This window comes from Miscanthus floridulus, chromosome 5 (genome assembly GCF_019320115.1).
Source record: "Miscanthus floridulus cultivar M001 chromosome 5, ASM1932011v1, whole genome shotgun sequence".
Taxonomy (NCBI): Eukaryota; Viridiplantae; Streptophyta; class Magnoliopsida; order Poales; family Poaceae; genus Miscanthus; species Miscanthus floridulus.
In genome coordinates, this window is record NC_089584.1 from 66,059,198 (window position 1) to 66,131,286 (window position 72,089).

The following is a 72,089-nucleotide window of genomic DNA, read 5'->3' on the forward strand; positions in this document are numbered from 1 at the left end:
AATTAATAACAGGACCATGCAATTTTTCACTAAAGTAAGCAATGGGTTTACCATCTTGCATCAAAACACCCCCAATGCAACTCCACTAGCATCACATTCTAGCTCAAAAGTCTTACCAAAATTTGGAAGTTGTAGCAATGGTGCGTGTGTGAGCTTGTCCTTCAAAGTGTCAAATGACTCCTCATGTGCCTTTCCCCAATAAAACACCACCCCTTTCTTTGTCAACTCATGCAACGGGGCAGCAATGGTGCTGAAATCTTTGATGAACCGGCGGTAGAATCCTGCAAGACCAAGAAAACTCCTCACCTATGTGACGGTTTGGGGAACCGGCTAGCTCTTTATGGCTTCAATTTTCATCTCATCCACCTCAATTCCCTGTGGAGTTACAACATAGCCAAGAAAAGAAACTCGATCCGTGCAAATGATGCACTTCTCAAGGTTACCAAATAAACATGCATCACGTAAAGCATTAAAAACAACATGTAAGTGATCCATATGTTCATCAAAAGACTTGCTGTAAATCAATATATCATCAAAGTAAACTACCACAAAATGACCAACAGAAGCTCTTAAAACCTCATTCATTAAGCGCATGTGCATGTGTCAAACCAAAAGGCATTACTAACCACTCATACAACCCGAATTTGGTTTTAAACGTAGTTTTCCATTCATCTCCAAGTTTCATTCTAATTTGATGGTAACCACTTCGCAAGTCAATCTTGGTGAAAATTATAGAACCACACAACTCATCAAGCATGTCGTCTAGCCTAGGAATAGGATGACGATACCGAATAGTAATATTATTGATGGCTCTACAATTAACACACATACGCCAAGTTCCATCATTCTTAGGAACCAAAAGTACAGGAACAGCACAAGGACTAAGGCTTTCACGTACATACTCATGGTCCAAAAGGTCTTGGACTTGCCATTGAATTTCTTTAGTCTCCTCGGGATTGGTTCGATAGGCAGCATGGTTGGGCAAGGTTGCTCCTGGAATCAAATCGATTTGATGATCTATCCCTCTCATAGGTGGCAGCCCCGAGGGTATATTAGCTGGAAAAATGTCCTCATACTCCTACAAAAGGTTAGTGACAGCAGGAGGCACCGAGCTAACAATATCATCAAGCGAAAACATAGCTCGTTTGCATACCAAAGCATAGCAAATATCATCATCAGAAATTTCAGCAAAGTCACATTTTGTTGCAAGCATAACACCACCCTTCAATTTAATCCCCTCAGCCTTAGAAATAGATGTAGACTTATCCTTTTTAGGTGTGAGAATAGAATTAGTAACTTGCTGATTTTCAGATTGAACATCATTCAAACTAGCAGCGCGTTCTCTATCAGCTTGTACAATTTGAGCAGGGGGTCAAAGGTACCAAAGTAATTTTCTTTCCTTTATGCTCAAAGGTGTATTTATTACTTCTACCATGGTGTGTAACATCATTATCATGTTCCCAAGGATGACCCAATAAGAGTGAACAGACTTGCATAGGTACCACATCATAATCAACATAATCAGCATAACCAATGGAAAATGAAACTCTGCAAGTTTATGTTACCTTTGCTTCTCCAAAATCATTTAGCCACTGAATATGGTATGGCTGTGGGTGTAGGCGTGTGGTCAAGCCAAGCTTCTTGACCAAATCAGAACTCACCAAATTATTGTAGCTACCTCCATCAATAATGACACGTGCTCTATGGTTGCTGATGATGAAGAAAATCTAGAACAAGTTATGGTGTTGTAGCTTCTCAGGTTGCTGCACTTGTGAGCTGAGCACCCGCTGTACAATGATGCTCCTATAGGCCACCGTGGCCTCGTCACCAAGGACTTCGCCATCCTCCTCATCTGCATCTTGGTCTTCTTCATCCTCAATGTTAGAGGTGCTGATGTATCCATCTTCTATAGCAATATATGCCCGCTGACTTGGGTAGCCCTTCTACACATGGCCAATGCCATGGCAGCGGCGGCACTGAATGCCTAAAGTGCGTCCCATCGATGCAATGAATGAGGCACTCTTGGTAGGCACCTACAAAGAATTTTTACCTGAATCTGAAGGTCGTGCGGGAGGTGCCTTAGGTGTAGCGGTAACTCCAGAGGCTGTTGGTCGCTTGCTCGCTGGTGGAGGCACCCAAAAAGTGGTTGGCTTGGTCAGCCCTGAAGATGGTGCCGAGCGTGGCGTGTATGTGGTGCTGACCTTGCTCTTGCTCTGCTGTTCACGCCCCTGTAATTCCTTTTCTGCAAGCATAGCAAACTAAAACAACTAGTTGACAGTGTTAAATTCTTTATAATCAATAATGACCTGAATCTCACGCCTAAAACCCAAATAAAAACAACAAATGGAATCTTCATTCCCCTCGACAACACTACAATGCATCAATCCCTTTTGGAGCTCACCATAGGAATCCTATATAGATTTATCTCCTTGTTCTAAACGCATCAATTTCTTACGCAAGTCTCTATGAGAAGAAGGAGGTACAAAACGATCACGCATAGCTACCTTAAGTCCTTCCCACGAACCAGGTAAAGCATCCTGTGCAGCTAGCCCATTCCACCAAATAATGGCAAAATCCTTAAACTCACTAGTAGCTTGTCGAACTCTATGATGCTCAGGCACAAGATGGGCGCTAAACTTTTGTTCTACTGTCATCTCCCAATCAAGATATCCCTCAGCATCATAATGACCCAAAAAAGAAGGTATTGTGAACTTAATCTTAGCATAAGGATCATCAGGCACACGGTGATTATTACCTTGATGGTGGTGGACACCACCAATTCCTGTCATGTTGCGGCGAAGATGTCGTCATAATCTTGCTTGTCGGAAGGCTGATCGATCTATGTTCCCACTAGCATCATGCACCGTGTCTTCTGGCAAGAGACCATCGGTGTTGCTACCGGAGACGTCGTTATTGCCCGCCACAAAGGTTTCCAACTCAGGAACCTTGTCAGTTAGCGTGGAAATTCGTTTGTCCAATCTCTCCATGCTGTTGCCAATGTTGAGTTCAATAAGTGTGTCAGTGACGGCCTTCCTGACGGCCCCATTCATCCTTTTTTGGGCATCCTCTAAAACAGATTGCAGTTGCTCTTGGCTGACACACTTGTTGAAACCCTTAGGATTGTTATCTCTAGTCTGATCACCTCCTGCCATTGTAAACACAAAAACAGGAACAAACGGTGAAAGTTATCCCTAACAAATGACTACGTGGTTGCAGTTGCAGTGGTGTCACTTTTCACAGCAAGTGGAAGCATCTTACCAAGCTCTTACAAAGTTCTTACCAACACATGTAGTGGGCGGTACAACCGACGGCTGGTTTGTGATACCTATAAGGTAGTGGTACCAAGATTGCAAGGCCCTTTTTCTGTACTGATCTGAAGAGTTTGTGGAGCTTGGAAGGCACACAAAGAATAATATGTATATCTGGCATACAAGCCAGTAACAGAAAGTAATGCTGAATTATAGTCCAAAGTACTTGTTCTCGTTGCTGGTCTAAAATGTGCAAGTACCAGGTGTGTAATAAACAAGTATGGTGGATAGCAAGGTGATAGGGGTGTGAAAAACAAATATGGTGGATGGCAACAGCAACACAAACAAGAAAACAGACAGTACACGCTAACACAACTCACTTTGGCCTTCTCTATGTGCTCCTCTAGATATTGTTCCTCTTTTGCCCCTCACTTTTTTCTATTTTTTTGTGCTGTCGTTGTTTTTTTGGGAAATTTTGACTTTTTCTTTCTATTTTTTTGATATTTTTCCTTCACTTAGGAGCACAAAATAAGTAACCACAGAAAATATGAGCTTAAACAAGTGAAAGGCGTGGCATGTAGAAATTTTAGAAGACGTGCTCAAAATCGACAAAAAGCTTGACCACGAAAAGAGGATCTTGTGACCAGTTTTTGACAAAAATAAAAATCTCCGATCCTAAAAAAGTGAGAGATGGATGGTTCCAAAAAATTTTTTGATCGATTTTGATATATGGAACGTCGAAATCCGAGTTCATATGCGAAAACTAGACCAGTTTTAAGAATTGGCTCTGAATTAGAGGACAAAACGGGAACAATGCGCGCAAAATTGGTCACGGAAGCAAAGATTTGATGGAAACGATGGGGGAAAACATACGAACTAGACTCTAACATGACCTAACCAGCAACAAGACCTCGACCAGAACACAAACTCAACACGACGGACTCTGAAACTGAAATATGCAAAGGCTATGGCGCGGAAGGTTCTAGGACAGGAAAAAAAGTATGGCACTGGACTATGGGACGAATGCAAAACACTCCAAACTAGGGAATAAATATGAACCTAATGGTATACCTTAGCTCTGATTACCACTTAATGGAAACAAGGATCCCGATCTTCCGTCAGGTAGTGATAACTATCATTGTGGCGGAGAATGACACACCGATCCGGCTTCAGATCGAAAGATCGAACCCTGCAATCTTAGCACCACAACTCCTTTGGTTATCAACTGAGACACGGATCCGGTTGACCTCATCAAGAAGGCTAATCCCTACCTGCGCAACAAAGAACAGAAGCAAGAACAAGAAAGAAAGCAACCAAATTGCAGATGATTGATTAATCTCGCGAAGTTGGGGTCTCATAAACCGATGAACGACAAAACTATTCTTGATAGATTAATCTAAGCAAAACCCAAAACCTAAAGATGGTGGCAGCATATGATTATAAAGGTCTTAGGGTTGTCTCCTACCCTAGACGCACCCCCTAATGGGCTCAAACACGATACACGGTCCAACGGACCAAAAGATGGTGTCGCAGCACCCTGGCAGATTCTAGACACTGACTTGTTTTGACAATTCCTGTTGATTCTAAAGGCCTTTTTCTGTGAGACTACTTGGATTAGCTTGCTTATCAAATTAGGTTTCCAACCATATGTGGATCATCGAAAACGGAGTCCGGATGCATCCTCGGTGACCAGTGTAACACAGACTGGTCCTGGAGGCTGAGGCAGACTCAAAATCATGTTGGACCGGGCCTCCGGTTTCTGTTGAACGTCCTTGCTGGTTATCAGCGCCTCCACCTCTTTCTCTAAGTCCCTCATGACCCTCTCCAATGTTCCTAATCAAGATAACATCATTAGGTAGTAGTCTATTCTCAAAAGTATGAAAATGATCACTTAAGAACGAGCTCACCTCTAAATTGAGTTGACACATTCGAGCTCAGGTCATTGGACCTTGCATGATGGTTGGAGGATCAGCGGGTATATACGAAGGAGTGATGTCCTCATCACAAGCTCTCAGCACCCTTTCACTCCTTTCACTAGAGACTTGGGACCTGTCCCTCTCTCGCCTGTTTGTAACCCCTACTACAAACTTTTAGTGCTAGTAACATGAGTAGCAACGATGAACTAGACGTAGGGACTTTCTGTCCGAACTAGTATAAACCTCATGTCCTCTAAGCACACCATCCGAGCCAAACGCGCAATACTAGAAATTTACTTGTTGGTGGTAACTCAAAACACCGACAGTTGGTGCGCCAGGTAGGGGCCTTTTGCGCGTCTCGACATCCACTTCAGATCTTGGATGGCCAGTCACGGCGTCAGCTGGGTCCTGGGTACACACGTGCGCTTCGGGGACCTAGACTTCATTGTCACAATGGAGGGAGAGTTGGCGTAGGCTCCCACTGTCGTCCAACCTCTCCACTTCGCTAGCCTCGATGCGATCGCCGAGGCGCTTGGGGAGCTATAGCTGTATGCACTAGAGGCTCGTGGCCCTAGGAGTGACCAGCTCCTCGGCTTCGACTACAGGAGGTTAGAGCGCCTGCTCAATGCATTCCTGGGACCCTGACCATCCCAGGAGGACCTGTGCCACCTCACCTTCTTATTTGCCAATGTCATGGCGCAGCTTGCCAGAGGAGAGCCGCTCTCTCTAGAATACCTCATTTAGAGCGCCCCAACAGCGCTCCCATCTAGTCTCCACAACGCCGCAAAGATTGTTGGCCACCTTGTGGTGCAACGCACTCCTCCATCCCCCATGAACGATGAGTTCGTGGGGATGACCGAATATGTCATGGAATCTTTCCATGACCTCCTCGTAGGAGAATCGGAGTCACCCTCCAGCTCTGACTCCAGCAGGGGGAGCCATCATCCCTCTCATGAATGTTTCATGGCAGGTACTCCCGAGGGACACGTCGAAAGCATCCACGAGGGAGAGGCTACCCGAACGAACAACTTCGACAACGAGGTCACGAGGGATGCAGGGGCCCCACCTTGCCTACAAGTAGAGTAGTTGAAGGCTCGGCACCAAGAGCTCAAGGAAGCACGATTCTAGCTTGAGCAGGAATGCGTGGAGCTTGAGCGAGAGATCAAGCACCAAGGAGATGGTGGGCGTGCGTGCGCCATGGCCTACGACATGAGCCAGAGGATCATCGAGGATGATGAAGCCCTCCCACACTTCACCCTAGGTGAGCCAGAACAACGCTGCTACGACGGCCTTGCTCTGGGGCTTCTGGGGCCCATGATGCTCTAGGATCGTTGGGCCCATCATGAGATTCACATGCTACTTGATCGTGCGGTGGTGTAGTAGGCTGAGAGCTCGCTGTCCTGACGATGCAAGCTCAATGCCAGCCAACACACGCCCTCAGAACGACCCAACAAGGACACGCCAGTCCACTAGGTGCCTCAAGGCAGTAGGCCACGCACCGCGGTCCCAGTGCATGAGCGTCTTGGCCGCCACTGTGATGCGCATGACACCCTTAATGCTCGCAAGCGTGCCCATGGCGATGCGAGGGAGGGGGCTAGCCACGGCTACCACCCTCATCGTGGCGGATGCTATGATAGCGGTGAGGACCAAAGCTGAAGCCCCGACTTGCCGGGACCTCAGGCCTTCGGCCAACACATCCTCAACACCGTCTTCCCACCACAGTATCGACCACTAACCAACATCCCAAAATACTCTGGGAAAACGAACCCCAGACTATGGCTCTAGGATTATCGGCTTGCTTGACAAGCCGGTGGAGTGTACAATGACGATTTCATTATCCGCAACCTTCCATTGTTCCTGGCTGATTCGGCACGAACGTGGTTGGAACACCTTTCACCTAATAGAATCCAAAGTTGGGTCGACTTAAAAGAGATCTTCGTGGGAAACTTCTAGGGCACATACGCGCATCCTAGGAACCCATGGGATCTCAAAAACTGCCGATAGAAGACCAGAGAAACCCTTCATAGGTACATCCGATGCTTATCCTGGCAGTGCAATGAGCTGCCCAACATCACTGACACCGACGTCATAGGAGCTTTCCTATCTAGGACCACCTGCGAGTCCCTGGTCCATAAGCTAGGATGTAAGGGCCCACGAACCACCAAGGAGCTCCTCGATATCACAACTAGCCACGCCTCGAGCGAGGAGGTGGTCGGAGCGATCTTTGACCACCTCAAGGGCAAGGCAAAGTAGGATGAGGATGCCGGCTAAGGCACCTCCAACCATCCCAACAAGAAGAAGAATAAGCAGTGGCGCGAGGGCTCACTCATGGCCATCACCGATCGCAAGGGGTTTGGGAAGCCCGCTAAGGCTACCCAAACCACTTCGAGAAGCTTCTCAAAGGGCTATGCTCAAACCATGCCTTCATCGTCAAGCATCTATACAAGGATTGTGGCCTCATGAAGCGGTCCTTGTTCAGAGGCTCCAACAAGGGGGAGTGTAGGGGGGACCCCAAGCCAGCCACATACGACGCTGAGGGGAAGGATGGCGGCTTTCCAACACTAGATGGATATCTCATGATCTTCAGAGGGTCAGGGGCCTATGACTCCAAGCACCGCCAGATGCTTGCACACCATGAGGTCTATACAGCCGAGCTAGTCACGCCTTCCTTCCTCCGATGGTCGGAGTCCACCATAACCTTTGATCGGACCGACCACCCAAAAAGTGTCCCATAGCTGGGACGATATCCGCTCATGGTCGACCTGATCATCAGCACATAGCAACTCCCCAAGGTACTAATGGATAGAGGCAGCAACTTCAACATCATGTATGCTGAAACGCTCAACGTCATGGGCATCGATCGAGCGCACGTTCGGCCGATCGGGGCACCTTTTCATAACATCGTGCCTGGAAAGAAGGACGTGCCACTTAGGAAGATCGATCTGCCTATCACCTTTAGGGATCCATCCAATTACAGGATAGAGACCCTTACCTTCGAGGTGGTCGGGTTCCATGGAACCTACCACGCCATCCTAGGCGTCCATGCTACATGAAGTTCATGGCTGTCCCCAACTACACCTATCTAAAGCTAAAGATGCTGGGTCCATGCGGTGTCATCACCATCGGCACCTCCTTCTAGCATGCCTATGAGAGTGAGGTCGAGTGCTACGAGCATGCCGCGGTAATTGTCACCTCCAAAGAGCTCGCGACCATCAGGAAGGAGGTCACCGAAGAAGCACCTGACCCTAAGCGGTCGGTTGGGTCTTTTGAACCAGTAGAGGGCGCCAAGGAGGTCCTCTTAGACCCCAGCAGCTCCAAGGGCAAAGTGGTGTGCATTGGCACCACACTTCCCTCCAAATAGGAAAGCGCACACGTCGACTTCCTCCATGCCAACAGAGACATCTTTACATGGAAACCCTCAGACATGCCAGGCATTCTGAGAGAAGTCACCAAGCATGCCTTGAAGATCAAGCCAAGCTCCAAGCCGGTGAAGCAGCGCCTACGCCGCTTTGATGAGGAGAAATGTAGGTTGATCGGTGATGAGATTGCGAAGCTTTTGGTGGCCGGGTTCATCAAGGAAGTATGCCACCTGAGTGGTTAGCCAATCCTGTTCTTGTACAAAAAAGTGGGAAATGGAGAATGTGTGTTGACTACATGGGTCTCAACAAAGCGTGTCCAAAGGATCCGCTTGCTTTGCCATGCATAGACCAAGTAGTCAACTCAACCTCACGGTGCGAAACCCTTTGCTTCCTTGATGCATACTCTGGGTACCATCAAATCGTGATGAAAGAGTCCGACCAGCTCACAACATTTTTCATCACCCCATTCAGATTGTTCTGCAACATCACAATGCCGTTTTGTCTAAAAACATGGGGACTACGTACCAGCATTGCATGCTCAAGTGTTTTAGGGACCTCATCAGGTGAACTATTGAGGCCTACGTAGATGACATCGTGGTCAAATCCAAATGGGCTGACCAGGTCATAGCCGACCTAGAATAGACCTTTGCTAAACTCTGAGCAAACAACATCAAGCTCAACCCCGAGAAGTGTGTTTTCGAGGTCCCAAGGGGTGTGCTTCTAGGTTTTATCATTTCCAAGCATGGCATCAAAGCCAACACAGAGAAGATCTTGGCCATCACGAGGATGGGCCCGATTTAGAACATTAAGGGGGTACAATGAGTTACAGGGTGCCTCGCCATGCTCAATCGCTTTATCTCATGCCTCGGTGAACGAGGTCTCCCCCTCTATCGGCTTCTAAAGAAGGCCGACCATTTTGAATGGACGCTCAAGGCCTAGAAGGCACTTGACATGATCAAACAGCTTCTGACAAAGGCCCCGATCCTAGTCCCCCTGACCAATGGGGAACTGCTTCTGCTCTACATCATGGCCACCACGCAAGTGGTCAATGCCGCCCTAGTGGTAGAGCAAGAAGAAGAGGGATGCACCCTCAAAGTGCAGTGTCCTATATACTACATTAGTGAGGTCTTGTCCGATTCCAAGACCAGCTACCCCCAAATCCAGAAGCTCCTGTACACCATCCTCATCGCTAAAAGGAAGTTACGTCACTACTTCGAGTCGCATCTAGTGATGGTTGTGATGTCCTTCCCTCTTAGTGAGGTCATCCAAAATAGGGATGCCACAGGAAGAATCACCAAGTGGGCACTCGAGCTGATGGGTCAAGGCATTTCATATGCCCCTCAAACGACCATCAAGTCCCAAGTGCTGGCTAATTTCATTGCAGAGTGGATCGAGGTCCAAATGCCACCAACAGTCATCGACTAGGAGTAGTGGATGATGTACTTTGATGGATCACTGATGAAGAAAGGCACCAATGTGGGGCTGGTCTTCATTTTGCCCCTTGAGGTACGCATGAGGTACATGGTTTGCATCCATTTCCCCTCCTCTAACAATGTGGCTGAATATGAGGCACTCGTCAATGGCCTGTGCATCACCATCGAGTTGGGTATCCGACGGCTTGACGTCCAGGGCAACTCCTAGCTAGTCATCGACCAAGTCATGAAGGAATCAAGCTACCACAATGCCAAGATGGCTACGTATTGCCAAGAAGTCCGCCAGTTGGAGGCCAAGTTCGATGGTCTCCAGTTCAATCACATCCCAAGGCGTCTCAACTAGGCGGCCGACACACTGGTGAAAGCGGCGTCTGGTCGAGAGCCGGTGCCGACAAGTATCTTCGCCAACGATCAGTACAAACCCTCGATCTGCTATGAGGAGCCAGAACAAGCTGGTGATGGGCCACCTACCCTAGGCTCGGGGGCTAACCAGTTGTCAGCTCCATCTGACCCTAAAGTCATGGAGCTTGAGGAGGATCCAGTGATAGAACCTGACCCTCTAGCCAACTAGAGGGTGCCTTACCTTGACTACCTCCTCCACGAGGCACTGTCGATAAACAAAATGGAGGCTCAGCTGCTTGCACGTCATGCCAAGTACTTTGTCATTATTGATGGCGAGCTCTATAGGCGAAGCCACACTAGGGTCCTATAGTGCTGCATCCCCATCGAACAAGGGAAGCAGTTGCTGAGTGATATCCACAGGGAGGTCTGCGATCACCATGCCACACCTAGAACCCTAGTCAAAAATGTGTTCTAACAAGGCTTCTACTAGTCAACCATGATAGCCAATGCTGAACATATTATGTGCACCTACAAAGGGTGTTAATACTATGCTCGATAGACCTACCTACCAGCCCAAGCACTCTAGACGATCTCCATCACATGGCCATTCGTGGTCTAGGGGCTCGATCTAGTCAGACCTCTCAAAAGGGCGCCTAGGGGCTATACACACTTGCTTGTCACCATAGACAAGTTTACAAAGTGGGTAGAGGCTCGACCGATCTCCGTGATCAAGTCTAAGCAAGCCGTGCTATTCTTCCTTGACATCGTCCATCACTTTGGAGTCCCAAACTCCATTATCACGGACAATGGTATGCAGTTCACCAGAAAGAAGTTCCTTTGATTTTGCGGTGAATACCACATCCACGTCGATTGGACCGCCATGGCACAACCCCACATGAATGGGCAGGTCGAGCGCACGAATGGCATGGTCCTACAAGGCCTCAAGCCTAGGATCTTCAACTGGTTGAACAAGTTTGGTAGATGATGGGTCATAGAACTTCCCGCGGTGCTCTAGAGCTTGAGGATGACCCTAGCCAGGCCACTAGCTACACGCCATTCTTCATGGTCTATGGTTTCGAGGCTGTCCACCCAACCGACCTCGACTATGGAGCGCCAAGGGTTAGGGCGTATGATAAATAGGGAGCCAAGGCATCCCTCAAGGATGCCATGGACCAGCTAGATGAAGCGTGTGATGTTGTCCTCCTCTGCTCAGCCAGGTACCAGCAAGCGTTACACCGGTACCATAGTCATCGAGTGTGGGGTCGGGCATTCAACGTTAGGGACCTGGTGCTTTGTCTCGTCCAGAGCAACAAGAACCGCCATAAGCTCTCTTCACCATGGGAGGGACCATACATCATCGCAAAGGTGCTCTGACCAGGCACCTACAAGCTCAAGATCATCGATGGTGAAGTCTTCATCAATGCCTAGAACATCGAGCATCTACGTCGCTTTTACCCATAATATATGCACACTTTCTCTTATCAGTTTTGCTATTGACTCCCCGATCTTTAGTGACACCTGACCCCAGCAACAGCAAGGGATCGGGCCTCACTCGGGGGCTAATAAGAGCATATCTATCTGATAGACATTCTCTATGCCCGACCCTTTCTCACGTTGAGACCTAGAAACAAGGGTTGTTGAAATGAACACTGAGTAAAACTGGTCGGACTGCAAGAAACCTATGCCCCAACGGCTATGATGTTTTTGCTCACCAGCATGATCAGAGTTTTTTCTACACCCTGAGCTTTTTAGCCTTAACTACGGAAAGAGTTGATATGCGTCTAAGAGTATATCCACCTGATAAACATTCTCTATGCCCGACCCTCTCTCACATTGAGACCTAGAAGCTAGGGTTGCGAAAACGAACACTGAGTAAAACTAGTCGGACTGCAAGAAACCTATGCCCCAATGGCTATGGCATTTTTGCTCACCAGCGTGATCAGAGTTTGTTCACCCACACCCTGAGCTTTATGGCATCAACGACGAAAAGGGTCGTAATGCACTAACCTTTTTATACAAAAAGGGGAGAAGGGCTAAAAAGTTGTTTGACCATAATGAAATTTAAGAGCTTGTCCATTTATTACAAGTACGCCACATGGCTTATTTGTCTAACTCATTTCTTGGGCGAGATGATCTCATCTTCTATCTTAGTAGGTAAGTCCTGTGCCAGCAGGTCACACAAGTTGATCAGATGGCTTGGCCACTGCCGAGAGATGGGTAAGGAGTAGTAGCATGCCCCATGTGGGTTATGCTGACTCCATCATGAACGACGGACCCAGATTCCACTCAGACATATCCAGTAAGAGCTCTTCGAACCCATCACTCGAGCGATCAAGGTAAATCCGGTGCCAACAAGTCATCCAAGTCGATCGGATGGCTCGGGCCACTACCGAGAGATGGGTCATCTCTAAGTGACACCCGACCCTAGCAACGACAAGGGGTCAGGCCTCACTCGGGGGCTGACAAGAGTGTCTATTCAGTAGACATTCTCTATGCCCAACCCCTTTCTCACGCTAAAACCTAAAGGCAAGGTGTGCGGAAACAAACACTGAGTAAAACTGGTCAGACCGTAAAAAACCTATGCTTCAGAGGCTACGACATTTTTGCTCACCAGCGTGATCATAGTTTTTGTCCCCACACCCTGAGCTTTAATCTTCACCTTCCTAGGAAGGATTTAGAGGGGCCCACCAGTGGAATCTCCATTGAGGAGAGACCAGCAGGTCACCTAAGTCGATCGGACGGCTTGGGCCACTACCAAGAGACGGGTCATCTCTAAGTGACACCCGACCCTAGCAACGGCAAGAGGTTGGGTCTCACTCAGGGGCTGGCAAGAGCGTCTATTCGGTATACATTCTTTATGACCGACCCCTTTCTCATGCTAAAACCCAAAGGCAAGGTGTGTGGAAACAAACACTGAGTAAAACTGATCGGATTGCAAGAAACCTATGCCCCAGCGGCTATGATGTTTTTGCTCACCTGCGTGATTAGAGTTTTGTCCCCGCACCCTGAGCTTTAGCCTCTGCCTTTCTAGGAAGGATTTGAGGGGTCCACCTATGGAATCTCCATTGAGGAGAGGCCAGCAGGTCACCCAAGTTGATCGGATGGCTTAGGCCACTGTCGAGAGATGGCTAGGTAGTAGCAGGATGCCCCATGCGGGTTATGCCAACTCCTTCATGAACGATGGACCCGGATGTCACATGAACATATCTCGTAAGAGCTCCCCAAACCCATCACTCGAGCCATCGAGATAACTTTACCAACCCCCACTTTACTTCTCTAGTGCATGAGCATTCATTTTCATGCATGCATTCATACATTCAAGCATCGCATATGCAATTATTGCATCACAATGCTTTGCGTCGTGTCACGAAGCAGTAGTCGTCTCATTCGATATGAGCGGTGACCGACCGAGGTTTGAAGTCTAGCCCACGAAGGGCTCGAGGCTGCCTTGCATTAAACAGAGCCAGGGGAGAAAATGAATACGAGCCCCAACAGCCTTTGCCCGACCCGCTCAAAAGCGGATAGGGTCATGTTGACCTTCTCATTCAATCTTAACCTCGAGCCAAGCCCACATAATCTCCATCGAGGGAAGGCCAATGAGCCACCTAAGTCGGTCTCCAAAATGACTTGGGCCTCTGCTAGGAGGAGGGTTAAGGAGCAGTGGAATGCCACATGAGGGCTATGCCAATCCCATCACAAACGATGGACCCAGATTCCACTCAAACATACCTGTTAGCGAGCTCGCCGAGCGCGACACTCGAGCCATAGACGCAAGTGTCATTAACTCAACCCCTCTAGTTGTGGAAACCATAGATGGGGCGATGCATAAAACTTGGCCGACCCCTACTGAGCCCAATGGGGCTCGGGGGCTCGAGCTGCCCAACTCCAACTCGGGAATCTGATTGACCGAGGTTCGAAGGCCAGCCCATGAAGGGCTCAAGGCCACCTCGTATCACACAGAACCAAGGGAGAAAATGTAGATAAGCCCCAACAGCCTTTGCCTGACCCATGTAGAAGTGGATAGGGTCATCTAGACCTTCTTGTTTGATCCTAACCTCGAGCCATGCCCACAGAATCTCCATCGAGGAGAGGCCAATGGGCCGCCTGAGTCGGTCTCCAGAACGACTTGGGCATCTGATGGGAGGAAGGTTAAGGAGCTGTGGAATGCCACATGAGGGCTATGCCAACCCCATCATGAATGACAGACATGAATTCCACTTGGACATGCCCGTTAGCGAGCTCACCGAGCGCATCACTCGAGCCATTGAGGCAATTGATGTTAGCTCAACCCCTCCAGTTGTGAAAACCACGGATGGGGTGACGATCACAATGACGAGCCGACCCTCGACCGGATCCCTGCTATGCGTGGGGGCTCAAGGAAAGTTGGACTTGTAAGGGGACCGAATGCACAGTCGTAGAACGATGGATTAGATGCTAGGGAGAGGGTACATGCAAAAACAAAGAATAACATTTCTAAAATAAGAGACGCTCTCTCCTACTAGTTTCGCTATCCTCTCCCCGATCTTTAGTGACACTCGACCCTAGCAATGGCAAGGGGTCAGGTGTTTGTGGAAACTAACAACTGAGTAAAGCTAGTCGGACTGCAAGAAACCCACACCCTAGCGGCTACGACACTCTTGCTTACCAGCATGATCAAAGTTTCCCACCTACACCTCGAACTCTATGGTCTTAACAAACAGAAGGGTCAGAACGCATTAACCCCTTTTCACATATAAGAAAAGAGAAAGAACAAATTTGTTCAACTGAAATAAAAGAACAGACTTATTTGAACAAAACACAAGGGTCAGAACTTGTCCGATTATTACAAAAATGATAGTTTGACCTATTTAACTGACTAGCCCCTCTGAGGGAGAACTATGCCTTCTACCCTATCCACCAGGTCCTGCGAAAGGGGAGCCACCACCATTTCCATCTCCTCCAGCTCATGGACTTCATAACCGGGCACGTAGCCATGGCTCATCGCCTCCAGATTGATGCAGTTCCCATAATGAGAACATGAAGTTGTGAAGCACTGATTGACCCTGGCGTGGAGGGCATTCTTCTTGAGCTGGCGCACCCGAGCCATGATCTCAACGGCATGAGCCACGAGCAAGCTAGTCCCCTCCGACCGCACCACCTCAAGGTTGTCATAGACCAATCCGAGGGTGGCACTCAGGATACTGAGCTTGTCACTCTCGGCCTGAAGATTTCTCCTCACCTCGACGAGATCCACGGCCATACTGGCAGAAACGCTCTTGGCCTCCAGCTTCTAGGTCGTTGCGCTTTTGAGATCGGCCTAGAGGGAGGTGACCTTCTGCTGCGCATCATCGTGCTCTTGGCAGACCTAGTCACATTCTCGAAAAGCCTGGTCGCGCTCCTCGTGAGCCACACCGCATTCTGAGCAGAGCCTCTCCATGGTTTGGATCAGTTCATCCTGCTCCTTGCGTAGCCAAGCGACCATCGTGGCATCCAGGCTCATCCTCTTCTCTAGGTCCATGAGCTTCTCCTCACCCCCCAGCTTCAGATCCCTCTCCTTCTCAACTTTGCCTAGAAGGTCAAGGATTCACTGGCAGTTCTCGGCGTCCTTCTAGAGCAACTCATCCTGCTCCTTCCTAACCCTAGCGGCTTCTTTGTCATCCTTCCATGACCTCACCGATAGGGCCTCGAATGCCTTCTTGGCCTCGTCAGCATCCCGATGGGCATCGGCCACCTGCGACTGAAGATTGGCCACCTCCTCAGCGAAGGGAGTCAGCTCAGCCACCCTCTACTAGGTGGCAACAAGCTAAGCTATCACCTCCCTGTGTAGCCATGCCTCCTCGATGAGGCAGTCCTAGGTTTTCTTCTATTGATGAAGGAATCGAGATTTCCCCTGGCTACAAGCTATAAGGCACTACAGAAAGACAATGGTCAGGATATAAAAAGTATACAAAGGAAGATAAGTGCAAGAAGCAGGACCAAACAGTACCCGGCCAGAGGGAACAACAACGTCGCACAATGCGCCAGTAGAATGGTTCAGGGCTTCGAGCACCGACGCGATCCCTACATCAAGGCTCTCCCACTCCATGCTCTCTATGGCGTTGTCGAGGGTGAAAAGCATTGACGCCTGATCCTATAGATCTGCCCACTAAAGCAGGGGCTCGCCCCACATAGGTGAGCCACTACCCACCAATGTTAGGGCCAGGGATGATTCCTTGCTGGCTCCAAGCTCCGCCGACCCCTCTCGCCGTGATGTCCCCACCGGGATGCCCCCTCAGGCGATGGAAGGGGTTAGCGGTGCGGACGCCAAAGTCTCTTTCAGCACCATGACTCTCGGGGACCCCTCGACCATGTCCCCCTCCATCCGGCCCATGCCAAGCACCGTCGCTTGAGCCGCCGATGGCACAGGCTGCGTTGGTGCCTCAGGCACCACTATGGTCGCGCCTGGCTATGACCCATCTATCATGGCCGCTACCACCTCCACCTGCATAGGTGGGGTCTTGACCGGTTGTGTCGCGCCCTCCACGGTTGGTGCCACGAGCGCGGTTGGTAGCCCTGTCCGCCCCACCGTCAGCAGCGATATCATAGCCATCACAAAACCGATTAGTGAAAACAACCTAGCTTTCAAATGGTTACAATAATATGAGTTCCCAATACATTGCTAGCATACGTGACATCCTCTGACAAAAGCATATAGATAGGAACACTATATGGAGTCACCGAGCCCACTGGCGGTTAGCCACCATCTTCAGCAGGCCGAGACTTCACCTGCAACATGGTGAGATAAACCCTGAGTACTCGAATGTACTTAGCTAGACTGACCCATCATAAACCAAAAATAAAGTGACACCAAGGATCACGCAAGGCTTTATAAGTGGAGCTGGCTTGACAACATTTAGCATAAAAGCCACTAGTTGAGCTATACATTTTATAATTCGATCCCATGTTAATTGTAGTTATTCATCTCTAGGTTAGCATCTATACTGTGCCAAACATGTGATATATAATTATGTAGCATAATAATAATAACCATAGCCAGTGTAACATTTTCTTGTTCATCATAACCATCAAATTCCATAGTCCAGTTACTACGATGTTGGGACTAGTCGAGTTTCTCACTATCTAGGAGAGACAGCAATTCGAATTGGTTGCAACCAGCTGGGCAGTTATTCCTAATACAAACCCACACTTCCCCATTGAGGTCATGTCGGGTCACCTTTGGTACAACTCAGGTGCGCATTTTGTGGGTTCGATCAGTGCCACACCCACAGAGACACTACCGGATGCTAGGTCGATCATGACTCTAACCTGCCCTTGGCCTCACACCGGCTCCCCACACATCCTTACTACCTCTAGTGTGCACACTCTAATAGAATGAGGCCTGGCCTGAGTTGAGCTACTTGGCTTCATGGTAGGAACGAGTTATCCAGCCAGCTAAGTGAGAGGCATGCGTTCAATCTCGATAGAAGCTTCAACAATGGCACGGTCCTTAATCAACACAGATGGAATCACATGAGTCAACCTACACATAGACTATGCCCGACCTCCAGTTACATTATCCCATGGTTCTTTTCCACAATAGCAAATATAGCCAACCGTGCTCTGATATTCACCTATATCTCGTAGGAGACAGAAAATCACCCGACTTCTACCGGTCTAAGTATTTCTAAGAACATGTTGGATCTTGGACCTACATAAGGTTCAAAGTATATTTCTAGACAAGGTAGTTCTATGCATCAAGTGGTTCCAATCAATCCTTATAACCTAGTGCATCAAACATAAAGGACTCCAGTGATATTTGTAAAAATATAGGAGGCTTAGAATGCTCTGGGGCTTGCCTAGGATCCAACACAAAGTCAGTTCAGTTAGCTTGCACTGTCTTGGGGACATCTCCACTCTAGGCAAGCACTCCAGGGGTCCATCCATCTTTGGGATAGGTCCACCAAACACCATCTTCGGGTTCGGCTCCAACATCACGTCCTTCACGTGGTGCATCTAGCGTACCTAGATGAGATGCAAAATGCAAGTACATGAATGCAAAGAATGATCATACAAATGCATCATATAAAAGTGTTCAAGGCAAGCACAAGATTATGCACGACCTAGGCACCTAGAGTTATTTAACTAAACACTATTCAAGCACAACAAGTGGATATGGCAAGCATATCAAGAATGACATACCCATTAACTTAAGTTCAGCAATTGCAAGCATTTATCAGTCAAGAGCTAACTAAATATGTTTAGTCAAACAAGAGTAGGCTAAAGCAATTGACTTAGCACATGCCCAGAATTCTGGACAGTAGCACAGAAGCCACTTGTTTCAACCATAACTGGAGTTATAAGCATCCAACAAGGGTGATCCTAGACTTTGTGGAAAGCTAATAAAATTATCTAAAACTTTGTTATTAACACCAAAAGCTGATTCAATAACTAACAAGGTTAAAATACATCATGAGCAGAGCTTATACAAATAAGGATAGAAAACTGACGTGAACTTCAAAAATGCATAACTGGAGTTTTAATCATTCAGCAAACATGTTTCTTAACTTTCTGGAAATATTATTAAGTTATCTATAATTTTCTTATTACCATCTTAAGATGGTTCTACAGCTATCAAGGTCAAACAACACCATGAAAGCATCTCTAAGACCGATTGAGGCATTTTATTGGCATTTGCTCAACATGAATCCTTCATGACTTTTGTTGTAGAATTTAATAAGAGTCATTTGGGCAAGGTAGCAAGGTTTGGTTGACATCCCATGTTCTCATTCACTTAATAGAGCAATTCAAGAAAGGTTATAACTTATCATTTCATATGACTTTATGGCTCCAAACTTCATGAAACTTTTCCAACGTTTACTATGGATGCATGTCGATGTAATGTATATGAAATAAGCATGTGTAACATTACTCATACATAATCTTAACAAGGGTCCACATGTAAGCAAAGGTGCGTTGCCCTAGTTAAGTTGGGACTCAATTTCATAGATTTGACCTCAACACCTTCATCACCACTTCTAAGATAAGAAACTAAAGCTCCTAGTTACCACTTAACATGTCATGTTTGATCTCAAACCCACTGCTTACCAAGTGGCTAACACCTAAGGTGTTACAATTCTAACCTTGGTTGGAGGCCATCTTCTCTACGAGAGCTATTGCACCTGGGATTGTAAGTGATAAGAAAGCACTTCCAGCAGCAGCATCCATGTTCTCACGGGTGCGGTTGGTCAAGTCATCATAGAAAGTCTGCATGAGTAGTCAATTCTCCATCCCACGATGAGGATATTTTGATATGTAGTGTTGAAGGCGTTCCCATGCCTCAGGGTTAGATTCATCATGTTGCTGCTGAAAACTTGAAATTCTCCCACACAGAGCATTGGTCTTGCCTATGGGAAAGAATTTTGCTAGGAAGGCAGTGGAATAGTTATCTCGTGTAGTGTTTCTATCCTTGCTAGCATAGAACCATTGCTTTGCCTTCCCCAAAAGTGAAAATGGGAAGAGGCAAAGTAATATAGCATCTCTGGTTACTCCCTTGATGGTGAAAGTGCTACAGATCTCCAGGAAGTGTTGGAGATGGGCACTCGCATCTTCATGTATCTTTCCACAAAATTGGCTGGCTTGCACCATGTTAATGAGAGCTGGCTTGAGCTCAAATCCATTGTCTCCGACATTGATTGCCGGTCTAGTACGAATGTTGGCCGTAGTTAGAGCAGAGAACTCACGGAGAGTTTTGTCAGCCGTTGCTTCAAAATCTGGTGTTAAGCTTCGTCTTATTTGGTTGTCTTCCAAATCTAAAGCTGGGACTTTCTTGAGTTTAGCTCTAGTCCTCCTAATTAATGCTTCTAGATCTTCAACGTAGTTTGTCAGAAGGTCAAAACTGGTCATACATTACCCTGCATAAGATATAAAAGTAGACAGAACAAGGGTAACTCTGCTTGAGCAGAGGTAAGTGGTTTTCTCGATCACATCAATGGGTAAAAGTTATCAATATTTTGCTCTTTCCTAACTACCTTCCCCGACAACGGCGACAAAAATGCTTGTTGGTATTTATTAACTTGTCACTTGTTTAAGTAGCCACCAAATGTTGTTGACATTTCTTAACATCACTTTTGCTAAGTTATCATCCCCAGCTATGATGCCAGAAATGTTTGTTGGTACCACCTAGTGCCACTTCAAGAATGACACTACGAAGTACTTTAGTATTTCATGTGACTAGAAATAATATAAATATATATATGAAAAGGAATCTACAAGAGCACAGATAATTATACCATTGTAGCACTTCACCTAGGAGTGTTCCAGGTATCGTTATTTATATTTTTACCACAGGGAAGGACGAATAGTTGAAATATATTGATAACTTATACTCATGATGGAGAAATAAACCATAACCCAACTTCTATTCACAATAGGGGTAAGTCAAGAGATAAATATGATAAGTAATGATAAATAATAAATGGTCACTCAAAGTACTCCTTTCTATGACATTAGCATTGCTAAGTAGAATATTAGAGGAATAATTCCTATGTCATTCTTAATTACAAGTCAAAGCATATGTTGATTATTGCAATTACACTTAGTAGTCATGGCTAAGATCAACTTCATATCTAAGGAAGATTAAGAACAGAGCTTGTCTTCCTTCGTAACTAGATCCTACTTGTCATATATTCGGGAGTAGAGACTACAAAGGATTCAATGGGAGTCACATCCACAATCTACCACATGGCCCAGAATATAGCGTGCATCCATAGGTAAACAACGTATATGCACCACGCTTACACAATGTCGACCACTCACCCCTAGTACCTTAGAGCGAGCGCTATACGAACTTATGCTTGAACATGATGATAATCTAACTATACTAAACATATAATCAAAGTAGACAATGAACATGATAACTAGGAATATGAATAATATTTAGAACAATGTCGAATCAATTGTAGCAAATATATGAATAATGAAAGATACAAAAGAGGATACAAGGGGCTATACCAAGCCACGCTCTTGACAAGATCTGGAATCCAAGCGAAGCTTGCCTTCCTCTAGACCTAGCCTAGCTAGTTAAGCCCTATGATGGAGCTCTGAGGATGATTAGGATTTCTGTCTTCTTGACTGAATGCAATTCTGCCTGAGGGAGAGGGTAGGGGCTGGTATATATTGGCTGTAGCATCCATTCTGAGCCCTCGGATCAAACCAACCTAAAGGAAAGACATAGATGCAAATCCTAAAGCGGTGGAGAATCGACATTCGAAGGAGGAGGCTGATAGTGGGCCCCACAGGTCGGCCGGCCTGTAGGTGGGTCCGTCTCGCGATCTTCTTTCGGTGGTTTGGCTTCTGGTGTCCTCTGGAACCTTCTAGAGTTGTTTTCACCACAGATAAGCATGATTAATTCTGACATCTAGGTCCACCTTGATGATTTTTTAGATAAACCCTGCTAAAAACACAGATTTATCAAAACTTGTGGAATTTGCTAGTTTAAATCCCTAAGTCTATGTTGGTGATTACATCCATGCCCTTATTCATGTTATATTGATGGTTTATAATGTTTGTTAACTACCATCAACATCGAGACAACCAAAACTTCTGAAAACTTAAACTTTACCTATAAATTTGTCTCATAATGTTACGGCTCTCTTAGATATGTGCCTTGTTTTCTGTAATAAATTGTTAAATAGACAATGATGTAATCTTTTAGAATCTCTCACATGACTCATGATTCTTGATATTTTGCATGAAGTTTTGAAGGACCCTATGGAAAAGAATTTGATGAATAGGTCTATAAGGCTCATATATGTATATGTGTATATATGTATATCTAAACTTGTGTAATACATATACATGTTTATCGTCACAGTTTTATTTGTAGAGTAATAAGAATTAACTTACAATATCAAATTATTAGTTAGAGGTGTCTAACAATAATTGCTGAGCAATGTTAATAATAGAATAGGACTAGAAAACATCAAAATGGAACTAATATGAATACATGATTGCCTTCAGTAAGAATTAAACTTCATCAAAACAGCAGAACCCATGTCCGGTTCACAAAACAAGAGGTTACAACTGACAAATATTTGTTGGCTTCTTGTAAAAAGATAATTCATCATGCATTTCTTAGGTAATTAATATTGTAAAATTTTCAAGGTCAATATAATGATGCCATTTTTCATATGAAACATAGGGGTGTTTGGGACTGCTCCCACCGTGGAGCAGCTCCACAAAAAGCTAGAGTTTGTAGAGTACCTCTTTAGGTGCTCTCACTACACCCTTTTTTCTCAAACAGAGTGCATGGAGCTGAAACGGTTTGGCTAAAAAACCTGGAGCGGAGCTGAAAAACGTGGAGCGGAGCAGTCCCAAACAACCCCATAATAAGGCTCCTAGTCTTGATGTTTTTTGGTAGAGTTCTTTCAAGTGCTTTGGACTCTCATCAAAGATTACCTAATGACCATGTTTCGAGAGTTCCACACGGGTAATGTGCCCCTCTTTAACCTTAATTTTGGCACAATCACTCTAATCCCGAAGAAAAAAAGTGGTCAAGCAAATTCAGTAGTATAGGCCTATTTGCATGCGCAATGTTAGATTTAAGATCTTTACTAAGGTCTTGGCTAACAGCATACCTTCGGTTGTTGATAATATAGTGAAACAGTCACAAATGACCTTTTTAATGGGGAGGAATATTGTGGAAGGGGTGGTGGTCTTGCACGAAACAATCCATGAGTTGTATAGGAAGAAGAAGAAGGATGGGGTAATCCTAAAACTGGACTTCGAAAAGGCTTATAATAAGTTAACTGGTCCTTTGTACAACAAACTCTCAGGATAAAGGGTTTCTCACCGATCTAGTGTAAGTGGATTGAGGAGGTTGTTAATTTGTCAAGGAAGTGTTGGGATTAAGGTGAATGAGGAAGTTGGTCGTAATTTATAGACCAGGATGGGATTTAGACATGGGGATCCCTTCTCGCCTATCCTTTAGTAGCTGATATGTTGGCTATGCTTGTATCGAGAGCAAAGAACAATTGGCCAGTTTAAGGGTCTTGTACATAATTAATTTGGTAGATTATGGGTTATCCATTCTACAGTATACAGATGATAAGGTCTTATTTCTGGAGGATAACTTAGAGGAGGCTAGGAATATGAAACTTGTACTAGGAGCATTTGAGAAGCTGTTGGGCACGAAAATTAATTATCATAAAAACGAAATGTTTTGCTTCAATGCTGCTAATTAGAGGGGACTGTAGACATAGAAGCACCATATATGATCTGGTGGCCTGGTGCTCACAAGTCACAAGTGAGGCCCTGCGATCGTGGAGTGATGTTTTTTTCACGAGTCTTCATGAGATGATAATATGCTTTTATTAGTTTATTAATAATTACGGTACATTATTGCCTTCTCATTTCCGAGCTGTCTCACATGAAAAGGCATTTATGCTTCTCCGTTAGGGACCCTTCTAGTCCTCGACCTTATCAAGAATTTCATCCACATACAGTATCCGGATATGGCTGCCCTATCTTTTCCAAGTGTAGCCATACATCGGTCTCGTTTGGTAATTATAAGGTTCGTTTTCGGCTCCTCTTAGCAAATTACTAAAAACACACTGTTTGTTACTATAGAAAAAATAACCATTATTTTGTAAACTGATGGAAAATAACTGATAGGAGTAGTAGAAGTCATAAATTTTGGCTTCACTGGGGCGTAAATCACCCCAAAACCATAGTAGTACGTCTAACGTCTAGAAGATGCCATTTTGTTCGCCAAGGGACCGTGCGGTCTTTCTTTTGCTTAGGCCCACAAAAACATTGTGATTGTTACCTACCTACCCACTACGACGTACTAACACTACGTCAGATTTATACATCACTGCCGGTATCACCACTGTCAGATTTATGAGAACCGGCAGTGACACTATGTCAGATTTATACATCACTACCGGTATCATCACTGTCAGATTTATGAGAACCGGCAGTGATGGACCTTCACTGCCGGTTATGAGCTTAAAAATAAAAAAAATGATTGGGGTTAGGCTAAAATCGGCAGTAAAGGACCACATCACTGTCGGTTTGTGGCTTGAACCGGCAGTGTTTTGGCGGCCACTCATCATTGTCGGTTTAAGCCAAGAGCCGACAGTGATTGAGCTCTATCACCGTCGGTTCTAGTAAAGAACCGACGATGATAAGCATACAACACAAAAAGCTGCAGCCGTCCTCTCATTCCTCCTCTCTTCCATCCCGAGAATAGAGGCGCGCGTTTGGACCCTTCCCTCCATTGTTGCGGCTGCTCTTCACCATGAAGCTAGTGCTTGGATTTTAAAGAATGGCTTGATCTTTTTGCTTTAAGGTTAGTAACAAACATCCACTCCTTTGATTTTGTTGCTTAATTAGCTTCGTTTTGATGGCTACATTGCTTGATTCCCATTCTAGTTCTTTCTCCATTCTAGAGAGCACTTTTTTAATTGGATATTTGTGCAAGGCTCAAATTATGGTGAATTCATCATCCAAACGGTTGGTGTCTATGAATACATTTAAATTCCTAGCTAATTATTTCATGGTGGTCAAGATCATCATTGTTAGTATGTGATGCTCTAATTAGTTCTTAGAAGTAGAGTAGAATAGATGTTCTTCATTATTGCACAATAATTATTTTTACTACGATTTTTAATTTACAGGGCCAGGGCTATCAATTTTAATTTTTCAATAATTAGTGTACAATAATATTTTCCAAAAATGGTATTTTCGAGCTACAATTGTTGTTCATGAAGCTCGATTTCTTATTAATTCTTTGTAATTATTGTCTCAGTATTTTTTTTGCAGAGATGGATCGAGAGAGGATGCATCTGTCCTGAACGGACAAGCGGTACATGCATGGTGTCAGCCAGTTTATCACCGATGCCAAAGCCCAAGCTGAGAATAGAAACCATGTCTTCTGCCCATGCAAAGATTGCAAGAATCATAGGATCTTTTGTCAAATTAAGTCTATATGATCACACTTGATTACCAGGGGGTTCATGCCAAACTATACGATATGGACTATGCATGGTGAGGTTGGTGTGAATGTTCTATAGGAAAATGATGATGATGTGGACATGCCTGACGTAGCCATCCACAATGCTGACGAGGAACCCGGTGTCAATACAGAATCAATGGCCATAGTTAATAATTTGTTTAGGAACACGCTAGCTGACGACACCGAGGATAACGATGACATTTCTCAGCTGCTACGTAATGTAGAGACCGGATGTCTTAGTGAAAGACAACTGAGAAAGCTAGAGAAAATGAGACAAGATGGCAAAACACCATTGTATAGGAATTGTCCAATGAGCAAACTGGAAGCCGACATCATATTGTTAGAGTTCAAATTGATAAACGGATTGAGCGATAAAGGCTTTGATCAGTTGTTAGATATAATAAGGAAAATGCTCCAAGAAAAAAATGAGTTGCCAGAAAAGACATCCTTGGCCAAGCAAATGATCTGCCCCATCGGCCACGAGGTCAAAAAAATCCATGCATGTTCCAATGATTGCATATTGTACCGTGGAGAAAAATACAAAGACTTGGACAAGTGCCCCAAGTGTGAAGCTCCACGATACAAGGAAGGGCCGTCAGATGAGGGTACCAAGACCAGAGGAGGTCCCGTAAATGGCATTTGGTATTTCCCTATAGCTCTCCGGGTGCATAGGTTGTTTGCATGTGCAAAGTCAGCCAAGTTGTTGCGCTGGCATGACAAAGAGCATAAAAAAGATACAATGATGAGGCACCCCACCGACGGGCATGACTGGAGGACTATCAATACTATGTTCTATAAGGACATCGGTGAAGAGGTAAGGCACCTTTGTTTTGCTTTGAGCACAGATGGGATGAATCATTTCGACTAGGTTAGAAGCAATCATAGCACCTGGCCAGTGACGCTCTGTATATACAACCTTCCACCTAGGGTCTGTATGAAGCAGTCGTACATCTAGATGCCACTACTGATCCAAGGGCCAAGACAACCTGGGAATGACATCAATATGTTTCTAGAACCAGTGATCGATGAACTAGTGGAGATGTTTAAAAAGGGTGTGCCGGATGTTTGGGACGAGTACAAAAAGGAACATGCCACGATCAAAGGAGTACTTATCGCTACAATCACCGACCTACCAGGTCGAGGTTCATTGTTCTAAGAGAAGACAAAAGGCTATACTAGATGTGTTGAGTGCTTGGACGACACCAATGCGGTAAATCTGCCAAATAACTCAAAGATAGTTTATATGGGACACCATAGGTTCCTACCTAAGGATCACCCTTACCGTAGGAACAGAAAAGATTTTAACGGTACTATTGAGAAACGCTTAGCTCTAAAATATTGAGATGGGCCTACGATACTTCGAGAACTCAACAAACTGAAGGTTGTCCTTGGAAAGGGGGACAATGCAGTAGCAGTGCCTGATGGGAGTGTTTGGAAGAAAAAATTAGTTTTTTGGAAACTACCTTACTGGCCATTTTTGAGTGTATGCCACTATCTTGATCCCATGCACATCACTAAAAACGTGTGCGCTAACACTCTTAACACCTTGATTGACACCGGGGGGGGGGGGGACATCGAAGGATTCACTAGCCACACGCCTGGACATGCAACACTTGGGAATCAGGAAGGAGCTGCATCCTATGGAGCTAAAGAATGGCCAGTTCAAACTTCCGGTTGCATCATGGACATTGAAGAAGGAAGAAAAGTGTGCGCTTATTTCTTTCTTCAATGAACTCGAAGTCCCGATGGGCTACTGTGTGAACTCAAAGAGGCTAGTGAACATGAGAGAACTCAAGTTCAACTATGGCCCTATGAAGGCCCATGACTGTCATGTCATTATGACTCAGCTGCTCCCTATTGCCCTACATGGTATCCTCCCCCAAAGGTCCGTGCCCTAATCATAAAGCTTTGCTCGTTATTCAACGCGATCTCAAAAAAGGTCATTGATGTGTCCACGCTAGAGCAGCTGCAACGGGACATAGCCAAAACTCTCGTTAGGCTTGAGATGCATTTCCCACCGACTTACTTTGATATCTCATTGCATCTGCTCCTTCATCTTGTTGACCAAATTAGAGCCCTTGGCCCAATGTGCCTACATCAGATGTTCCCTTTCGAAAGATTGATGAAAGTTTTCAGGAGGTATGTTAGGAACAGATTTAGGCTAGAAGGGGGCATGGTTTAAGAATGGTCAACAGAGGAGACCATTAAGTTCTGCACATATTATCTGGACATCAAAAGGGTCAGAGTTCTAGAATCTCATCATGAGGGAAGAGTACGTGGCAAAGGAACGATTGAGGAGAAATCTGTTATAGTAGATGACCCTATTTCTTTTAGACAGGCACAATTCGCTGTTCTCCAGCAAGTAGAGGGTGTGATGCCATACATTGATGAGCACAGGTAATCGCTGCAAACTCTATATCTGAGCAGGTCACAGGCTTAGCTGGATAAAAAACATAAGGAGGGATTTGTCAACTAGTTGCGACATCGCTAGCTTGGAATAAAGTTGGGTAATCAACTGGATGCCTTATCCAAGGGACCTTCGAGTACATATCTTAAGTACCAAGGGTATGAGAGCAATGGATTCACATTTTATACAAAAAAGCAAGATGTAAAGAGCACATACCAAAATTGTGGTGTTTGTTTTGATGCTCACGATGAAAATTGCAATGTGCAGGCGACATACTATGGTTTCATAGAGGGGATATGGGAGCTAGCCTATGGACCATTGAAGGCAGGTCTTTTTCGCTACCAGTGGGTCCGGCGCAAGGAAATCAACACTGATAGCGAAGGGTTCACTATCGTTGATCTCACTAAGACCGCATACAGAGATGACCCCTTCATCCTTGCAAGAGATGTTATGCAAGTCTTCTATGCAAGGGACAACAAGACAAAAGGAAAGCTAAAAGTAGTCCTAGAAGGGAAAAGGAAGATTGTAGGTGTCGATGGAGTGACAGATGAAGAAGACTACAGGGGCTATCAGGAAATGCCACCATTTGGGGTGAACGTACCCCTACCTATCATTCAAGAGGGTGACAAACCTGCTTACGTACGGCTTGATCACAATGAGGCCCTCATTGTTGATGCACCTAAAGATAGTTAGATTATTGTTAACTATGTAATCATTATGCACATAACCGTGAAGGATGTTTGATCCTAATGAAACTCTCATCTCCTCTCTCCTCCTCATTAATACTCTGCCAACTCAGCAAATATACCAACGTATCATAGCAATTAATGAGAATGAAAGTTATTTAAAACTACAATTGAGACTGACCTTATTACTATTCAAACACTCGATTAGACACCGGACATAACATTTCTAAACGTTACTCTCTGAATTTAAACACCAGGTAAATATAAATATAAATATAAATATAAATATAAATATATATGTCTAGACTTCCGATAGAAGGACATTGGGGTGGCCATTCTCTTCTGAGCTACTACTATGTAACACCTCTGGTGTTTTGACCTAGCACTAAAATTTGACATGTCATCATATGCATTGCAAAGCATTCATAAAGTAGAAAATTTTGAATGCATTCACTAAATAAGCTTTATTTCATAATGTTGTTATTTCATGTGATGTGATTCAAAACCCTAAATAAAGATCATGACCACAAGGGTCAAATTTCATGTGATCATGTGAGACCATGTGTCATTTGACTCAAATAACCCTAATGGGCCATGTTACTAGTCAAAAATCAAAGTTAAAGTAAAAGGATAAACAAATCAAATTTGAATTCAAATTCAAATCATAAAAGTCCTTTTTGCCCCTTTTGACTAATTCAAAATCCACTTGGAATTTGGGGTTGAGGCAAAAAGCAAAGTTGAAGATTATTTTATAAGGATCAACTTTGGTATTCAAAGTTTTTAAAGTTTACATATAAAATTTGGAGTAATTTTGAAATGATTCAAATGCTCAAATGCACCCCAAATTCAAATTTCAAAATGGAGGCAGAATTTGAAAATGTTCCTTGAAGCAAAGTTGTAGAGTTTGAAAAGTTGAGCAACTTTCATTTTTGGAGATTTTCAACTTCTTTAAAAAATTTGTGAGTAATTTGAAAAATAGACGCAGTGGCAAATCTGTAAATACCTCAAAAATTAGGATAACCACAGGACGCCACCGCCTCACCGCCGGCGTCCTTTCTCCGGCCTTCCAGGCGTGCCTGCAACTGCCCTTGGCTTCGCGCTGGCATGGGGAGCACACTGCGTGTCGAGTCCGCGCGCTCCTGGCCGAACTATAAGACCCAGACGATGTCGTTGGATTTTCTTCCTTCCCTCTGTTTTCCCGACGCCGCCGTCTCAACTCCGGTGAGCTTCTCTCGTCTCCTCAATGCAAGCAAGCCCCGTAAAAGCCATGTTCCAGTTCCGCCTGCTCCTTGCACATCCGACTGAGCTGTTGGTACCGCTTGAGTTCGCCGAGAGCTCGCTGTCCACGTTCATCTTCCTCGCGGCCGGCGACCTCAATGGAAACTCCGATTCACCGTGGCTAGCATCATCCAGTGAGCCGTTGTCCTTGCTTGTTGCCTCTATGGCTTTGTCTTGATGTTGTAGTGCTTATTCCACTCTTGCCTGCTCGTTTTGCCCACTACAGTCACCGGAACACTGTCGTCGACGAGGTCCGCTCCGCCGTGATCCCGGTCACCGTCGAAACGCGTCACCATAGCTTCTCCGGTCTCGCTTGTTGCTTCAACACGATCGGGGTGAGCCACTGATGCTTCCTGAACTCTCTGTTTCACCGTTACTGGCCTTGTTTTGCCGGCATAACGTTGCTATGCCACCGCGTCTGCCATGGCTGGTGTCAGCCTTGTTCCATGTCGTAATCAACCTCCAAAGTACCACTAATCGATGCGCCTAGCTCTGGTGAATATGTTAGTACTTTGGTCATCACTGTTGGGCTCACCGTCGGCGAGTTAGTGCCGGTCAGCGCCGTCGAAGCCACGGTCAATGCCCGAGGTTGGGGACGACAGGTGGGGGCCGGCAGTCAGGGAGAGAGAGAGAGAATAGTGCATTTTGTTATTTTCTGATTTTGAATAATGCTGAATCTTTGGAAATTTGTAGGAAAATTATCATAGCTCCAAAAATTTTGAAAATTTGTGTGTAGCTTCTGTACATGCTCTAGTATGGTTTAAAAATTTGAAACTTGAAATTTGAATATATTTTAAATGTTCAAATATTCAGTCCATTAATTGATAAATGCAATTTTCATGATTTTTGTAGGCCACTATATAATTCCAAAAATTATGAAATTTGTTTTGGTACACTAATTTGACATGAGGAAGCTTACATTAAAGTTTGAGGTCATTTGGAACAAGTTCATTTTTGGGCTTATTTCCAAATTAATTCAAAAATAAATAAAAGCAAACCCTAAGTGTTTGATTAGTGTTGAATCTTGTTTTGTTCATGTTTTGTGACTAGTATGGTTTCAAGATTCATTTGGTCAAGTCACATGTGTGGTTCTTGATGGTAGAATTGCAAGTTGGTTTTGTTGGCTTGCAACTGTACCGTGAAGGAAAATCGTATTCGGGGTGTTTTTACATTTCATGTACCGTGAAAGCATCAAGTTTACATTATCATCATGTTAAAGCATATGTTATCATTTTGTATAGAACCCAAGAGTGAAACGATTCTAGTTGAGCAAGTTCTGGAAGAATCCTCGATTGTCATGGGATTTGATATTTGTGGTACTGATCCGGAACCCAAGATCGTCAACGAAGGCAAGCCCCGGTTTATGCATTAAACCATTACCTTGTTTACTTTGAAAAGTTTATCACCTATGTTACCTATTGCATTAAGTTGATTAATTCAAATGTTACCTACTTGATGCATTGCCTACCTTGTTAATTGTTTACCGTCCTTGAAGATGATTTCATTTACAAAGGCGTAGAATGCTTAGTATGCTTTATGGTAGGCTTTCAAAGTAAAAGTTTCGATATAATCAAAGATGGCATTCTGGCCAAAGATAGGAAGAAGACAGAATGAACTAGAGACTAGTCGGGTGACTTATCTTGAATGTTGGGTAATGTTGCCGACTATGTCGCTTAAAGGCCACTCATTGTGGATCTTCTGAACGAGACACTTTGTAGTACTGGTCACATACTCCGGTAAGCCTACTTCAGCTAATCCAATACTAAGACGAATGCCCACGCACTAGGAGTGGAGAGATGGCGGGAGTAGCGTGTACCCTCATGGCTGGAATGTGGCCAGATTTGAGGTGTGCTGTACTCTCGGGTGGCGTGGAGACGGCTTAGTATAGGAGGATCTGGTAGCGAGGTTGATATATGCAAGATTAAGTTCTACATATGTCGTGTGATAAGGAATCCCCAGCTGGGACTTGTATCAATTCGAATTGCTGGTGGTCCACGGATCTGGAGACTCGATTCATTACAGAAGCAATGCAGGACTGGTGAATTACTAAAATATGAGAAAAGAATGGAATGAGAAGGAATGGAATATGGGAAATGTACATTTAGTTGAGATAATGAACTAAAAGAACTTAGGGGTAAAACTTGAAAATAGAATAAGAATAGTAAGCTTTTGGCAAAGAACTTTTGAATCTTGCTACATCCTTACTTTATCCCAACACCTGCATCTTTAAAGTCTTTCACCCCTGTTACGTCGGCTTAGTCTTGTTGAGTACTTTTGTACTCAGGGTTTGTTAACCCTTGTTGCAGGTGAGTCGCATGCGTAGGCTTGTTTTGGTCCCTACTGCATGTCTGTGTTTGAAGTCAATGACGATGAGGAGTGATGAATGGCCTTTGGGCAAGGCACTAGTTTTTATGATAAATAAAGTTAATGTAATATTATCCCGCTACTATGGTTGTATGACACTTATGGTATTGTAAGTTTGAAAACAACTGGTTTGTAAACTATGTTATCTTAAGACTTCCGCTATCTTTACTCTGATGTATATATTTGAATAAGTTGTTGTAATCTGCAATGTCTGTGATTGGGATCCTATTTGAAAAGAGAATCGTGGATGATTCGGGTTTCCCGAGGACACCCGACAGACCTATTGAGTTGTTGGGAACTCGTGAACGCTATCCGAGGTCTATTAAGACAACGATAGGTGCACGTGGGCCTAATTTCTTAGGAGGTTCTGCCACAGCTGGTATCAGAGCAGTTCCCATCTAAGATCATTGTAGGTTACTTTGGAAAACCTTCAAATTGATTTGGATCAAAGAAAGTAAACTTGATATTTTAGAGTTCAATTTCCTTCTCCTTATCTTTGATATAGTCTCAATCTTATCTTATTTGAAAGTTTGTGGCGGATAATATGATTAGGTTTGTCCTATGTATTAAAAATCTAGTACTTATGATTATATAAATCTTGTGTACCTAGATTCATAAGATCGATTCATGCATCATGCTTGAACACTTTGCATAATATTCCCCTTAAGAAGTGGTTGGGTAAGTAATGTCAATCCCATTCTTGCTAACCTCCATTATCCTCAAGCTATCCTTATAGTCCTACCCTAAATTCTACAGGCTATGGCAAAGACCAAGGTAACCGCACGCAAGTCCACCAGACCTTATGGAGTCCCTCGTCACCAGTTGGCACCACAAAACCATGAGCTTGGTGAAGGAAGTCCCAAGACCCTAGGAGATGAAGGATCTTCAAGCAACCCCGCCAACATCGAGAACCTTACCAAGGAGCTCAACACTCTTCGTCGAGCTCATGCCAAAGATCAAGAAGAGCTGGTGGAAATGCAAAGGGGCATCACCATGACCATGGACCTATGGAATGAAGCCTGGACACGAGAGGATGCGGCCAATGAACACATCCATGAGTTGGAATTCTATGTAGAAGACCCGGAGATGGACAATGCCATTCTTCATGAGAATGTCCACATGCTGTACGCTCAACTTCATCCTCCTCATGGGGATGGTGAAGTTACAGATGAAGAAATGATTGTAGATCTAGGAGAAGTCGAGAATGAAGAAGAGGAGGATCCTAAGGAGTTAGTGTACTTCTCAAATGAAGATGAGGTTTTGTCCGATATGGGCACGGACGCCAATGACTGAGAGCTTAGAGTAGTAATAGTTCCTTTACTGCTTTCCTAGTAAACTAGGGTTGTCTTGTGGGATACAAGACATGTAATTTAAATAAGTAACCCTTTGTAGCAAGAAACCGTTTAAATGCTTTCAATAAAGAATAACGTGAGTAAACGTGTTTCTCTAATAGATGCCTCGTCCTATCACCTGAACTGGCGCTAGTGGCTCGTATGACGATGATGAGTGCCCAAATCCTCCACCAATGCCTTCGACTATGGCAGATGCCATAGCCGCACTCGTCAATGCAACTGCAGAGAATGCTAGGTTGTTAAGGGAATTGGCGCAGAACCAACAGGCACCATACCCTAATTATGGCTGCCGTAATAATGGAAATGATGAGTCAACCTATGTTGATTTCACCGACACACGTCCGCCTATGTTCTCTAAGGCAGAAGAGACTTTAGAAGCTGACGATTGGCTTAGGACAATAGAGCAAAAGTTTGAGCTGATTCACTGTACCGAGATTTAGAAACCAAGGTTTGCGGCAAAGCAACTCCGAGGAGCTGCTGGTGCCTGGTGGGCAAATTTGGTAGCAGTACAGCCCGCTGGTCACCAAATCAACTGGAGGGAGTTCAAGGATGCATTTAGGGCACACTATATTCCAGACGATGTGATGACCATGAAGTTAGAAGAGTTCTTGGCTCTTAAGCAAGGGGAGCACCCGGTGATGCATTATGTTGGGCGCTTCAATCACCTGTCACAGTATGCTATTGAGTATGTGAATACTGATAGGAAGAAGAAGAATTATTTTCTTAGAGGCCTGAACACTAAACTTCAGACCATGATGGCAACTTGTGGTAACGCAACTTATCATGAGACAATCAACATTGCTATCGCTTCAGAGGAGAATTACCGCCGACACAAGGAGGCGAAGAAAAAGAAAATACTTGCTTTCGGATCGTCGAGTGGAAAGCATCAAAAGATAGTCTACCATCCTCAAAATCATGGCTGTACGCCATTCCGCCCACAACAAGGCCAAGGCAGGCAGCAAATCTTTATTCGCCCTGCAACGAATACGCCTTACCCTCATCAAGCACCGTAGCAGCAAAATAATACAAATAATGCAAACCACAATGCTACTCCCCAGAATCACAATTATCCATGCTATAATTGTGGTAAACCCGGACACTTTTCCCGAGAATGTCCGTGTCCCAGGAAGAACAATCCTGATGCACCCAAAGCCCCGGTTACTCAAGCTCAGAATCAGTACAAGGGCAATGCTCAGAATAGTCAGAAGGGTCAGGCTGAGAAGAAAACTAGAAGGGTCTTCTATACTCAGGTGGAATCTATTCTAGAAGGAGAACCAGAATTGATGGGTATGTTTCCCATTGCTAAGCATCCTGCAATTACCTTATTTGATTCTGGTGCATCCCATACATTCATCAATCGTACATTTGTTGTGAAGCATGGGATAGCTATTGGGGAAACAAAAGAACCATATCATATACAGTTGCCCGGGGGACGAATCTATACACGGGAGGTAGTTCAGCATGTACCTATTGATTTGGGAGGTTATGAGTTCCCTACCAATATGCTGATATTAAAGGATCAAGATATAGATGTGATCCTTGGTATGAACTGGTTAACTCAACACGGGGCTATCATAGATGTCCTGCGTAGAACCATAAGGGTAAATGCACCTGACAGTAAAACCCAACTTCTCATCCAACTTCCCTTTCCTAAGAGTACAGTGGAAACAGTCTGTGCAACCATTGTTGAAGAAGCCGAGAAAGTTCCAGTGGTATGTGAGTTTACGGATGTCTTTCCCGATGATTTGCCTGGTCTGCCACCAGACCGAGATGTAGAGTTTAGAATTGATCTGAAACCAGGAACAACACCAGTGTCCAGAAGAGCATATAGGATGCCACCCAAGGAACTAGCAGAATTAAAAATGCAACTATAGGAGTTGTTAGACAAGGGTTTCATTCAACCCAGTTCATCACCTTGGGGATGCCCTGCTATCTTCTTGAAGAAGAAGGACCAAACCTTAAGGTTATGTGTTGACTATCGGCCGTTAAATGAAGTCACCATAAAGAACAAATACCCCTTACCCCGAATTGATTTGCTTTTTGATCAACTTGCGGGAGCTAAGGTGTTCTCGAAGATAGACTTGAGATCAGGCTATCACCAGATTAAGATCAGACAAGAAGATGTGCCGAAGACAGCATTTACTACCCGATATGGTCTATATGAGTATCTAGTCACGTCTTTTGGGCTAACCAATGCCCCGGCTCATTTCATGTACCTAATGAACTTAGTTTTCATGCCCGAGTTGGATAAGTTTGTCGTGGTGTTCATTAATGACATTCTTATCTATTCTAAGAGCAAAGAGGAACATGCGGAACATCTCCGCATTGTTCTACAAAGATTAAGAGATCACCAACTATATGCCAAATTCAGTAAATATGCATTTTGGTTGGAGGAAGTACAATTTCTGGGTCATGTGCTATCTGCTGGTGGTATGGCTGTTGATCTGAGCAAGGTAGAAGAAGTCCTTAACTGGAAAGCACCTACCACTGTTCATCAAGTTCGTAGTTTTCTAGGGTTGGCAGGGTATTATCGTCGGTTCATCCCTGACTTCTCTAGAATTGCGAAGCCAATTACTAGACTATTGAAAAATCAAACTAAGTTTGTATGGTCAACAGAATGTGAGGAGGCCTTTCAGACATTGAAGAAGTTGCTGACAACTACACTAGTATTAGCACAACCTGATATCGAGAGGCTGTTTGATATCTATTGTGATGCATCTAGAATTGGTATTGGTTATGTTCTTATGCAAGAAGGCAGAGTCATAGCGTACGCTTCCAGACAACTCAAGAAGCATGAAGAACATTATCCCACCTATGACCTTGAATTAGCTGCTGTTGTTCATGCACTCAAGATTTGGTGACATTATTTATTGGGCAATATCTGTCATATCTATACGGATCACAAAAGTTTGAAATACATCTTCACTCAGTTAGAGTTGAATATGAGGCAAAGAAGATGGTTAGAACTTATCAAAGATTATGACTTAGAAGTGTATTATCATCCGGGCAAGGCTAATGTGGTTGCCGATGCTCTGAGTCGCAAGAGTCATTGCCATTGTCTGACTGTAGAACCTATGCAACGAACATTGTGTCAAGAGATGGAGCATCTGAATGTACAAATTATAGAACAAGGTTCCCTGTCCAATATTGCAGTTGAGTCCACTATCAAAGATCAGATCATTGATGCTCAACGGAAAAGTAAGGGCATAGCCCATATCAAGGATAAAGTCAGATCTAGAAAACCAACGTGTTTCAAGATTGATGAATCAGATGTTGTATGGTTCAAGGATAGATTGGTACTACCCAAAAATCCAGAGCTACGAAAGCAGATTCTTGATGAAGCTCATTCTATAAGATACTCCATTCATCCAGGTAGCAACAAAATGTATCATGATCTGAGAAAGAGATATTGGTGGACCAAAATGAAAATAGAAATAGCTCAATATGTGGCCAACTGTGATAATTGTTAGAGAGTCAAAGTGGTTCATATGAAGACTGCAGGTCCATTACATTCATTGCCAGTTCCATCTTGGAAGTGGGAAGATATCTGTATGGACTTCATCATGGGGTTGCCTAGGACATCTATAGGCTACAATTCAATATGGGTTATTGTTGATCGCCTAACCAAGATAGCTCACTTCCTACCAGTCAGAGATAAATATCAAGCAGAACAGTATGCAAAACTTTATCTTGATAGAATTTTTAGTCTGCATGGGGCACCCAAGACCATTGTCTCTAATAGAGGGTCATTGTTCATATCCAAGTTTTGGAAAAGTCTACATGAGTCTTTGGGAACTAAACTTATCCATAGTTCTGCTTATCATCCGCAAACAGATGGACAGACTGAAAGGGTAAATTAAATTCTTGAAGATATGTTAAGAGCATGTGTCCTTTCCTATGGTGCTAAATGGGATGAATGCCTTCCCTTAGCAGAATTCTCATATAACAATAGCCATCAAGAGAGTATTAAAATGGCACCATTCGAAGCACTGTATGGCCGTAGATGTCAGACACCTTTAAATTGGTCAGAAGCTAGAGAGCGTTGGTTCTTTGGACCAGATGTGGTCAAGGAAGCTGAAGAGAAAGTTAAACTCATACAAGCCAATATGAAGGTAGCTCAATCCCGACAGAAAATCTATGCTGATAAGAGGAGACGACCGCTAGAATTCAAAGTGGGAGATCATGCCTACCTCAAGGTATCACCGATGAAAGGAGTTCATCATTTTGGGATTCGGGGAAAGTTGGCACCCCGTTATGTCGGTCCCTTTCAGATCCAACAACGATGTGGACCGGTCACCTATCGCGTCAAGCTACCAGATCACATGTCAGCTGTGCATGATATCTTCCATGTATCCCAGTTAAAGAAGTGTCTTCAAGTACCTGACCAAGTGGTTGACTTTGGTGATGTAGAACTAGAACCTGATTTGACTTATGCCGAGTACCCTATTAGAGTCTTAGATCAGAAAGATCGAGTCACTAGAAGACATACAATCAAGTTCTACAAAGTATAATGGAATCAACACACTGAAGATGAAGCTACTTGGGAGTCCGAGAATTACTTAGAAGAAAACTTTCCTAACTTCTTCGCTTCTATCTAGTTGCAATACCTTGTCTATATTGTAACTTGTCTCGTTTGTCAACAGAATGGAAAACCCCCACACTAGCCTTTTGAATAAAGTTGTAATGTGTTAGCTTGACACATTACCTTTTCCATTACTTAGCTCTAGATTTTAAATCTCGGGATGAGATTTCTTTAAGGGGGAAGGGTTGTAACACCTCTGGTGTTTTGACCTAGCACTAAAATTTGACATGTCATCATATGCATTGAAAAGCATTCATAAAGTAGAAAATTTTGAATGCATTCACGAAATAAGCTTTATTTCATAATGTTGTTATTTCATGTGATGTGATTCAAAACCCTAAATAAAGATCATGACCACAAGGGTCAAATTTCATGTGATCATGTGAGACCATGTGTCATTTGACTCAAATAACCCTAATGGGCCATGTTACTGGTCAAAAATCAAAGTTAAAGTAAAAGGGTAAACAAATCAAATTTGAATTCAAATTCAAATCATAAAAGTCCTTTTTGCCCCTTTTGACTAATTCAAAATCCACTTGGAATTTGGGGTTGAGGCAAAAAGCAAAGTTGAAGATTATTTTATAAGGATCAACTTTGGTATTCAAAGTTTTTAAAGTTTACATATAAAATTTGGGGTAATTTTGAAATGATTCAAATGCTCAAATGCACCCCAAATTCAAATTTCAAAATGGAGGCAGAATTTGAAAATGTTCCTTGAAGTAAAGTTGTAGAGTTTGAAAAGTTGAGCAACTTTCATTTTTGGAGATTTTCAACTTCTTTAGAAAATTTGTGAGTAATTTGAAAAATAGACGCAGTGGCAAATCTGTAAATACCTCAAAAATTAGGATAACCACAGGACACCACCGCCTCACCGCCGGCGTCCTTTCTCCGGCCTTCTAGGCGCGTCTACGACCACCCTTGGCTTCGCGCTGGCGTGGGGAGCACGCTGCGTGTCGAGTCCGCGCGCTCCTAGCCGAACTATAAGACCCAGACGACGTCGTTGGATTTTCTTCCTTCCCTCTGTTTTCCCGACGCCGTCGTCTCAACTCTGGCGAGCTTCTCTCATCTCCTCAGCGCAAGCAAGCACCGTAAAAGTCATGTTCTAGTTCTGCCTGCTCCTTGCACTTCCGATCGAGCTATTGGTACCGCTGGAGTTAGCCGAGAGCTCGCTGTCCACGTTCATCTTCCTCGTGGCCGGCGACCTCAACGGAAACTCCGATTCACCATGGCCAGCATCATTCGGTGAGCCGTTGTCCTTGCTTGTTGCCTCTATGGCTTCATCTCGATGCTGTAGTGCTTATTCCACTCTTGCTTGTTCATTTTGCCCACTGCAGTCGCTGGAACGCTGTCGTCGACGAGGTCCGCTCCGCCGTGATCCCGCTCACCGTCGAAACGCGTCACCATAGCTTCTCCGGTCTCGCTTGTTGCTTCAACACGATCGGGGTGAGCCACTGATGCTTCCTAAACTCTTTGTTTCACCGTTACTGGCCTTGTTTTGCTGGCATAACATTGCCGTGCCACCGCGTCTGCCATGGTCAGTGTCAGCCTTGTTCCATGTCGTATCAACCTCCAAAGTACCACTAATCGATGCGCCTAGCTCTGGTGAACATGTTAGTACTTTGGCCGTCGCTGTTGGGCTCACCGTCGGTGAGTTAGCGCCGGTCAGCGCCATCGAAGCCACGGTCAATGCCCGAGGTTGGGGATGATAGGTGGGGGCCGGCTGTCAGTGAGAGAGAGAGAGAGAATAGTGCATTTTGTTATTTTCAGATTTTGAATAGTGCTAAATCTTTGGAAATTTGTAGGAAAATTATCATAGCTCCAAAAATTCTGAAAATTTGTGTGTAGCTTCTATACATGCTCTAGTATGGTTCAAAAATTTGAAACTTGAAATTTCAATATATTTTTAATGTTCAAATATTCAGTCCATTAATTGATAAATGCAATTTCCATGATTTTTGTAGGCCACTATATAATTCCAAAAATTATGAAATTTGTTTTGGTACACTAATTTGACATGAGGAAGCTTACATTAAAGTTTGAGGTCATTTGGAACAAGTTTATTTTTGGGCTTATTTCCAAATTAATTCAAAAATAAATAAAAGCAAACCCTAAGTGTTTGATTAGTGTTGAATCTTGTTTTGGTCATGTTTTGTGACTAGTAGGGTTTCAAGATTCATTTGGTCAAGTCACATGTGTGGTTCTTGATGGTAGGATTGCAAGTTGGTTTTGTTGGCTTGCAATTATACCGTGAAGAAAAATCGTATTCGGGGTGTTTTTACATTTCATGTACCGTGAAAGCATCATGTTTACATTATCATCATGTTAAAGCATATGTTATCATTTCGTGTAGAACCCGAGAGTGAAACGATTCTAGTTGAGCAAGTTCTGGAAGAATCCCCGGTTGTCATGGGATTTGATATTTGTGGTACTGATCCAGAACCCGAGATCGTCAACGAAGGCAAGCCTTGGTTTATGCATTAAACCATTACCTTGTTTACTTTGAAAAGTTTATCACCTATGTTACCTATTGCATTAATTTGATTAATTCAAATGTTACCTACTTGATGCATTGCCTACCTTGTTAATTGTTTACCATCCTTGAAGATGATTTCATTTACAAAGGCGTAGAATGCTTAGTATGCTTTATGGTAGGCTTTCAAAGTAAAAGTTTTGATACAATCAAAGATGGCATTCTAGCCAAAGAAAGAAAGAAGATAGAATGAACTAGAGACTAGTCAGGTGACTTATCTTAAATGTTGGGTAATGTTGCCGACTATGTCGCTTAAAGGCCACTCATTGTGGATCTTTTGAACGAGACACTTTGTAGTACTGGTCACATACTCCGATAAGCCTACTTCAGCTAATCTAATACTAAGATGAATGCCCACGCACTGGGAGTGGAGAGATGGTGGGAGTAGTGTGTACCCTTGTGGCTGGAATGTGGCTAGATTTGAGGTGTGTTGTACTCTTGGGTGGCGTGGAGACGACTTAGTATAGGAGGATCTGGTAGCGAGGTTGATATATGCAAGATTAAGTTCTACATATGTCGTGTGATAAGGAATCCCCAGCTGGGACTTGTATCAATTTGAATTGTTGGTGCTCCATGGATATGGAGACTCAATTCATTACAGAAGCAATGCTGGACTGGTGAATTACTAAAATATGAGAAAAGAATGGAATGAGAAGGAATGGAATATGGGAAATGTACATTTAGTTGAGATAATGAACTAAAAGAACTTAGGGGTAAAACTTGAAAATAGAATAAGAATAGTAAGCTTTTGGCAAAGAAGTTTTGAATCTTTCTACATCCTTACTTTGTCCCAACACCTGCATCTTTAAAGTCTTTCACCCCTGTTACGTCGGGTTAGTCTTTTTGAGTACTTTTGTACTCAGGGTTTGTTAACCCTTGTTGCAGGTGAGTCGCATGCGCATGCTTATTTTGGTCCCTACTGCATGTCTGTGTTTGAAGTCAATGACGATGAGGAGTGATGAATGGCCTTTGGGCAAGGCACTAGTTTGTATGATAAATAAAGTTAATGTAATATTATCCCGCTACTATGGTTGTATGACACTTATGGTATTGTAAGTTTGAAAACAACTGGTTTGTAAACTATGTTATCTTAAGACTTCTACTATCTTTACTCTGATGTATATATTTGAATAAGTTGTTGTAATCTGCAATGTCTGTGATTGGGATCCTATTTGAAAAGAGAATCGTGGATGATTCGGGTTTCCCAAGGACACCCGACAGACCTGTTGAGTTGTTGGGAACTCGTGAATGCTATCCGAGGTTTGTTAACACAATGATAGGTGCACGTGGGACCAATTTCTTAGGAGGTTCTGCCACATACTAGTAGTGAGGGATCCACAGCTCCTCGGCGCCCCTGGTCCCCAACCAATTTGTAGTCCCTGCTCGCAATACTCGAAGGAGCCCAGCCCATAGTCTGCATTGAGCAAAGGTGTAGTAGCTCCATTTCCCCTCCAACCTTCATTGATCATTGATGTATGTGCTCCTAGAGATGTGAATGGGAATGCCTATGGCTTGTGTGTTGACTGTTGAGTGATCCATTTGCTTGATGCGTGTACTGTTCCAGTCTCCAGATTAGGCCACAAAGAAGGCCACAAAGAGGAATGCTAAGAAGGCCACAAAGAAAGAAGCTGAATAGAGAAAATTCATTTAATAAATTATAAAATAGAACAAAAAAATTTGGACCGCCTGGGACTCGAACATGGGTCTCAGGGGCTAAGTTGAGGGGTCTTAATCGTTGCGCCTATAGGACGAGTTCGAAAGAAAACTAAAAGTTATCCTACTTAACATCTAACTGCTATAGCACATCACTGCTGGTTTAGGGAATGACCCGGCAGTGATGTACCCCATTACTGTCAGTTGACAATCAAAATCGGTAGTGATGAGCTATTTCCTAAAGTAAATTAATAATTTATAAAATAGAACAAAAATTTTTTGCCTCTAGGACTCGAACACAGGTCTCGGGGCTAAGTTGAGCGGTCTTAACCGTTGCGCCAGTAGGAGGAGTTCGAAACAAAAAAAAAGTTATCCTACTTAACACCTAACTACTACACCACATCACTGTCGATTTGGGGAATGACCCGACAGTGATGTACCCCATCACTATCGGTTTACAATCAAAACCAGTAGTGATGAGCTATTTCTTGAAGTAAATTAATAATTTATAAAATACAACTAAAAAATTTGGGCCGCCTGGGACTCGAACATGGGTCCCGGGGGCTAAGTTGAGGGGTCATAACTGTTGCACCAGTAGGAGGAGTTCGAAACAAAATGAAAAGTTATCCTACTTAACACCTAACTTAACACCTAACTGGCTGCAATGGTGGCAGGGCCCTTCACTGCCAGTTTTGGTTCTTCACATTCGGTTGCTCGAATCGACACAGAAGGCTCCATTCACTGTCGGTTTTTAAACTAAAACCGACAGTGATGTGTAGATGCTCCTCACATGCCAACAGTGCTCCCACTAACCACAATAGTTGGAACATTGCTCCCACCTACCCCGACAACTTTAGTTTAGAAATAAAAATGTACCACGACTGCTAGCCCCTATAAAATTGCCCTCGGCCAGGAGCTAGCCTCTCCATACATGTTGGTTTTAGTCAGGCCTTATCAACCTTGATACAATGTTTTCCTCTCACAACAAACCCCAGATATCGTTATGTGTCATAGTCCATCAAAATGGTGCACACAAGAGGTACTAGGAGAATGCTACTGAAGATAGAGCAACGCCGAAGATTGAAGATGCCACGAGGTTCACAGAGCCATCCGCTACGGTGTGTATCTAGAAAAAGGCCATGTACAAACAAGGTGGATTCATCGATGCCACCTTGTCATCTCCAACCGGTATAGCTCATAGACCACCTTGGTGCTACTGTTTGCCCCTAGTTGGTGCTAGAAGAATGCTACTGAGGTGATTACATTATAATGTATTGATACACATTGATTGTAACATTAACCTATATGCAAATAGATCTTTGTTATCATATATGGAATTTTAGTGTAAGGTCTTTGTTATCGTATATGTAATTTATTTCTAATATTTTTGTTATTTTTTAATGTATTTCATTACTATCTAAATAAATATATCATTGTTGTTAAAACTTTCCCACTGTACTATCTAAATAAATATATATCCTTTATATATATGCACCTTCATTGTCGGTTCTACTTACAAACTGACAGCGATATTAACTTTCATTGTCGGTTCTACTTAAAACCGGCAGTGATGTCCATGCCCCCCTATATAAAACAAACTGCCGACCACATACATCGATCTCACCCACCCACGAACTCTCACAGTCTCATTTCTCACATTTCACTCTCACTTCTCAAGAAATCCACTCTCTCTACGTGATTTGGTCATGGCTCCTACATTTTTCAATGGTATTGATATGTTCTCTTCTCCAATATTCTATCTATATTCATTTGATCTATATTTATATTCATGTTTCTTTGCATTCTACATTTATATATATTCTTATTCCTTGCATTCGATCTATATTTAATTATGTTGCCACATTTTACTTGGAAGCATTTTTTGTGCATATATTTTATGTTCATATTTTTCACATTTTATGGTATGAGCAACGGACCTCCCCCACCACAAGAATCAGGTTTCCACCCTGGTGATGAGCCATTCACTCCTAATGTGGTCATTCCACGGTTCCCTGTTCTAGCTATTGTATAAAATATTTTCCAACATCTTTTATTTTTTGATGCTAAAAAATAAGTGTAATTAGTTTAATATTATTGTTGCATACATATATGTCGCAGACTATATCCCCAATAGATTGGCTACGAATAGCACTTAGCTGGTTCTTTATCTCAGACATCGTCAAGAACACGACATCTAATGCAAGTGGTCGGCTATGGACGTGTCAACTCAGTTTTTCTATCCCTTTGAGGGGTGCAAATCATCGGAACCATATTCACGAGACGGGAAGACAGAGCCCGGACATGATAAGCACCTAATTCAGTGCCGTGCGCACCTATTTAGAGGCACTTCGATGTGTTTGCTATGATGTGCCTGATTTCTTGTACTTCAAGGCACTTGCTTTGAATGCTGGTGATATCCCCGCCCCACAAGCAAGCAAATGGTTTGCGAGCTACAACCGTGCGGATGTGGTAAAATGGTCACTTATACCTGAGTCATGGTTATTTGTTGTTTATTATTGGAATAACATTCTCTAATTTTTTTTCTTTTTCTCTAGGACCTTACCTATGCTGCATATGGCTTGTGGGTCATTCTAGACCAAGCTACGGAGCAACTTGGGTATGATTGGGACTTCTGCAATGGTAACCTCAGCCAGCTCATTGTAGAAGGACGCTAGTACTGCATAAGGATTACTAATAGGGGTAGTGGTCGTTCAGTAGGTTACACCTATGGCTGACCATTCTTTTGGTATTGTGAGGCATGAGAGAGTGCACTCATACGGGCATTGGACTTCATCGATACAAGCGGATACATAATCCGTGACATCAATTACCATATATGGCTATAGAGGCATGTTAGTGTGCATGGCCCAATCGAACCTGACAGTGATTCCCATAGTAATTAATGTTTATTATGTTGTTTTCAAGGTCGTAGTTTAATTGGGTTCTAATTTTAATTTGTACAGCTTTGTGTGTTTAATTATTGTCATGCATGTAATTCATGTAACATTTGTTGGGCAACTAGAAATATACATTCTGGTGTTGTATTTGTCTCAAACTTTTTCTTAGGCTTCCACGTGCCACGTGTGAAGGAAACATCTAGTTTGGAATTTTTCGGAAAAGGTTTGCTACTTTCTGAGGTTTAATTGAATTTCCGTGCGACGACACCGTTTAATTATAGGTTGAACTGAGTCTACCCACGAAAAGATCTAGAATGATGCTAAACTTTTACACAGGCTCTAATGTGCCCTAGGGATAAGAATTTTGTGGAGGTGGATGACAAAATCTATTGGGTCCAAGATGAAATTCACCCTCTTTTGTCTTATTTGGCACAGAAAAAATATAATAAATAAAAAAACTGATCAGAAAAACCTCAGATCCTATGTGGGGTCTTAATTTGGGTGTACATGCTCGCCAAAAAAATTCAAGCCATTTCAATATAGGCAGAGTATACATGCTTCACAGAGGTACATGTGCTCTTTAATCGAACCATGACTATACACATATGTTATCAAGGTTTCTATGGTTCATACGCATTCTGGTGTCCTATTGGTCTCAAACTTTTTCTTAGGCTTGCACGTGCCACGTGTGAAGGAAACACCTAGTTTGGGATTTTCCAAAGATGATTTGCTACTTTCTGAGATTTAATTGAATTTCCGCGCGACGACACCGATTAATTATAGGTTGAACTAACTCTACCCACGAAAAGATCTAGAATGGTGCCAAACTTTTACACAGGCTCTAATGTGCCCTAGTGATAAGAATTTTGTAGAGGTGGATGAAAAAAATATATTGGGTCCAAGATGAAATTCACCCTCTTTTGTCTCATTCAGCACACAAAAAATATAATAAATAAAAAAACTGATCAGAAAAATCTAAGATCTTGTGTGGGGTCTTAATTTGGGCGTACAAGCTTGCTAAAAAAATTCAAGCCATTTTAACAAAGGAATACATATGCTTCTTTTTATTCAATATATAAAAGAATATTTTTAATATATATAAACATCACTGTCAGTTTCAAAAACCCGACATTGATGAGAATAAATCAATAGTGATACTGGTTATCACTATCGGTTTATTTTGAAAACCGACAGTGATATATAAAAAATTAAAAAAAAATTGTGCCAGCCCTCAGGTTCGAGCTCGGGTCTCGGGCTACAGATTTTAGAGATTAACCACTGCACTAGTATAGGAAATGTGCCAAGGGTTATTTACTTTTTCCTTTTAACCTTTAGGCCGCTTAATAAATTATAAAATAGAACAAAAAAATTTGGGCCGCCTGGGACTCGAACACGGGTCTCGAGGGCTAAGTTGAGGGGTCTTAACCGTTGCGCTAGTTGGAGGAGTTCAAAACAAAATGAAAAGTTATCCTACTTAACACCTAACTGTTACACCACATCACTGCCGGTTTGGGAATGACCCAGCAGTGATGTACCCCATCACTGTCGGTTTACAATCAAAACCAGCAGTGATGAGCTATTTTAGAAATAAATTAATAATTTATAAAATAGAAAAAAATTTTGGGCCGCTTGGGACTCGAACACGGGTCTCGGGGGCTAAGTTAGGGGGTCATAACCATTGAGCCAGTAGGAGCTTGAAACAAAACAAAAAGTTATCCTACTTAACACCTAACTACTACACCACATCACAGCCAGTTTGGGGAATGACCCGGCAGTGATGTACCCCATCACTGTCGGTTTACAATCAGAACCGACAGTGATGAGCTACTGGTGTAAAAGAGGCACGGGTTGAAATTATCCAAATTCATTTCAACCCCACACCAAACCCTCCCCCCGCGCCGCCGGAGCACCACCCCGCGCTGGAGCACCGCCCCACGCCGAAGCATCGCCCCATGTCGGAGCACCGCCCCACGCTAGAGTACCGCCCCACGCCGGAGCACTGCCCCACGCCATCCACCGCCCTAAGCTGGAGCACCGCGCCATCTGTGCCCTCATTCCTCGTCCATGATGCTGGCCGTGCCCCTCCTCCTCCACGCCTACACTCCCACCACCGAGGCCTTCAGGAGCGCATGGACAGCTGCTTTTCCACCCCCACGGTGAGTGCATTAGTCATTGCCCGCTATGTGTCTGATGAAATGTCCCACGGTGTCCCACATCTGCTTACTTGAATCAATAGAGGCTTTTCATTTACCAAGTACTACAACTTATTGTTTGATATGATAATTTACTTGCCGTAATTTATGTTACTGCTACTTTATTGCAATGCTAGCATACAGTTTGATCATGAATGTCTAGTCTGTAGTGCCACCGATGCTCAATGTTTTTGGATGTGAGGATGGAGTATATATATTTTAGATCTATAGAACTAATATATGTACATCTGGTTAAATAATATCTGCTATACTCTAGTTTTTAAAATGCAACAGCCCCCCACACCCATCATTTTAAAGAGACAATTTAGAAACAAGGTGAGATATTATTTAACCCTCCAAACTTGTAATTCACAGTAAAGGGTACATATTAAAAAAACAAATATTGCTTGAGATGAATCTACATGCCAATTGACCATGGTGCACTCCAATTTTAAAAATGCAACACCCAAACCTAAAACTTGCTACACAAAACCAAAAAGCAATTATTACATTTGTCCTCATGATCATTGCTAAAGAGCCTATTTAAACCCTAAACTATGAAACCAGAAATTCAATACTCCAAACTTGCAATTCATAGAATTCATGAACATTGCTAAAGCGTTTGTTTGTCTGGAAGACTGAAAATACATTCAGTGCACAAATGAATATTCAAAGCAGTCAATCCAAAATCTAGATAGAACCATTCATAAAATCACAATCCTCTTGTCTAACTTGCTTAGGAGCATGGTATAACCATCTGAGTTTGCCAATCAGGCAATGTAACATGCATATAACTATCATGTCCCATTGTTTCTATACAAAGCACTACTTAGCATTTGAGGGATACAGTTGCAAAGCCAGCTAACTGAGAAGTAGCTTATTTCTTAGCCACATCAACTGAGGGCCTAGGCCTTCAACGCTAACCGGTCTTGCCATGGAACTACCCTCTTACCTTCACTTGCAAGAGAGTTTCCTGTATCCCTACAAACTGATAATTTGACATCAGTTGTCAACATATCTTCGTCCACCCTGACCTGATCAAACTTTTTGACTTCTAGATGTTCCTGTTGCCCCTGGCGATCATTCCCCACGTCATTCTACAAACAAGAAAGCCCTTTTAATTGCCATAAAAACACTTTCCTTGTACAGATTATGTTAATTCATGAACTCCATCACTTTAGTATCAAATTCGACTTCTAGCAATAGAGATGAGATTTTTGTCCAAACATAACACTCACCATTTAACAAAAAGAAGACAGCATTGATAACTTTAGTGTAGTCATCATTGATAGAATCCCAAAATCATGAACAAAACATGCCCCATTTAGCAAATAAACTATAGAATTTTCCATTAATAGTAGATGCATTGCATTACCTATCAGAGATCATATTTACGCCCTTTTCCTTCCATTGTCATGAAACGTTGAACCACGGCCTCATTGGTCACTTTCTTCATTTCTTCTTTCTCTAGATAGCAAATAAGTCTATGACTCAAATGCTGATCACCCATGCAATTACACAAAGTTGTTTTGACAATCTTCATTCCCGAAAAGCATCTCTCAACTGCTGTAGTAACGACAGGCAATACTAGCAAAGCAATGCACATATTAAGCTATTTTACTTTCTCTCATGATCAATGATTACAAAGTGAGTATTTTATGTGCATTATGTGATTTAATAAAATAGACTTTGTAGCCCTGCAAAATTTTCATTTGAAATGTCACCTGGATTGCTTGGAGGATGAGTAACACTAAATAGATTTAGTTTGGCCATATAACTTGAATAATAACTCTTGTTCAGTGAGTTACCATTACCACTTACCACATGCCTAATTTACTTAAATGTATAGGCAACCATGGCATGGTATGTAGTGCATGTTGGTCACATGCCTAGGATTTATCGAACCTAGGAAGATTGCTATGCTCAAGTCAATCGCTACCCTAGTAATTTGCACAAAAAGTACAACACAGAAGCTGAAGCTTTGAGGGCCTACTATAGTCATCTAGCCTACCTTGCAAACCATGGGTAACTGGCCTACTATGGTCCAATGAATGCAAACCAAGGCCATCCGCTAGCACTAGAGATTGAAGAGAAGCCACTCGCCGGAGATGTGAAGATTAGGAGAATTGCTCCTGGGTCTTGGAAAGATGTCATGCTTTTCTTTATGGCTATGGTCATTGCTTTTCTAATTTAGAAGTTGATGTAGGCTTAGTTTCGTAGAACAGTTCGTAGACTTTGTTGTATGTGGTCAATCAAACAATGAATTTGTTTTAGGTGAACATATGCTATTATTTGACTTTGTTGTATATGGACTTATTATTAGACTTTCATTAAACATATATATATGAACATATGCTATTAGTAGTTGTCCGTAGCCAAACCTAACCACGATCGTGTCACAACCATGACTCATTATCACCTGTTACCCCATCGTCGAAGAATAGATCGACAACAAGAAGTGACTGATATCGTTGGGATGGGAGAGCCACATGATCCGACAAACGGTGATGGTGCCAATTAGGACGGTGAGAATGAGCAGCCATGGACCTCGTTCGGCCTGCTCGATCTGGGTCAAAATGACCAAGATAGCTAGGTAACTTTGGTATCATGTGACTATGTAGCCACACACGCTAATCAATTAAGAGGGTCATAGCTTACTTGGTGTCTCTAGTAGGAGCCTCCATCGGCCAAGGAGTCAGAGGGTTTCGGTAGAAGGAAGGCAAGATCCAAGCGAGGCGTGTCAAAGATTCTTGTTGGTAGGAATGCACACTGACACATTACTGAGTTCGATGAATTCGGGGATCCACTCTCACCGCCTATAGCTTTAACCAAATACAAGACTATCCTCAGGTTATTTGTTAGGGACTTCATCTCGATTAGGTACAGAAAGTAGATTGGGAAAGATGATGACCCATGGAGGGTTCCTGAAAGTGAGAAGGATTACATATGGGATATCAAGATCCCAGAGTATTTCACTTTGCCAATGGAGTATGACAGGGAGTTAGTCAAGGAAAAAGCAAAAGAAATCATGGGGACATGCTTCAGGAATTTCAAGGGGACATTGTATAAGAATTTTGTCCTCCAAAATAAAGAGCTAGATTTCGATGGTGGACAGTTTAGCAAGTAGGACTTCTGTTAGGATTTCAAGGAATATAGGTTATCCGAGGAGTACTTAGAACTGAGCAGGAAGAATAAGGAGAACTCACAGAAAGTGATGAATTCTCATTATCTTGGCTCTCGTGGCTACACAAAAAAGATGCTAGAATTTGAAATAGAACTTTAAAAGATGGATTGCCTTGCTGAAGAAGGCATTCAGGTTGAGACCACCGATTGGGGGCCTAGATCGGTAATATACTATATGATGAGGAATATACACCACACAGAGGATGAGAGCTTTAACTCCACAAATCAACCCATGAGCGAACTCATCCAGAGGATCTCCTAGGTAACTGAGTAGGTGAGGCAAGGGACTCGCACTTCTAATAGGGAGAAAGACATGCTCACCCAAGCATTCGGAACCAAGGAGCACCTTGGTCGCACTAGAGGAACTAATGTTGTTCCTTGGAAACTAGCATCCCCCCAAGAATCTAACACTTACCGGAGCTGCTCGAGGGGTAGAGCGGATCAGGAGGCAGAGTATTTGAGGCGACTAAAAGAGCTGGAAGAAAGAATAGACGTACGGATTGAGGCGACTGTTGAAGCACGAGTCCAGCAAATTTTGTTGTCCAAGGGATCAAGAGTACCACAAAACCCTACTTCTACTGTCTTTAGCCCATAGTTTAGGGGTCATAGCAGCTGCGAATCGACCCCGCTCGATGAAGAAGATTCGTATGTGCCTCATCTGGTGGACGGCATCACTGAACCCGTCAATGTCAAGTTGTACATCTATCAGGAATGGACAAAGGACAAGGTGGCGCTCGGCTAGGCCAGGCCTATGGGAGATGAGACCATTAATGGCCACCCAATTCCATAGGGGTACACTCATGTCACCATTGATAGAATACTTGATAAGAAGTATAACAAAATAAACATTAAGAACCCCATAGCGGAAGACATATTAAAACTTGGTCATAACAAGGGCTCTCAAGTGGCCTAGCGCAAGCAGTTCATTAAGCTTGACCACCACTTGCCCTCTGATGATGAGGACGATTGTGAGTCTTAGCCCACCCATGATGATCACTCACCATCTCCTAACAGAGATCACTCCCCTACTCATCCCTTGCCATCACCCCTGAGAAGACAGAGGTCTCCTTCTATTCCTCCTCATTCAACTCCATCTTCATCAGCCCTGAGTAAAGAGACTCCTCCTCCTCCATCTTCATCAGCCCCGAGAAAATAGAATTCTTGTCGTTATCCTCCTCCTCCTCCACCTCAGCCCAAAACAAGATCAAGGACATCCTCACAGTCGTAGAAAAGGTCCTTGGATTCGGTCGCTAATGTTCCCAAAGTGGACCAACAAAAAAGAAAAAGGCCATGCAGTGGCAGCGTTATAAACTTGATGGAAGGGAAATTTACAACACACATCTTGAAGGAAGATTGTATTAGTTTCTTCAATCTCTATGCCTCACTACCTCTGTTTTTGTTGAAGTCCGAATTCGAAAGGCAAACATAGAATTAGTACGCTACAACAAGAGTCGATGAAATACACAATGAAGATTTAAGGAAGATACAAAAGTTCATCGAAGACAACCCCGAATTAACCATGGAAGAGGCCGCGACCATCTATTATGATGTACAAGGGATGACAACACCGGCAATGAAGTATGAAAGGGGCAATCTTTTAGTTCCCGATCATGAGTATAAAAATTTGACAACATATATGTGCCAGTTGCATGAATATTACATGGCTCAAACAATAGAGACAGAGGACTTTGGTTTTGAGGTTATTATCTGTTTGCCACATGTTTTTAATTATCATAAAGAAGAGAAATTTGATGTTGAGTGGGAGTGCTTGTTCTAGCTATACCAGAAACGCTCTCTCGATACACAAATGTTGATGCTGTGGACTATGTAAGTACCCTACATGCATGATACTACAATTAACTACTCTCTCGTGACACACATTGTTAACTTTTGAGCACTTCCCATGATTTTATGTAGGTGTATAGCAAACTTTTGCATTCTAAAAAGCAAATGGGATAACATAGGCTTCTTGGACCCCTTGCGAGTCAATGAGAAGACATGTCTAGGCCTCCATGGATGTGACGTCGAAGACCTGAAACAAAGATTGATTGTTGTTTTCGACGAATTCAAGATGAAGAACAAAACCCACATACTTCTAGCCAACAACTACGAGTATGTGTTCTCGGCTTTTAATTTTATGCTTCTTTTTTCGTTAAGATTATTCGACAATTTGGATTCTGTGATTGTAGCCACCATTTCATCTTCATTTGTGTTAATCTTGCCAAAAATCTGATCGAGGTGTGGGACTCAAAGAAAAAACCATTTCATCATCTGGATGCACTGGTGGCAGTGCTAAATTAGTAAGCTATCCTAATAACATATTATTTTCTAATCACACATACCATTTTCTAACGTTTCTCCTTTTAATATTGCTCAGTGTCCGAAGAAGACATATCGGTGGGATGCAGGTCCCATTCAAGGTTGTTGAAATGGAGGGGAAGTACCTAAAACAGCCGACGGGAAACAATGAATGCGGGTTTTATGTAATGTGGGCAATGCTTCGCTATATCGGCGGGAAAATCGAAAGAAGCCGATAAGTTGATGTGTATAATCCCCATTTCATTTATGTCGGTTAATCATTTAACAAAATGATTTACTGATTCCTCTTTGGATATTATCTTTTTTGAATGACAGCGTAAGAAATATAACCATGAAAGGTTGTTAGACATGGAGATCGTTGCACTGCAATCGGAGCTGGCAAAATTCATCTTAGCCGAGGTATTGGAAAAAGATGGAGTATTTTCCATTGCACAATCTATGAAGTTCAAGAACCAGTATGGCCCAGAGTGGCTCGCCAGATTATTATAAGAAGTCTGAGAAGCATTGCACAATCTGTGAAGTCCGAGAACATTTCTTTTTTATTTTGAGGGATCGAGATCTTGATAAGAACATTTGAACTGTAACCATAACATTTATAATGTTCAATATTGATGGACCTGTCGTCTAAGTAGCATATATAAGGCGAAACCCGATTCCACAAAAAAATATAAATTAAAATAAATTATAAAATAATAAAATACGAACGTGACATCACTGCCAGTCAGCAGAAAACCGGCGGTGTTGTCGTAAACATCACTGCCGGTTAGCAACAAACCGGCAGTGATGGCACTACTGGCTGGAGCCACAAACTGGCAGCGTTGTCTTAGCCATCACTGCCTGTTCTTGCCACAAACCGGCAGTGATGTTTACGACAATAGTGTTGGTTCAAACACAAACCGACAGTGTTGGTGGAAATGAACTCTACCAGGTGGTCTTATGAACTAGCAATGTTGGTGGAACTAAACTCTACCGGCTGTGTAAAGAACCAGCAGTGAAGTTGAACAACACTGACGGTTTGTAAGAACCAACAGTGATAGCTTACCCTTATCACTGCCGGTATGGTTGCGCCGGTTCAAAATCTGACAGTGATGGGGTATTTTGAACCGGCAGTGAAGTGCAATTCTGACGTAGTGTAATTTTGCATCGGCATGCTATGCTATGTCCATTAGCAAGCCAACAAGTTACTTTATAGAAGAATCATGCATGTACATGACCACCGGTAAGCAGATAGGTGTATTATTCATGCATGTGAGAGGAAGTTATACAATTCAAAGGATGCCATGATTGTGTCTTACTGAAGGTATGCTGGGTGGTTTTTCACTAATGCTGATCCAGATCTCTTTTGGAGAGGGAGAAATACAACTTTGGTTTTGGACCCATTAATGAAACAATATGGAGATCAACACCTCATGTTGGGGGCTTGCTGTAATTTGGAGATTACCCCTGCACTAAGCCTCGCTTTACATCATTCAGACGACCTTCTATATTTAGAATTGGGTCTTTAATTTATTTTGTCATAATTTTTTGTTTGTTTGTCGTAAAGTGTGGTTGTAATAAGTTTGGTTTTGCAAGAATGACTCCCAAGAAGAATTCTGGCTGGGACTTCTTATTTAATTTATATAAGCTTTTGTTAACCGAAACAATTCCCGGCGTTAATCTGTTGTAACTGAATGAGCCCTTAATGAGGATGAAGCATGATACTTCTTTTTATTATCTAAAAATTTTTGGTCTTAGCAGCATATATGATTTTCTAGAAAAGGAACTTGGCCTCCGGCCACTGCTACATCATCTTCATCACCGCATGCTCCAAAATACTAATCACCGCCGATTTACACCTTCATTGGTGAAAGTCAGTGGTAACGAGGAAGTTTATCCACTACTAGAAACAGTGGCTTTGTCATGTGTCATAGGCACTCGGCAAAGCTCAAAAAACACTCGACAAATGATTTACCGAGTGTAACACTCAGCAAACAGCACACGTCATCTACAGTGACAACAAACGTCTCTTTGCCGAGTGTTTTCTATCGGGCACTTGGCAAATACTTTGCCGAGAGCTGAAACCGACACTCGGCAAAAAAAAGTAACATGATGGTGTGGAGACGGTCATGGCTCGTTTGCCGAGTGTCTCGGATCTGACACTCGGCAAACCTGCCTCCTTTGCCGAGTGTCAAATACCAGGCACTCAGCAAACCTTCCTTCTTTGCCGAGTGTCAAATACCGAACACTCGGCAAAGACTGGCCCAGAACGTACAAATGTTGGCTTCTTTATCGAGTGTCACAGCACAGACACTTGGCAAAGAAGCCATTTTAGTCATAGAATGCACAGATTTTTGCCATGTGTCTGATTTGCTGAGTGTATTTTTTATGGCACTCGGCAAATAGCTCTTTTGCCGAGTGTAACACTCAGCAAATCTACCACATATAATTAGTTTATTTGGTTCAGTCACAACCACATACCACATTCAAATAAACATCACATTCATCATAGATAGTTCACAATAAGCATCACAGGCAGTTCATATAGATATATCGACAACACATAAATGCAAATAAACTTCAGAATCGCTAGTAGGTTCATTCACAACCACAAATAGTCACAAGTAGTCATAAGTAGTCACAGGTAATCCACAAATGCAAATGCAAATAAAATCATAAGTAGTCAATTAGGCCACGGGTTCCACTGCGACCACGCTGGGTCATGAGGCTCATTCGATGCCGCCGATTGATTCTGCACAAACGAGAAGAGATTGCATGTGTGAGACAAGATTGAACAACACGTATGGTATCTCTGCTGCCTAACTAGTATAACCCTTGCAACTATTAGCAATATCTTCTCAGTTGCATTGTGCTCTAGTATGATTACTTAAGTACTAGTTGGTAACAAACATATAGCATTAGTCACTATGTTTCTAGTGTCTGGGCATGTTTGTAAGATTGATTCTACATAAACTAGAAACAGTGATTATAAGGTTGTAAAGTGACTCACAATGCCTAAAACAATATTTAGAGTAGGTTGAGGAGGAGGGACTAGCATCGGTGGTGGAGGTTGACTGATTGCAGCATAAATACCCCTCATATATTCAAACATCTGTAGTCGATCTGCCTCCATCCTCTGCCGCTCTGCCTCCGCCCTCTGTCACTCTGCCTCCATCTTCGCCTCTAGCTCCTCCTAGTGCCTCGTTTCTTGTTCTAGCTAAGCCTACTTTCATCCCAATGTTACAATGCAATGCAAAAGTATGTAAAAACAATGAACGATGAATAAAATAGAAATAACCTAGAATGCATTCATCTAGAATCATGTAGAGTCCAACCATGGGAACTAGGAGCAAGGCTCGCCACCATGTGCCGCCAACTACAAAAAAAGCAATATGATTAGAAATTATGCAGAATTGAGCGTTATAATAAAGAAATAAATTCGCGTACCCATCTAGCTACGTATTGTGAGAGGTTGAGGTTGCCTTGATGGTGTGGTGCACCCGACATCAGTAGACGCCGCTCCCGGCAAGCGTTGTGATTCTCCTCCCACGCGGGGTCGCACCACCTATCCACCATCTAGGCCCAGCACTGCAAATTGTAGGCGCACCACAACAGAGGCACCTACGTCATCAAGTATATGACATATAAGAAGATAAAATTAAGCATAATTAATCTTAGAAAAAATAAGTATTAATGTTCTATATTTACCTTAAGGTATTATTCTTGGGTCAGCCTCATGGTTCTTGCCACACTTTTAGGGAGCCTCACTCTAAGAATTTCCGCATTGCATTAGATCACAGCCTAAATGCGCGCCTCGTAGTGCATGTCCTTGATGAGTTTCTTGGCGGCTTTGTCAGCTATAGCATATGCCTTGGCCTCATATCCCTCCTTGCATCTAAAGAAATCATGCATATAGACACGATGTATCAAGTCATTATTACAAGAATGTCCAATCAATGCGATGTATTGAGCAATGTAGTGCGAGAAAGACTTACCCAAAGCTCGGCTTGACACGCAATGCCTTTTCGACGAATACCCTGCCATCCCGATCAGGGGCGTCGAGGACGGCAGCATAGTGGGCCCACGTGTAGGCCAGCTCGATAGTTCTGCCGAACTTCACCAGGCTAGGGAACTTTTCCTTGATCAAAAGACCAAGGATGTCGTTCACATGGCGTGCATGATCACCCCCACCAACCTTCCTCCAACCCCTACCCAAGTGATTAATATAAATTATTAGTTTCTATTGTAATTTTGAACACATCAAACAAAAAATTAGTGATAGCATCTAAAGTTACTTACTTGTCTCCATCGGGTCGAATCAGCGGGCGTCTCTCAAGAGGTAGGTCACCTCGGGAGGGTCGAGGGACCTCACAACCACACACGTGACAAAGTAGAGGAAGAGGTACCCCCTGTCTCCTCCACCCCCACCTCCTCCTCCACCCCTGCCTCCACCTCCACCTATACCTCCTCCTCAGAGGATGAGTGAGCGAAAGCTAACTTAGACGACGACGAAGGTACAAGCAACGGTGGCCTCGTCTTGCCTCCACCCTTCCCTCGACCCCTGGGTCTACCTCGAGGTGTCTTTCTGGACCCCTCAGCTACATCAGACCCATTATGCGTCGCTGCCACTTTTGAGTAAAGCAATGTTATCCTCTTCATACCGCCCACCATTGTTCAATCACCTGCAATTAAAAAGAGTAAGCCAATTAGCACAGATAATACATCAAAATAGATGCAAAATAAACAAAACATACATAGAAAATAACATGGTATGACAAATAATAAATCAATTAGCACGGATCATACATGTATTAGAAATAATCATCATGATCGGGATTAGCTAGATCATAAGTCTTATCATCACTATCACGCATGTCGATATAATCATCCCCGTGCTCTGAAGGAGGAATGTCATCATCATCATTATTGCTTAGATGTAATCGCTGAAGTAATTCTAAGTCCTTCACATTCTGAACCTCATCTCCGGCATCATCATCAGCACCACTTTCATTGTCTACTTCCATACCCTGAGCTTTGGTTAAGTCTATCTCAAAACTCCCTTCGAGCCCATCTTCTTGAAAGAACTCTCTGTCATATGAGTTGGGGTCTATGTTGTAATCTTGATTGTTTGGGACAGGTAGTTTATCATGTGGTGATACCTTATACATAACATCCCAACCTTTCAGACAGTCTACAGTTTGGCATGGGTATGAGAGATAATACTTGTGTGGCCTATTGAGCCACAATATAGACATCCTCTCCTGGTAAGATGGATGATTGTCGAATTTTGACTAGCCCAAGATTAGGGCTCCGCCTCACTACTTCAAGATCAAACCAATGACATTTGAATATAACAGGATTAATAGGTTTGCAACCATGAAACATGAGTTCGTATATTTCTTCAATTCTTCCATAATACTCAACCCCATCTAAGCCTTGCGTAAAAACTCTGGTATTTGTGGTTCTTCGATTGGGCCGACTCTGCTCATGGCTTGTTGTGTGAAAGCGATATCCATTCACGTCATAACCAGTGAATGACCTGACCCTATAGGCACAACCATCAGCAACCTGTCTCAACTCGGCACTCATAGACGCATCAGTTTGTCCCTACAAGTTCAAGAGGGGTGTATGATGCCTCACCTTGTTGTCCTGCAAAGTGACGAGTCGAGGATGATGGGGAATGATCTTTGCAATAGCCTCTCCTACAACAAAGGAACATAATAGTGTTAATTGTAAATTTTGACAGCACCTCCCCAGTACGGTGAGGTAACCAAAACCTGCAATAAACCAATAGCACGATGGCCGACAACCACATACACAGCAAACCAACGGCATGATGGCCGACAACCACATACATCAAGGTCGGTAGAGATAAATGTCATGCCGCTATAGTTGACAACATTGTATTCCACTAGCATGCCATGCCAAGGTGTGGAGTAGAAGCTCTACCATCCATGTGACCATGCATGATGCATTCCATTTCCATTCCATAGACCACAATAGCACAAGAAAGGTAGGCACACACAAACTAGCATGGCAAGACATTTAACCTAGTTTCTGCACATTTTTATATAGCAATCAGTGTTGAAACTCTCTAAGGTCAATAGAAATACATGAATCTAGGCAATAAAAATTCTTGGCATACACCTCTAAACTACAACTTCGGTGACGTGGCGCAGGCGCAGAAGCCAGCGATGGGGCACGGGCGCCGGAGACTTTGTGGGGGCTAGGGGCTAGGCGTAGGGCATCGGGGGCTGGGTGGCGAGCGTGGGGGTGGGGGCTAGCGGCTGTGCGTGGGGGCCATGGGTGGTGTGGGAGGCTAGGCACCGGATCCTACGTCGTCGGCATGCAAGGGCCAAGGGCCGGGCATGGGGCGCCGGGTGTGGGAGGTCAAGTGCCGGGGGCGGGGGTCGGCAGCGACGCGCAAGGGCCAAGGGCGGTGCAGGAGGCTAGGCACAGGCTAGGGGCAGCATGGGAGGCTGAGTGCGTAGGGGCCAGGGATGACGCGGTGGCCAAGCATGCGGGGGCCAGGGGCGGCGTGGAGGCCGGGCGCGTGGGGCTAGGGGTGGCGACGAGGCCGACATCATGGGCTGGTGTGGGCGTTGCTGGGTGTGTGAGTGTGTGCCTATGTGTGTGGGACTGGGGGTGGTTATGAGGGAGGCTTGCCGGGTGCTCATGATCTAGCACTCGACAAATCCCCATTTTGTTTTTTTTCATTTTCAAAACCTAAACTACTATGCGTGTGTGGGGCCCATAAAGCTATTTGCTGAGTGTCCTAGTTCTGATAGTCGACAAACTATAGGTTTGCCGAGTGCTAGATCACGGGCACTCAGTAAACCCATTTTTTCCCCATTTCCAAATCCTAAACTACTACGACTGTGTGGGGCCCGTGAAGCTGTTTGCTAAGTGTCCTAGGTCTGACACTTGCTAGATCTCAGGCACTCGGCAAACCTGTTTTGTTTTTTCCCATTTCCAAATCCTAAACTACCGCACGTGTGTGGGGCCCGGTGAAGCGGGTTGCCGAGAGTCCTAGGTCTGACACTTGGCAAACCCCATGTTTACCTAGGGCCATCTCAGGGACACTCGGCAAACTTCGCAAACTTTTTTTTTCATTTTCCTTCTTTTCCATAACGTGTTTTCCTCAACTTGTTCCGATATGCTTTGAAAATACCTTCTCAAATTCACTGAACAATATATACTTGATTTTTCTAGGAATATTGTTCCATTATTTCATGCAGTTATAGCTCAAATTCAATTTATATCAATTAAAATTCTATAATTGCACTTAATAAACTAAAATTATCGAATAGGCCCAAAAATTTACCAAAATTACACATGAATCAATCTATGTTCTCTATTGGCTATACAAAAAGTTTTAAAGTTAAACCCCAATTCGACCGTCACTTTGACTTCAAATTTTACCAAATCTTTCTCAGCGCTACGATTCTTCTTTTGAGTTACTTTAGCTTATAAACATCGTATGTGACAAATTGTGCAAAACCTTCTCAATTTTTTACCATAGCCTCCACGTATGATATCATGAGATCTTGACAAATCTCATGATTTTCAGACTTCGTTTGCTTTTTTAGAATTTAAAAATCATTCAGCCACATGTTCGTGGTCGTATTTCCTGAATAAGATGTTCAAAATTTCTTTTCATTTCCTGGATAAGGCCTCACACCAAACTCAATAACATGAATATCATTTTTCTACTCATTTTATTCTATTATTTGAATCACTTGCTGTTCAAATTTGACTTATACCAAAAAATTCCTTAAAATGCAATAAATTAATTAAATATAGCAAACGGATCCAGAAATATACCAAATCTTAACATGCAGTACCACATGTTGTATGTGGATAGTAGAAAAGTTTCAAGGTTAGAAGAGAAAAAAACTTATTATTTCATGCAGTTATAGCTCAAATTCAATTTATATCAATCGAAATTCTATAATTGCACTTAATAAATTAAAATTATCAAATAAATCCAAACACTTACCAAAATTACACATGAATCAATCTATGTTCTATATTGCCTATACAAAAAGTTTTTTCGGCAAACCCCAATTTGATCGTCACTTTAACTCCAAATCTTACCGAATTCTTCTCAACGCTACGATTCTTCTTCTGAGATACTTCAGTTTGTAAACATCATATATTCCCAATTGTGCAAAACCTTCTTATTTTTTTACCATGGCCTCCATGTATGATATCATGAGATTTTGACAAATTTCATGATTTTCAGACTTCGTTTGCTTTTTTTAGAATTTAAAAACCATTCGACCACATGTTCGTGGTCGTGTTTCCTGAACAAGATGTTCAAAATTTCTTTTTATTTCCTGGGCAAGGCCTCACACCGAACTCAATAACATGAATATCATTTTTCTACTCATTTTATTCTATATTTGCATCACTTGCAATTCAAATTGGACGTATACCAAAAAATTCCTTGAAATGTAATAAATTAATTAAATATAACAAACAAATCAAAAAATATACCAAATCTTAACATGGAGTACAACATGTTGTATGTGGATAGTAGAAAATGTTTCAAAGTTAGAATAGAAAAAAAACTTATTATTTCATTGAGTTATAGCTCAAATTCAATTTATATCAATTAGAATTCTATAATTGCACTTAATAAATTAAAATTACCAAACGAATCCAAAAAATTACCAAAATTACACATGACTCAATCTATGTTCTCTATTACCTATACAAAAAGTTTTGTCGGCAAAGCCCAAGTCGATCGTTAGTTTGACTTCAAATCTTACCGAATCCTTCTCAACGCTACGATTCTTCTTCTACGATACTTCTGTTTGTAAACATCGTACGTGATAGATTGTATGGAATCTTCTTAATTTTTTACCATGGCCTCCACGTATGATATCATGAGATCTTAACAAATCTCATGATTTTCAGTCTTCGTTTGCTTTTTTAGAATTTAAAAATTATTCGGTCACACGTTCGTGGTCGTATTTCCTGAACAAGATGTTCAAAATTTCTATTCATTTCCTAGGTAAGGCCTCACACCAGACTCAATAACATGAATATCATTTTCTACTTATTTTATTCTATTATTTGAATCACTTGCTGTTCAAATTTGACTTATACCAAAAAATTCCTTAAAATGTAATAAATTAATTAAATATAGCAAACAGATCCAGAAATATACCAAATCTTAACATGTAGTACCACATGTTGTATGTGGACAGTAAAAAAAGTTTCAAGGTCAGAAAAGAAAAAAAAAACTTATTATTTCATGCAGTTATAGCTCAAATTCAATTTATATCAATCGAAATTCTATAATTGCACTTAATAAATTAAAATTATCAAACGGATCCAAACACTTACCAAAATTACACATGAATCAATCTATGTTCTATATTGCCTACACAAAAAGGTTTTTTGGCAAACGCCAATTCGACCGTCACTTTGACTCCAAATCTTACCGAATCCTTCTCAATGTTACGATTCTTCTTCTAAGATACTTCAGTTTATAAACATCATACATTACAGATTGTGTGAAACCTTCTTAATTTTTTACCATGCCCTCCACGTATGATATCACGAGATGTTGACAAATCTTATGATTTTCAGACTTCGTTTGCTTTTTTTTAGAATTTAAAAACCATTCGACCACATGTTCGTGGTCGTGTTTCCTGAGCAAGATATTTAAAATTTCTTTTCATTTCCTGGGCAAGGCCTCACACCGAACTCAATAACATGAATATCATTTTTCTACTTATTTTATTCTATATTTGAATCACTTGCATTTCAAATTGGACTTATACCAAAAAATTCCTTGAAATGTAATAAATTAATTAAATATAGCAAACAGATCCAAAAATATACCAAATCTTAACGTGGAGTACCACATGTTGTATGTGGACAGTAGAAAAAGTTTCAAAGTTAGAATAGAAAAAAAACTTATTATTTCATTGAGTTATAGCACAAATCCAATTTATATTAATTAAAATTCTATAATTGCACTTAATAAATTAAAACTATCAAACGCATGTAAAAAATTACCAAAATTACACATGACTCAATTTATGTTCTCTATTACCTATACAAAAAGTGTTGTCGACAAAGCCCAAGTCGACCGTTAGTTTGACTCCAAATCTTACCGAATCATTCTCAACGCTACGATTCTTCTTCTACGATACTTCAGTTTGTAAACATCGTACGTGCTAGATTGTGCGAAACCTTCTCAATTTTTTACCATAACCTCCACGTATGATATCATGAGATTTTGACAAATCTTATGATTTTCAAACTTTGTTTGCTTTTTTAGAATTTAAAAATCATTCGGCCACACATTCGTGGTCGTGTTTCCTCAACAAGATATTCGAAATTTCTTTTCATTTCCTGGGTAAGGTCTCACACCTGACTCAATAACATGAATATCATTTTTCTACTCATTTTATTCTATTATTTGAATCACTTGCAATTCAAATTTGACTTATACCAAAAAATTGCTTGAAATGCAATAAATTAATTAAATATAGCAAATAGATCCAGAAATATACCAAATCTTAACATGGAGTACCACATGTTGTATGTGGATAGTAGAAAAAGTTTCAAAGTTAGAAGAGAAAAAAACTTATTATTTCATGCAGTTATAGCTCAAATTCAATTTATATCAATTAAAATTCTATAATTGTACTTAATAAATTAAAATTATCAAACAGATCCAGAAAATTACCAAAATTACACACGACTCAATCTATGTTCTCTATTACCTATACAAAAAGTTTTGTCGACAAAGCCCAAGTCGACCGTCAGTTTGACTCCAAATCTTACCGAATCCTTCTCAACGCTACGATTCTTCTTCTGGGATACTTCGGTTTGTAAACATCGTACGTGATAGATTGTGCGAAACCTTCTCAATTTTTTACCATGGCCTTCATGTATGATATCATGAGATCTTGACAAATCTCATGATTTTCAAACTTTGTTTGCTTTTTTAGAATTTAAAAATCATTCGGCCACACGTTCATTGTCGTGTTTCCTCAACAAGATGTTCGAAATTTCTTTTCATTTCCTGGGTAAGGCCTCACAGCAGACTCAATAACATGAATATCATTTTTCTACTCTTTTTATTCTATTATTTGAATCACTTGCAGTTCAAATTTGACTTATACCAAAAAATTCCTAGAAATGCAATAAATTAATTAAATATAGCAAACAGATCCGGAAATATACCAAATCTTAACATAGAGTACCACATGTTGTATGTGGTCAGTAGAAAAACCTTCAAGGTCAGAAGAGAAAAAAATTATTTATTTGCTAAGTGCCAAAAAAACACTCGGTAAAATTATTTCTTTACCGAGTGCTAAAGAAAAACACTCGGCAAACTTATTTCTTTGTCGAGTGCCACTAACGGACACTCGGCAAACTCCTAATGGTCGACACACTAACTAACGGATGTCCATGTGGCTGTTTTTTGTCGAGTGTCTCTGTTTTGCCAAGTATTTTTTCCTACTTTGCCGAGTGGTCTTTTTCAGCACTCGGCCGAGATATTAGTATGTCGAGTGCCATTATTTTGCTGAGTGTGGTTTCTGAAGCACTTGGCAAACTGTTTTTTACCGAGTGCACGATAGAATGCATTCGACAAATATTTTGGCACTCGACAAATCTACTATTTCCGGTAGTGTATCACCACCTATTTTAAACTAGCAATAGAAATCGAATAAAAATAAAAAAAAATACTCTATCTTGCACACACCCCAGCGCCCTTATGCAGACCAGCTAGGCCTGCTGGAATGGGGGTAGGGCTACAACACCGCTACTCAGCCATGCCGATCCATGTTGGAGATGCCACACCCTTGTCAACTGCAATGCAGATCCATGCTAGGGTATTCGTGACGCTGTGGCCATGGACATCTTCCCCGCCGCCACACCACACTATTTGGAGGGAGAGGGAGGGAGGGAGGAAGAGATTGCTCTTGCTGGCATGAGTGAGGGGGTAGATGAGGGACAGAGGAGATGCGTGAGAGGCGGGGGTGGCATGGGGCAGAGAGAGAGAGAGAGAGTTGGAGCCGGGGGAGGGGGTGGTAGCTATGTGAAAACATGCGGGGGTTACGATTTGGGTGTTTGATGGTTTTGTTGCCTGACGTACTAAATGGTAGTGAAACCTTTTCAGTTATCACCTTCGGTTTGTAATATAAACTGACATTGATATCACCGCTACTTTTCAATAAACTGGTGATTAAAAATGCATCTTGCTGCAAAATGTATTAGTAGTAGTGGGCTATTTTAATAAAAAGCTCTTAAAAACAAACCAAGAGAGGAAACAACTATTTAAGAACTAATTCTCTTAAAAGACGACTACCCATACTGTGTGAAAGCATCTAGACCACTAGTTTGGTTTCGGTGATTAATGACGACATGAGATTATTTTGACTAATGTGTGTTTTGTAGAGGCAACTTGAGTTAGGTCATGGTAATGGTGATTGATTGGGCAATTATGGTTTTCATGCCCCTGTTGATGGAAATCATTTTGGGTTTTAAAGGATAGATGACAAGGTTAAGGACGGACTAGTTTTAAGTGTCGTTTGACATTGGAGAGACACTTAGAATAGCTTAGGACTTTGTTTTTTCTTTGGCCATACTATTAAGGGGGTATGAACTAGTAGCTTGACCTAGGCGAATCTAATGGTTTAGGTGTGGTGCACACTTATCAAACTTAGCACTAGGTAGCGCAAGGACAACCCATAGATCAGTTTAAGTCGATGTTGTTTAAAAAGTTGGTAGAATTTAAGGTGAATGGAGACTTGGATGATGACCCGACACTGGACCGGACGCACAGGTGCCGCGTCCGGTCAGCGTTAGCTCGCACAACTAGGGCTTGCTCATCGACCGGACACTGGCTCCTAGTCAGGATCGGACACGCAGGTGTGCGTAACTAAAGAGCAAGCAACACTCATGAAGGACTAGACGATGTGACCTGACACACTAGAGGCCACGTCCGGTCAACAACAGTAAGCTACTAGAGAAGGAAATTGCTGACCGAATGTGTCAGATGAGTGGTGATCGGACGCTGGTCAGAGTTTGGTTTCTGATGACTGTGCTAGCGTCATGTAGCCGTTGGGTACTGATCGGACGCGTCCGGTCACTTTGACCTGAGCGTCCGGTCACCTTAAAATGTGCTGGGTTGGACCTCAACGGGTATGTTTTGAAGTGGGAAGTATAAATACTTCCTCCACTCGTCCAACTTAGCTCTCTTGCCAATTTGTTCATCTAAGAAAAACCTTTGGAATGCAAGGGAAAGCAAGAGCCTAGTGGGGTGATTGAGATTTGATAATCCAAGATTAAGGATCTCATTAGTGCATAGGAAGTAGCAAGTATGCATCCACCTTTCTCATTAGTCTTGTCTTGGTCAAGTGAGAGTTTGTGCTTTGTTACTCTTGGTGATCGTCATCACCTAGACAGCTCGGTACTGATTGGAAGCTTGGTGATCATCGGACAGAGCTTATGGATGACCCAAGTTATGTTGTGAGCGGTTGTAAGCGATTCACCCCGATAGAGTGTCAAAGAATCAGCCTGTAGAGAGCACTTGATCCTTGCGCGGATCAATAGCTCCAACGAGGACTAGTGGGGAGTGGCGACTCTCCGAAACCTCGGAAAAACATCGCCGCGTTCCTCTCCTTCTCTTTACTTTGAGCATTTAAATTTGAGTAATTTAATTTATGTCTTTACATTCTTAGAATTGCCAAGCTAGAGTAGAATTGGAATTTAATGTGTAAAACTTTTGTGCGGTAGAACAATAGAACACTTCTAGGCATAAGAGGTTAAAATGGGCTAAGTGTAGGGCTTAATTATTGTAAAAATTTAGAATAAGCCCAATTCACCCCCCTCTTGGACATCTTGATCCTTTCACTTAGCGAAGATCCTCGTAGCCGAAGTCTGTAGCATGCTATAGGCCCATGCACTTCAAAAGAGAAAAATTTCATGACCGTGCCATAGCACGTTTTTCATTAAGGGAAATAGAGTTAACAAGTTACAAACCTACTGCTGGTAATGTGGGTTCCAACTGCAGGGATCCAAGAGGAGCACTAAGGCGATATTACACAGCACACTGCGCGACACAAAGAGCGCAACCGATGTGGGCAATAGACACCTGATTTCGAAAGTGATATGTTGCTCTTCTTTTGGAGCATGTTCTAAAACAAGTCCAATAGATTGCCCAAACACCCCCTTACTAAAACAAGTCCAATAGATTGCCTTGAATGTAACATGTAAATAAGAGAACGAACTTTTTTTTTTGTCAAAATTCGTATTATTTCAACAAAGCCAAACAGACTATAAAATTGCATTTGCTCCGACGCAAAGATTTAATCATGTGCAGATCGTATGAATGTGCAGAGCTGTGATGTATATGATAGTTTTAAATATTTAATCATAAAAGTTCTGCTGGCTTAGTGTAAAGATCGTTCTTTTGAGCAATGCAGATGCCACCAAAATCGACTACTGACGATATTTGTTCATGCAGTTCGGTTGCGCACATGATCGATCTTTTTATCTAGTCCTTGCATTGCATACTTGGAGTCCAAAAGGATATCTATGCATATATGTCATCGACCAGAACCAATGGCCGGCAGTCCGGAAGCACCCCTGTCACTGAAAACTCAAAAGAAAACGAAGGAAGGCATTGAGCAGTGTAAGGTTTTGAAACTTGTCATCACTAGCTAGCTAGGCTGAAACTGAACTGAAATCTCCCTGATCAGAGACAACTAGCGATCAGAGACATAACCTCACGAGGTCGAGTTGAAGCTGCATGCGTGAACGTAGGAAATCGCGGATGGGATGCCCAGGAGCCTGGATAAAAGGAAAAAAGAAAAAAGAAACCAAACTGACTAAAGCATGGGATATAGTACGTGTACTCGTTACCTCGATTCGTGTATGTATGTGCGTTCGTTCGTACGCAGCAGCAGCAGGCAGCAGCTGCTGTGGCTGAGCACGCAAGTATCCTCTTGGAATTCCATTAAGGCCTGGTTTAAATTCACGACGTAAAGTTTTGAGGTGTCATATTAGATGTCACATGGAGGTATCGCATAGGGTGTTTAGATACTAATAAAAAAACAATCCAACCATCATGATGAGATCCATGCACATCTAAAGGCTCTATAATGTTAGTACCTCCTCCCTCTTCTCCATGATGAATACATGTGGTGTATGTGGGTGACATTGTGTACATAAGTAACTGGTCCTTCACCTCCTATCAAGTTTTATCCACCTGGTTAAGACATTGTGTACACGGCCAAGGGATCTTTTGCTCCTGGAATTTTTGTTTAACCCACTCGATGAACTCTTCAACTCCATTGGTCAACGTCCGCGAGAATGGTCTCCCATAAGAAATCCAAGATATGTTCATTTGTTGTAGTAAAAGTATGCAAAGTCCGTTAGAGTTTAGACCATTGGGTGGACAATGGCAAAACTAGCATTAGGACAAAACATACAGTGTTCGAGAGCACTAATATATGCATTTGCTCATATCATACTATGAGACAGTCTGGTTTTATATTTTTGTGTGACAAAAGCACTGATTTCAATTGAAATTCATACATAATAGCCTTTCTTTATGTGTACTTTACTTTATCGTGAACAGAAAATGCAGTCCTATAATCATAGAAGAAGGTACACATACCTTTGTTCTACGAACTGGCTAGGCTCGACTGCAAGCCACCTTTGCCACGGCACACACCAGATCACGTGAATGCCAATGTCGCCACGCTCCACCAGGAGAGTCCCGCCACGCCATCAAAAGGACACTAAAAGCATCTAGGCCCCTAGTTGAGTTTCGGTAATTAATGACAACATGAGATTACTGTGACTAATGTGTGTTTTGCAGAGGCAACTTGAGTTAGGTCATGTTAATGATGATTGTTTGGGCAATTATGGTTTTTATGCCCCTATTGATGGAAATCGTTTCGGTTTTCAAATAATGGACGATATGGTTAAGGACGGACTAATTCTAAGTATCGTTTGGCGTTGGAGAGACACTTAGAGTACTATAGACTTTGTTTTCATTTGGCCGTACTATTAAGGAGGTATGAACTAGTAGCTTGACCTAGGTGAGTCTAATGGGTTAGGTATGGTGCACACTTGTCAAACTTAGCACTAGGTAGCTCAGAAATAGCAAAAAAATCAATTGGTTTCAACCTCATTCACAAAGGATTTGGAATTAAAAGTGAATGGAGGGTCAAATGTTGACCGGACACTATTTTAGTGATGACTGGACTCACAAGTGCTGCGTTCGGTCAGTGATCAACGCGCATAGCAGAAGCCGAGGAGAGACCAAACGCTGCACGGTGATTGGAACCGGACGCGCCTCTAGTCATATCTGTAGCAATAGGGCCTCGCTGTCAGGGAGGACTGGACGCTGAACAGTAAATGACCGGACGCTGAGTTTGCAGCGTCAGGTCAACATTAGAGATGGTCCAGAGACTAAAATTCTTTACCGGACGCGTCCAGTGGATGTTGACCGGATGCTGGTCAGCGTCAGGTCACTCCAACAGCCTTCTCAAAAACTACTGAGTTGGACAATAACGATTATGTTTTAAAGTGGGGAGTATATATAATTCTCCTACTAGTCCAACTTAGCTTTCTTGCAAGAGAGAGCAAGCGCCTAGTGGGGTGATTGAGATTTGATAATCCAAGATTAAGGACCCCATTAGTGCATAGGAAGAAGCAAGTGTCCATCCACCTTTCTGATTAGGCTTGTCTTGGTCATCTGAGAGTTTGTGCTTGTTACTCTTGGTGATTGCCATCACCTAGATGGCTCGGTGGTGATTGGAAACTTGGTGATCATTCGACGGAGCTTGTGGATGACCCAAGTCATGGTGTGAGCTATTGTGGCCGATTCACCGCGATAGAGTATCAAAGAATCAGCCCGTAGAGAGCACTTGATCCTTGCGTGGATCAAGAGGGAGCTACACCCTTACGCGGGTTCTCTAACGAGGACTAGTGGAAATTGGCGACTCTTAGATACTTCGAAAAAGCTTCGCCACATTTCTCTCCTTCTCTTTACTTTGAGCATTTATATTTGAGCAATTCAATTCATGTCTTTACATTCTTAGAATTGTCATGCTAGAGTAGGATTGAAACTTAGGGTGCAAAACTTTTGTGCGGTAGAACAATAAAAACACTTCTAGGCATAAGGGGGTAAAATGGGCTAAGTGTAGGGCTTAATTATTGAAAGAAATTTAGAATTAGCCCAATTCACCCCCCCTCTTGAGCATCTTGATATTTTCAATTGGTATCAGAGCCTCATGCTCCTTGAATTAGGCTTAACCGCCTAGAGCAAGATGTCCCACAGGGATAGCCCCCTCCCATCTTTGAGGAAGATGACTTTCCTTATTAGAAAATTCATATGGAGGCGTACCTAGATGCCCTAGATGTTGGAGTGCTTAGAGCCGCCTCACAAGGTTTCCCAACACCAAGGGATCCCACTAACCTTCAAGGTGATGAGATTCACTATGAGAAGTGGAATACAAAGGCTAGAAACACTCTTTTTAGAGGCCTTTGTAAGGATGTCTTTAACCGTGTGCAGAACCACAAAGACACCCATCAACTATTAGCCCTGGGCAAATTTTACCAAGAACCAAGAACCGAACCGAAAAAACCGAGAACCGAACCGAATTTACCAAGAACTGAAATCTCGGTTCCCTATTCGGTTCCCATTTCCTATGAACCAAAATTTGTTTGGTTAATTCGGTTCCTCCCCTCGGTTAACCGAACTAACCGAGGAATCAAACTCCCGCCTCCCGAAGACCCGGAGTCCCGGCGCCCCCCTACGACGGCCGACCTCCCGTGGAGCCGCATCCCCGCCCAGAGTCTAGCGCGCCCTCCTGAGTCATTGATTTTTTAGAAGCCGGAGTTGGTCGGTTAGTTTGGTTCGGAACCAGAACCGAACTAAACTAACCGAAGCCGAACTTCGTCGGTATCAATTTTTGATCGGTACCGACTTTCCTTGGAACCAAAGAACCGAGGAACCGAGGTTTCGGTTCGGTTTGGTTCGGTAGTACCGAATGCCTAGGGCTATCAACTATGGTTGGACATCTGTGCACTCCATGAGGGAACCAAGATTGTGCGTGAGGAACGCTATCACCTTATGATGAAGAAGCTTAATTCGTTTGAAATACTTCCTAGTGAAAGTGCAAATAAAATGTATTCACGCTTGAATATTCTTGTAGAGGAGGTCAATGGGCTTGGACTCACTCAAATGCAACCATCCGATGTTGTGAAAAAGATCTTGAGTGTCCTCCCCATTGATAAATATGGGCATATTGTGACAGTGCTTCATCAAGGCGATCTTTCCACAGCTACACCAACTCAAATATTAGGGAAGATCAATGCACATGAGATGTACATGCACATCACTCCACAAGATGGCTCTTCTTCCACCAAGAAGAAAGATTTGGCATTCAAGGCTAGCCAAGAGAAGAGGGTCAAAGCAAAAGTTGATCAGATACCTCAAGTGATTATGTGATTGATCATGCAAGCCTTGCTCTCATGGTAAGAAGAACCACCAAGATGCTTAGGAAGCTAAACAAGAATGGTGTCAAGTTTGATGGCAAGAAGAAGAAATTCTTCACTAGCAGTAGAAGAAATCCCATCTCCTAAATGGATTGCTACAATTGTGAAGATCTTGGTTATCTAGCTCATCAATGCCCCAAACCCAAGAAAGACAAGTATAAGAAGAAATACAAGGGCAAGAAAGATGACTTGAGTGATGATGATGTTGAGAAGAAGAAGAACAAGCCATACAAGAAGGATGGCAAGAAGGAATTTCACAACAAGAAGAAGAATGTCAGGGCCTATATTGTTGGTGATTGGCTCACAGACATTAAATCATCAAGCGGCTCATCCGATGATGAAAGTGAAAATGAGAAGGAGAATGTGGTCGCTCTTGTGATTGGGGTTTCACTACCTTCAATGACACTGTTGTCATCATCTTCTATACACCTATGCCTCCTGGCCAAGGGTGAACAAAAGGTACAAAATGATGATGGTAGTGGTGGTGATAACAATGCTAGTGATGATGAGAATGGCAGTGATAGTGAGAAGAATTTGAATCACCTTCTTATGATGATCTTATGAAATTGTTAAACCAATACGCTAAAATCATTAGAAAGACAAGAGCTAAAAATAAGAAGCTAGAACTTGTGAATGACTCACTCTTAGCAAAGTAAGACATAGCTAAAAAGCTAATGATGAGCTTAGAGAAGAGAACAAAATTGTGTCATCCAAACTCAAGGAACTCAAAATCTCAAAAAGAGAGCTTAGAGAAAAACATGATAAACTTGAGGAGATACACAATGAGCTCACCACTAGTTAAACTTGCTAAAAGAACAATACACTAATCTTAAGGTTAATCATGATAATCTTGTT